The sequence below is a fragment of the Helianthus annuus genome, chromosome 3 (genome assembly GCF_002127325.2).
Source record: "Helianthus annuus cultivar XRQ/B chromosome 3, HanXRQr2.0-SUNRISE, whole genome shotgun sequence".
NCBI classification, from domain to species: domain Eukaryota; kingdom Viridiplantae; phylum Streptophyta; class Magnoliopsida; order Asterales; family Asteraceae; genus Helianthus; species Helianthus annuus.
Genome location: NC_035435.2, coordinates 45147708 through 45219796, shown reverse-complemented (window position 1 = coordinate 45219796; position 72089 = coordinate 45147708). Strand labels below are relative to the sequence as shown.

The 72089-nt window shown below is 38.2% G+C and overlaps 2 protein-coding genes across 3 annotated transcripts; one reads left to right on the top strand and one right to left on the bottom strand.

Annotated features, from left to right (window-relative positions):
• The first annotated feature begins 36494 nt into the window (after positions 1 to 36494).
• Positions 36495 to 48273, top strand: LOC110929069 (U3 small nucleolar RNA-associated protein 25). 2 transcript variants are annotated; one of them, XM_022172170.2, is made up of 26 exons: positions 36495 to 36672; positions 37461 to 37493; positions 37566 to 37685; positions 38894 to 39038; positions 39172 to 39260; positions 39354 to 39537; positions 40048 to 40183; positions 40271 to 40394; positions 40815 to 40915; positions 41012 to 41143; positions 41782 to 41862; positions 41939 to 42114; positions 42911 to 42983; positions 43131 to 43190; positions 44147 to 44185; positions 44260 to 44348; positions 44420 to 44484; positions 44610 to 44656; positions 44733 to 44792; positions 44883 to 44951; positions 45089 to 45118; positions 46585 to 46679; positions 46780 to 46885; positions 47445 to 47507; positions 47598 to 47669; positions 47986 to 48273. In XM_022172170.2, the coding sequence occupies exons 2-26, from the start codon at positions 37463 to 37465 to the stop codon at positions 48058 to 48060; spliced, it is 2262 nt and encodes a 753-aa protein (XP_022027862.1). In that variant the 5' UTR covers positions 36495 to 36672; positions 37461 to 37462; the 3' UTR covers positions 48061 to 48273. The 2 variants fall into 2 exon arrangements, with proteins under 2 accessions (XP_022027862.1, XP_022027861.1); XM_022172169.2 differs by having other exon boundaries at positions 36496 to 36712.
• Positions 48274 to 50235: 1962 nt separating this feature from the next.
• LOC110929068 (pumilio homolog 5) lies at positions 50236 to 60166 on the bottom strand. Its single transcript, XM_022172168.2, has 10 exons — positions 59810 to 60166; positions 56127 to 56609; positions 53866 to 54860; positions 53639 to 53780; positions 53251 to 53358; positions 52539 to 52751; positions 52343 to 52453; positions 51627 to 51821; positions 50684 to 50855; positions 50236 to 50494 (listed from the first exon to the last, which is right to left on the bottom strand). Exons 2-10 carry the CDS (start codon positions 56556 to 56558, stop codon positions 50448 to 50450), a joined length of 2415 nt encoding a protein of 804 aa, XP_022027860.1. The 5' UTR covers positions 56559 to 56609; positions 59810 to 60166; the 3' UTR covers positions 50236 to 50447.
• Between the last annotated feature and the right edge of the window lie 11923 nt (positions 60167 to 72089).

Here is a 72089-nt window from a genome sequence, read left to right as displayed (position 1 = left end):
TGTTTTTACATAGCTTTAGTTTTGAATAGCCTACTTTTGATTGGAATTGTGTTTTACAGGTCTAACGGAGTTTAAGGAGCTATTTGGAAGCTATTCGGAGCACCGGGAGTGAACAGGATCATCCGGAAACACGAAATACAAGAAAACAGGAAAACCCACCCTACAGGGGGCGTCGGCGACGTCCTAGGCCGTCGTCGACGCAGTTTTCTATGCCTCGTAGCTGAAAATGGCGTAGACAACGAGTTTTTGCGTTGGCATAAAAATGGAACAATGGAGCCGCGTCGGCGACGTAGAGGATGGCATCGGCGACGCCCCCTTCTACGTGCCGACGGGTTTTCTTGTTTTGTTTCATTGTTTGACGATTAAAAACGTAACTTGGGGTCCTTTTTCAGGGGTTACACTTTATTTTGAGTTTGAACTTTGTTCTTGGAGCCTATAGCTCAACACCTATCATTCCCAATCTGTCACACCCCCAAAATCCACACGCGGAGTATCACCGCTTGGGAGCGTGACTGACCAGGATCAAGCCACCAATCATATTGAACATGTAATTAATATTAAGTAAAATAAATGTAAACCATCCATTCAATACGATAGGTGTTCAAAACATAACCATAGTTTCAAAGTGTAGCGGAAGCATAGTAAATAAACCAACAATAGTTAATAGTTTTAAATGTCATAATAGTTCAACGTAGAAACCACGATCATTGCCCACAACGACCCGCTTCTCCAGTGCAAGCTCCAAGTACCTAACGATCTGCAAGGCATGTAACAGAAGGATCAACAAACTAGTTGAGCGAGTTCACAGTAAGTAAATGCGTAACAGTAAGTAACGGGTGGCTCTACAGGGCCAATAGTAAGTTATACAGGTGGGGGCTTCCCATGTTATGTGACCACTAGACTATTCGTATTATCCCTGTTCTTCGTCCGAGAACAGTAGCGCGTATGGGGTGTGCGTAGGTTTTACGCACGTATCCTTCATAACCGAGGATAGAAGTAAGTAATGCGTACACGTAGGTTTTACGTGCGTGCCTGACATCCGAGGCAGTAATTGGCATGTGACCACGTAGGTGTTATCCCAACCTACGGAACCGTCCTGACATCCGAGGACCATGATAGGTGATAGTCTAGGAAAAGCATATATACGTTCTTAGTCAATGATAACCTTTAACCCATTCCCACGACCCGGGAATCCCATGCCTTAGTAGGAGTGTGAACTCACCTTGGTTTGCTCGGTATGCTAGGTTATGCACTCACAAGTAATTAATCACGTCCTATTGTATGCACGTATAACAAATCAGTTCATGTTCGCAATGATACGCATGCAATCTAATGTCACATAGTGCTTGATAGCCAATATCATGCATCAATCATGTATCACATAACAGTCAGTTTGCATATCGGCACAACACGTATCATTTCACATTTAATCATCAGCTAGTGTACACGAATACAAATGTTAACATTCATCACCAAGCATGGCATGCCAAATAAATCAAGCATACATTCCATCATTCAAAGTATGTTTATAACCCCTCATTATCTTTCGACCCAACTGTTATCTTTCGACACAACAGTTATCTTTCAACATATTAGTTATCACAGTTATCTTTCGGACCAATTGTTATGTTTCGAACCAAATGTCATCTTTCGACCAAATGTCATCTTTCGACCACGCTGTTATCTTTCGGTCAACATAACTATGTTTCGGTCAATGCTATCCTTCGGTCAACACTACTATGGTTCGGTCAATGCTATCCTTCGGTCAACACTACTATGGTTCGAAGGACAAGTATCTTTCGGTCACAACAACTATGTTTCGACTAACAAGTATCTTTCGGTAAATATCAGTTACGTTTACTCAAAGTTTCCAAGTTTATCCGTGATTATCAATTAACACAAATTCAAGTATTCGGTTACCTCAGAATCGATCAAACAGGGAGTTTCATATTAAACCTCATGAACCCTAATTTAACCACATGAACAATAATAACACTTAATCATATTATGTTCCGGTTCCATGAACAATAAAAATTCTGAATTGCATAATATCACAGCCGATCCACAAAACATTATCATTAAACATCATCACAACAGATCCGATTAACATACACATCCGATTAACATCCATATCCGATTAACATACATATCCGATTAACATCCATATCCGATCAACATACATATCCGGTTAACATACAAACAACATATTGCAAGACAATTGATAAATCATGAAATCATATACACTCAAAGCATCATCTATTAACATAAACAACATCACACACTAACCGGAAAATCTGGATTACGGAACGAGGTCTTCGAACAGAGAATGGGTCTGCTATGCCGTCACACACACACAATGGAACTAGGGTTTTTTTTGAAATAACTGCCGACTTACATGCATTCACGTATATAAACGTATCACAGGAATGGGCCAAGCCCATTAGAAAGACTGGGCCGAAAGATGTCGAAGGATCCTATCTTTGCTCGAAGGATAGAGTCCTTGGTCGAAGGATATGTTTCGTGATCCTTCGAACCGAAAGTTGATCCTTCGAATCGAAGGTTATCTTTCGTGATCCTTCGATCTGTAAGTCATGTTTCGTGATCTAGACTAAGCGTTTTAATAATAATTCTAATATTATTTTCTACCACAGCAAGTAATCACATATAGGCAAAACGACAATACGTTTCATTAAAACACAACGCGTACAATTTCAAGTCCACAATCCAAACAACTAAACAGTCAAAGTCAACGCGCATCTAATGCGAAAGTGAAAGTCAGAAACTCGAGTTGTCACATTATCCCCAACTTAAAAGAAATTTCGTCCCGAAATTTGGTACGCACTCACTGAGGAAGCTAGGTAAGTTACATCGTTCACTGGTTTTCCTGGGGTGTCACATCATCCCCCCGTTGATTTGGAATTTCGTCCCGAAATTCAGTAGTAGTAGCTTCAGCCTCAGAAGTGGATGCATTGGTTTCGAATAGCTGGGGGTACTTTTCTTTCATCTGATCTTCGCGTTCCCAGGTATACTCTGGACCATGCTGGGAGTTCCAACGAACTCGAACAAGAGGGATTCTCTTGTGCTTGAGGACCTTAACATCCCGGTCCGTGATTTCAACTGGTTCCTCGACGAACTGCAACCGCTCGTCGATATTGAGTTCCTTAAAAGGAACTATAAGGGTCTCATCTGATAGGCATTTCTTCAGATTCGACACGTGAAATACATTGTGAACTGCACCGAGTTCAGCTGGTAGGTTTAATCTGTAGGCTACTTTGCCAATCTTTTCTAAGATTTCGAATGGTCCGACGTACCGCGGATTCAGTTTGCCTCGTTTACCAAATCGAACCACACCCTTCCAGGGTGAAACTTTCAATAAAACCCGGTCCCCGACCTCAAATTCCAATGGCTTTCTACGCTTGTCCGCGTAGGCTTTCTGACGGTCGCGTGCTGCCGCCATGCGTTGTCGTATCTGCGCAATCTTTTCTGTGGCGTCCACTACAATCTCTGGACCCGTAATTTGACTATCCCCCACCTCTGCCCAACAGAGAGGTGACCGGCATTTACGTCCGTACAATGCCTCAAATGGAGCGGCTTGAATGCTGGTGTGGTAACTGTTATTGTATGAAAACTCCACTAAAGGGAGGTGCTTGTCCCAGCCGTTACCGAAATCGATGACACACGCTCGAAGCATGTCTTCTAGAGTTTGGATAGTTCGCTCAGACTGCCCATCCGTCTGAGGATGATATGCTGTGCTCATGTCTAATCGTGAGCCGAAGGATTTGTGCATCGCTTGCCAAAGCTCTGACGTGAATCGTGCATCGCGATCCGAAATAATAGAGGTGGGCACTCCGTGCCTCGAAACAACTTCTTTAAGATAAACGTCTGCGAGAGTGGAGAACTTGTCCGTTTCCTTGATCGGCAGGAAGTGTGCAGACTTGGTGAGTCGATCAACTATGACCCATATTGTATCGTTCCCACGCTGAGATCTAGGTAGACCTGTAACAAAATCCATGGAAATTTCTTCCCATTTCCATTGCGGTATCTTAGGCTGCTGAAGTAGACCAGCTGGTTTCTGATATTCAACCTTGACTCTCGCACAGGTTAAGCATTTTCCAACGTACGTAGCGATGTGAGCCTTCATACTAGGCCACCAATAAGTAGTGCTGATGTCGTGGTACATTTTATCCGACCCTGGATGTACCGAATAGCGAGACTTGTGAGCTTCATCCATTACAAGTTCGCGTAAACCGCCATAAAGTGGGACCCAAATACGCCCCGCTACATAGTAGGCGCCGTCTTCCTTTTGTTCCATGCGTTGCCTTGAGCCGCGTAAGGCTTCAGCTTTGACGTTTTCGGGTTTCAGTGCTTCTAACTGAGCAGCTCGTATCTGTGCAGGAAGACTGGACTGAATAGTAAGCTGTAGCGCTCGCACGCGCTTAGGTAGAGTGTCTTTCCGACTGAGGGCATCAGCCACAACATTGGCCTTGCCTGGATGATACTTGATGGCGCATTCGTAGTCGTTCAAAAGTTCAACCCATCTCCGTTGACGCATATTCAAATCCTTTTGCTTAAGAATATGCTCGAGACTCCTGTGATCGGTGTAAATCGTGCACCTGGTACCGTACAGGTAGTGTCGCCATATCTTAAGCGCGAAAACAACAGCTCCCAGCTCTAAATCGTGCGTCGTGTAGTTCCGTTCATGAACCTTGAGTTGCCGCGAAGCGTAGGCAATAACTTTATCCCGCTGCATCAATACACAACCAAGCCCCTGTATCGATGCGTCACAATAAACCACGAAGTCATCTGTGCCCTCTGGCAATGAGAGAATAGGTGCGCTGCAAAGCCTATCCTTTAAGTACTGAAAAGCGGTCTCTTGCGTATTACCCCATCTGTAAACGACACCTTTCTGTGTTAGCATAGTAAGTGGTTGCGCGATCTTTGAGAAGTCTTTAATAAATCGCCTGTAGTAACCCGCCAAACCCAAGAATTGGCGTATTTCTGTCGGTGTACGTGGTGCTGGCCAGTTTCTGATCGAATCAACCTTGGATGGATCGACGTGAATCCCATCCTTGTTCACCACATGGCCTAAGAAGTGGACTTCACGAAGCCAGAAGTCGCATTTTGAAAACTTTGCGTACAATTGCTCTTTTCGAAGAAGTTCCAAGATAAGACGTAAGTGCTGCTCGTGCTCCTCCTGACTCTTGGAGTAAATCAAAATGTCGTCGATGAAAACGATAACAAACTTATCAAGATAAGGTTTGCACACCCTGTTCATAAGATCCATGAAGACTGCAGGCGCGTTCGTAAGCCCGAATGGCATGACAAGAAACTCGTAATGACCGTAGCGAGTTCTGAAAGCGGTTTTGGAGACGTCCTCATCCCGGACTCTCAGCTGATGATACCCTGACCTTAAATCAATCTTGGAATAGTAACACGACCCTTGCAACTGGTCGAATAGGTCATCTATGCGCGGAAGAGGATAACGGTTCTTCACCATCACCTTATTGAGTTCGCGGTAGTCGATGCACATCCTGAACGTACCGTCTTTCTTCTTCACAAATAACACTGGAGCTCCCCAAGGCGAAGAGCTTGGACGAATAAAGCCCTTTTCCAAGAGCTCTTGTAGCTGCTTCGACAGTTCTTCCAGTTCGGTTGGAGCTAAACGATACGGTGCGCGGGCTATTGGTGCTGCTCCAGGAGCTAACTCAATCTGAAACTCGACTTGACGATGAGGAGGTAAACCAGGTAAATCTTCAGGAAACACTTGAGGAAAATCACGCACAACTGGTATATCCTCCAGCTTCTTTTCCTTTGCTGATGCGTCAGTGACAAGTGCCAGAATGGCAGTATGTCCCTTTCGTAAACATTTCTGCGCCTTTAAGTAAGAGATGATGCCAACCACAGCACCACTCTTGTCACCTTGTACTTCGAGAGGTTCTTGACTGGAGCGAGGAATACGAATAACTTTTTCTTTGCATAAGATCTCCGCGTGATGTTGGGATAGCCAATCCATACCGATGACGACGTCGAAACTACCCAAGACTATGGGTATGAGATCAATCGAGAAAGTCTGACCCGCTAGAACAATACTACAACCCTTGACTACCTGTGCGGCTTCTACACTTTTACCATTGGCTAGTTCTACGACGTGTTTGGTGTCTAGGGGTGTTGGTGTACGTTTTAATAATTTACTCATTTTCAATGACATATAGCTTGTATCAGCACCCGAATCAAATAAGACAGTAACATAAATATCGTCGAGAAGAAACTTACCCATAACCACATTGGGATCATTCACTGCGTCTCCTCGACCCAACACAAAAGCACGACCACGAGCTTCATTGCCGTTGTTGTTGTTGTTTCCCCCGTTATTGTTGTTATTGTTCCCGTTGCCCTGATTGTTGTTGTTGTTCTGGTTCCTGTTTAGCTGAGGGCAGTGTCTCTTGATGTGACCTTCAGCACCACAATTATAGCACCCCTTGTTGCCCTGTTGCTGATTCTGCTGTGCCGGTGGCTGCTGCTGATCCTGATTCGCAGGACGAGGGCTCCTACAGTCTTTGGCCTCGTGACCCATCTTGAGGCATCTTTGACAACGGCCCTTGTTACACTGGCCGTGGTGGTGCCTGTTGCAGTTGTTACACTTTGGAAGGTTTCCTCGGTATCCACCCTGCCTGTGGCTACCTGACGACTGCTGGTTAGGGCTTTGATAGTTGCCAGTCTTTCGCTGCTGATTCTGGGACTGAACCGAAATTGATGCTTTGCTTGAATCCCCCTCCCATTTCCTCTTGTTGTCGCTGAGGGTAACGGGAGTAGCTGAAGGAGTGACTGTAGCAGTAGCGCTGACGCGCTTAGGCAGTTTATTCTGATCCACTGCCTGATCGGTGATGCGATGAGCGAGACGCTGGATTTCCTGGATGTTGTTGAGGTTAGCCGAGGTAACGTGGCTCTGTATTTCTGGTGCCAAACCTTTGAGATACAACTCAATACGCTTGTATGGAGGGTCCACCATAGTTGGACATAACACAGCCAACTCATTTGATCTCTTGGTGTAAGCTTCGATTTCCGAACCAACCATTTTCAAGTTATACAACTCGTCCTCCAACTTGTGAATGTCTTCTCTAGTGCAGTATTCCCTCTTGATCAGTTCTTTGAAATCATTCCAGGGTGTGGCGTTAGCAGCTGCCAACCCTAAGATCTGCACTTGTGCGTTCCACCAAGTGAGCGCAATCCCTTCAAGTGTGCCAGTGGCGAACTTCACCCTGCGAGCCTCAGGGCATTCACACATTTCGAAAACCGACTCGAGCTTTTCAAACCAGTGGAGGAGTCCAACTGCTCCCTCCGTGCCACTGAACGAGCTAGGACGACAATCCATGAAATTCTTGAAGGTGCACCCAGGTTGTTGCTGAGCGGGTTGACCTATTGTGTACGAATAGGGCAAAGTTAAGTACGAGAATTAATGTAGGATCTAAAGATCCTAGTGTCTATACTGCAGGGTATACTACCTGCTTGGGCGGCTGCAACTGCCGCAGCAACGAGAGCCTCTAGCTGGGCTTGAGTCATGTTAATTCGTGCGGCCATTGATCTTCACATCAAAGGCAACATAAGTGAGAAAGGTTCGCGAATAGTGCGATGACAGAAGAGTGTAAGCACATAAGTATTCTCATGCAATGACAAGTTGTGAGCAAGGTAATGTAAGCATACTACGAGCAAAGTTCTATGCAAATTCTAGCATGTAGGCAATAAACATAAACCTTATTACCTAGGAAGTTGAGTCTTGCACGTGGAGCGAAGCGTCGTTGTGGATCGTTGAGAGCACTGTTCTGGTTATAGTCTGGTTTTAATAAAAACGTTTTTCCATATTAAAACCAAGTTCTCTATAACCAATGGCTCTGATACCAATCTGTCACACCCCCAAAATCCACACGCGGAGTATCACCGCTTGGGAGCGTGACTGACCAGGATCAAGCCACCAATCATATTGAACATGTAATTAATATTAAGTAAAATAAATGTAAACCATCCATTCAATACGATAGGTGTTCAAAACATAACCATAGTTTCAAAGTGTAGCGGAAGCATAGTAAATAAACCAACAATAGTTAATAGTTTTAAATGTCATAATAGTTCAACGTAGAAACCACGATCATTGCCCACAACGACCCGCTTCTCCAGTGCAAGCTCCAAGTACCTAACGATCTGCAAGGCATGTAACAGAAGGATCAACAAACTAGTTGAGCGAGTTCACAGTAAGTAAATGCGTAACAGTAAGTAACGGGTGGCTCTACAGGGCCAATAGTAAGTTATACAGGTGGGGGCTTCCCATGTTATGTGACCACTAGACTATTCGTATTATCCCTGTTCTTCGTCCGAGAACAGTAGCGCGTATGGGGTGTGCGTAGGTTTTACGCACGTATCCTTCATAACCGAGGATAGAAGTAAGTAATGCGTACACGTAGGTTTTACGTGCGTGCCTGACATCCGAGGCAGTAATTGGCATGTGACCACGTAGGTGTTATCCCAACCTACGGAACCGTCCTGACATCCGAGGACCATGATAGGTGATAGTCTAGGAAAAGCATATATACGTTCTTAGTCAATGATAACCTTTAACCCATTCCCACGACCCGGGAATCCCATGCCTTAGTAGGAGTGTGAACTCACCTTGGTTTGCTCGGTATGCTAGGTTATGCACTCACAAGTAATTAATCACGTCCTATTGTATGCACGTATAATAAATCAGTTCATGTTCGCAATGATACGCATGCAATCTAATGTCACATAGTGCTTGATAGCCAATATCATGCATCAATCATGTATCACATAACAGTCAGTTTGCATATCGGCACAACACGTATCATTTCACATTTAATCATCAGCTAGTGTACACGAATACAAATGTTAACATTCATCACCAAGCATGGCATGCCAAATAAATCAAGCATACATTCCATCATTCAAAGTATGTTTATAACCCCTCATTATCTTTCGACCCAACTGTTATCTTTCGACACAACAGTTATCTTTCGACATATTAGTTATCACAGTTATCTTTCGGACCAATTGTTATGTTTCGAACCAAATGTCATCTTTCGACCAAATGTCATCTTTCGACCACGCTGTTATCTTTCGGTCAACATAACTATGTTTCGGTCAATGCTATCCTTCGGTCAACACTACTATGGTTCGGTCAATGCTATCCTTCGGTCAACACTACTATGGTTCGAAGGACAAGTATCTTTCGGTCACAACAACTATGTTTCGACTAACAAGTATCTTTCGGTAAATATCAGTTACGTTTACTCAAAGTTTCCAAGTTTATCCGTGATTATCAATTAACACAAATTCAAGTATTTGGTTACCTCAGAATCGATCAAACAGGGAGTTTCATATTAAACCTCATGAACCCTAATTTAACCACATGAACAATAATAACACTTAATCATATTATGTTCCGGTTCCATGAACAATAAAAATTCTGAATTGCATAATATCACAGCCGATCCACAAAACATTATCATTAAACATCATCACAACAGATCCGATTAACATACACATCCGATTAACATCCATATCCGATTAACATACATATCCGATTAACATCCATATCCGATCAACATACATATCCGGTTAACATACAAACAACATATTGCAAGACAATTGATAAATCATGAAATCATATACACTCAAAGCATCATCTATTAACATAAACAACATCACACACTAACCGGAAAATCTGGATTACGGAACGAGGTCTTCGAACAGAGAATGGGTCTGCTATGCCGTCACACACACACAATGGAACTAGGGTTTTTTTTTGAAATAACTGCCGACTTACATGCATTCACGTATATAAACGTATCACAGGAATGGGCCAAGCCCATTAGAAAGACTGGGCCGAAAGATGTCGAAGGATCCTATCTTTGCTCGAAGGATAGAGTCCTTGGTCGAAGGATATGTTTCGTGATCCTTCGAACCGAAAGTTGATCCTTCGAATCGAAGGTTATCTTTCGTGATCCTTCGATCTGTAAGTCATGTTTCGTGATCTAGACTAAGCGTTTTAATAATAATTCTAATATTATTTTCTACCACAGCAAGTAATCACATATAGGCAAAACGACAATACGTTTCATTAAAACACAACGCGTACAATTTCAAGTCCACAATCCAAACAACTAAACAGTCAAAGTCAACGCGCATCTAATGCGAAAGTGAAAGTCAGAAACTCGAGTTGTCACACAATCCATCCAATACACCAATCATCAACTGAATTCATCACCAATCTTCATTCCATAACCCTAAACACCATCCATCCTTCAATCCACTCATCACCACCATTCATCCTAAACCTAATCACCATTTTTCACAACTTCAAAGCTTCAAGATGATGATGTTCAAGTTTCAAGCATCTGTTGATCGCGTTCATCCTACCATGAGCGGCTAAATCTTGTGGTTTCACCTTAGTGTAGGTTCTTGTAAGTTCCTAGGGTTTAAACATTGTATTTGAGATTCGATTTGTGACAAGTTGCGATTTGATCTTAAAACATATGATAATTGTCTTGCATTTGTATTGTATTCATAAATTGTCGAGTGAATATTAAATTTGACTTTACGAAATGTTTATGTGCAATCATGCCTTATATAGGTTAGAATTTACTTGTTCTTGGTAACGAAGTGCATCTTTGTCCGTTCTTTGTAACGTTGATAGCTATTGGCACCTAAGCATCGCAACACTAAATTTGTTAATCATATTTACAATTGAGTTGAATGTAAAATGTGCAGAAACCTTAGGACTTCAATTACCAAACCGGGTGTGAGCCTTGTTTTCATATATTGTCTTAAACCGTTATTTAAGTTTTCGTGCAATCGTTTAAGCTTTTCTTAGTTAAATAATTCAAAACAAACTTGTCGGTTCATTCTGACACACTTTCAACCAAACAAATCGATAAAATTCTTAGCAAGCATCATAATTTGTGACAAAACCTTTAAAATCAATCAAATTCGTACACAAACCACAAACTCTTCGTGGTTCGACCCCTTACTACCACTAACACAATGTTAAGGGTAATTTGGGATTATAAATATTATCTTTGACCGGAGCGCGACACTCCAATCATTCACAATATGTTTGTTGTTGTTGTTCTGGATAAACGATGAATAATGGGGAACAAATATCAAATAAATTCACTATAAAAATATTATATAATAAAATATTAAAAAACTATATATCATTATAAAAATAAAATCACTATTCATAGTCATTTTCTAATTCTAATTTTTAAATTTTTAAATTTCTAAATTTCTAATTTCTAGTTTCTAATTATATATATTAAAAAAACTATATATCATTATAAAATAAAATCATTATTCATAGCCATTTTCTAATTATATTATAGTATACTATACTATGCTATGCTATGCTATGCTATGCTATGCTATGCTATTTTTTTTGAACGACAAGTAACGATGTGCCAACCACCGTGACACCGGACGCTGTGACCAAGGTCGACTACTCGACCGCCGCCAGCCCCTTAGCTTTCCCAGATGCGCGGAAACCCGACCTCCACCCGCCCGAAGGCATGACATTAGAATAACCGGTAAAATCTCGCTTCCCATCCAAGACGAACCAGCGCCACTCGTATTCACTCTTCACCTGGATGCCGCATAAAATAATGGGGAAAGTGAGAGTCGAATCTGGGTCACAAGGTACACCAAGTCTTTCCCCAACCACTCCACCACTACTTCATTGGCATACTATATATACTATACTACACTATTATTAATAATACAACCTAATGAATAGTAATTTTTTATATTATAGTAATATATAGAGTTTTTTTAATACTTTTATTTATTTAATATTATAATAATATGTTTTCATATTTTTCTTTACTTTAATGTTTTTTTGTATTACGGGTTGGGATAAGCTTGGTGTCAACCGGTACTGGTATCGAAAATATCGGTACGATCCTGTTCGGTATCGGTACATGAAGGTAAAAAACGGTACCAGCTTGGTACAGAAAACGCCAAAAGTCGGTACCTAATTAATATTGAAAATCTTTTAGTTCGGAAAACTCGGTACTACTACCCGATACTATAACAACCCTAACGTAAACCGACACCCTCGAATTATTTCCGACACCCTAATACATTTTAAAATCTCCCAATACGTCCCTAAAAACACCCCATACGTGAAAACGGGCCCCGAATACCTTAAATATTAATAAAAATAATCAAAAATTTAACTTTTGGGTTTTAGGCGGGCCGCGGAAGCCACCTTTAACACTTACGCGGGCCGCGAGAGCTTAACAACCTGGAAAATCCCGGTGCGGCCACGTGGCCCAACACCCGGTAGACCTGTAAGTTGATCCGGACGAGCTACGCGTTGACCTGGGTTTGACGCGGGCCGCGTAACCCGCTGTTATCATTTACGCGGGCCGCGTAAAAGTCAAACTCAGCCCCTATATAAAGGAGGCATCGACCTTCAGTCGAATTCATTCAGTTTTCTTTTCTCAATCTCAATTTCTAAAGTGTAGGCATTATACTCGGGTATTATACCCCCTAAATAGCGAGGTTCTGCTACGATGTAAGTATCATAACCCCTGGAGACGTATTAGATACTCTGCCCGATTGATCTAGGGTTCCGTAACGGCTGTCGTGGTTCTGCACGACGTAGTCGTTGGAATGCCGTCTCGGGGAGGGTATTACTAATGTTAAATTGGGTTATTATACTAACACACGTGCATTTGTGTAATTTATAGATTATTCCCAGGAAACCCTTACGGATAATCTAAGACAGCAATGTGAGTAATCTCCTTTTTGCAAACTGTTTTTACAAAACCTTACTTAATTAATTATACATTAAGCAGTTATTGAGTATTTGTAAGGATACAATTACAATCGGTAAATTTGGGGTTTTGTATACAAAATTTGTTACCACCTGGTAAAGGAGTAACATGACCATAAGTCAGAACGACAGTACCGTGTGGTGGTAATTGATATGACTTGGAAACAAATGTAATTGCGGATGCGCCCTCAATACTGTACTATGGTTTTTATTAAAAACTTGATTAAATTGGGATTCACTCACCAGTATTTCCCACTGACAAAATGTTTTTAAAACACGTTTCAGGTAACAATATGTGAAAGCCAAATAGAAGCCAGCTGGACAGCACTGAAGGCTTGGAAAAGTGGCAATAAAGTTATCTAAAAGAAATAGATGTTTTTCTTAAATAAAAATAGGATTTATTCCTATGAAAATGTGTGTACTGAAAACTTGGGTTTTACCCATGTGTTTAATGTCATGGAAATGTGGTATTTTACTCTGATAAAATATTTCCTAACTACGGTCCTGATGAAAATTTCCGCTGCCAAATTAGACAATAACAGGATACCACCGAAACTGGTTCACGGCCGCCCACTCCCGGGGATTTGGGATCGGGGGTTGTGACAGAAGGTGGTATCAGAGCTATGCCACTGATTCAGCCACAGAAGTGTTCTGCTGACGCCAAAATTCAAAGTGTTAGGAAATAAATAACGGGAATACATGCATAATTGTATTTTCTTGTTATGTGTTATCTGACTATTTGTTAGTTTATAGTATGAGTGACCAAGGACCATCTGACGCATACCGTTAATTATCTGGTTCGCCTAGAAGCGAAGATGCCTCTTCTCAGCCTGCCCTCTCGGGGTACTCTACTGATACAGAAGAAGGAATATTCGTATTTAAGGCTCAATCTGAAGAGCCATTTCCTCAGAAAAAGAGGGGATGGTTCAGTAGGGGAGCACACGAGCGTAGAAAGCGTATGAAAAAGTTACAAGACCAAAGAGCACTAGCCGCAACTAAGAGAGAAACTGATGCTTATGCCCAGGATATGCTTAATAGGGGTATAGCTAATATCCATATCTTAGCAACCACTGCAGCTGACCCAAACCTGGAACAAATGTTAGCACCACAACCACATCCACCAATTCCTGACCAACCCATGGAGATAGAAAACCCTGAAAACCAAGTAAAAATGCATGATTTTAATCCTGAAGAAATACCTAGGGTATCTGCACCAAATCCTTTAGACCCAAATTACGACCCATGGTGGGACGATAACAGGGACTATGTGCAACGCCACCCAATGCATGAAGATTTGCCCATGCCCAATCTAGGAGCCTACCCAGGGTTAGATCCTCTAGATCCCTATTACGATAGCGATGCATTCATTAGGGAGATTTTAGAGAATCCTTACCCATACCAGGCCCCGTACCAGGAACCCGCACCCTAGATTCCAAACCCAGTCCTAGAACCTGCACCCCCAATGAGTGCAGAAAACGTACAAGAACTTAGGACTTTTGGTGAGGAAATTTTAGAGAGTAGTGAACGAATGAGACAGGTGGGAGAGCGTCTCGTATGGAAATACGACGAACGCAATATGGATTTTTGGATGAATCCATATCCTTGAATCGATGGTGGAGACGGTAGAAATAATAATAATAATATAATATGTGTGTATGTGTGTAAAAAAACTACGGATGCCTACTACTAGTAGTATAGCTTTAAATTTCAGTCGCTATTGTAATCTTTATTTCAGTACTGATGTGTAATAGATGCATAGTATATGAATAGAGTAAAGTCGCAATGCTTGACGCTTTTGACCAAAGTGCGTGTCATGTGATTGACTATATTCAAATATTATTGGTAATATTAATATATGGTAAATGTTTAAAATTCAGATGGACAACGAAGTGAATCAGGAAAACCAGAATGATAATATCCAGAACGACAACAACTCGAATAACGATAATTTGAATAATGAGAATCCGAACAACAATAACAATGGAAACCAAGTGGATAATAGTGTCATTCAACACATAGTGGCACAAGGAATCATAGATGCGATGCCATTTATTATCCAAAATGTTAAGGAAGCCGAAAATAAAAGTAAGCATAGTAGTAAGCGACCAACTGAACCGGAACACAGCGTGAACAATGGACCTGTACTTCAAGTGCCCATTTCCAAAAGAAGAAGAACCATGCCATATAGTTGTTCTTACAAAGAATTCTGGTCCTGCAAACCAATAGAATTCCCGGGCAATGAAGGACCCATTGCAGCTCTACGATGGATAGAGAAAACTGAGGTTGTTCTAAAAATAAGCAAGTGTGCAGAAGAAGACAAGATAATGTTTGCTTCTAATCTGTTTAAAAACTCAGCCCTAGAATGGTGGAACACTATCCTCCAGTCAAGGGGAAGTGATAGGGTATATAACATGGAATGGGAGGAGTTTAAAAATATGGTAGAAAGGAAATTCTGCCCTCCCAATGAAAAGGAGCAAATAGCAAATAAGTTTCTGAACCTTAGAATGATTGGGGTAGATAGTAAGGGGTACACTACTACATTCTTTGAATATGCTAGAATAGTGCCAACCCTTGCATCACCTGAACCGGTATTAATCTCCTGATACATCTGGGGATTAATTGGGGAGATTAGGCATGTAGTCAAGGCAGCTAGACCCCAAACCATAGAAGAAGCTGTAGAACTAGCCAATACTTTGACAGATGAATTAATCCGTACTAGAGAGAAAGACCAGAGGAGAAACCTAACCCAAAGGCTTACCCAAGAATTCCGTTCTAGGAATTCCAACCATAGGACCATAGGTTCTACCTCTGCACCATACTGCAAAACCTGCAGAAAGAAGCATTCAGGAAAATGCTCCACTTACTGGAATTTTTGCAAAGTACCAGGACACAAGGAAGAAACCTGCAGAAGGAAACCAACTAGTGGATTGTGCTTCAACTGTGGAGAAAAAGGTCATATCAAGCCAAATTGTCCGAAGTTAGCTCCACCTGCAAACAACAAGAACACTAAAAATGCTAGAGCATTTGTTCTAACTGCAGATGAAGCCAAGATGATCCCGGACGTCATAGCTGGTACGTTTTTAGTTAATGATATTTTTGCTAAAGTATTATTTGACTCTGGTGCAAACCAAAGTTTTATCAATACTTCGTTTTGCAAACTTCTAAATCAATCATTAACTAAACTACCACAAGAATGTCTGGTAGAGACAGCAAATGGAGAAACCGTTAGGATTTCTGAAATCTTGCAGGGAGCAAGAATAAAAATTTTTAATCAAAAATTTATTGGAAACCTTTACCCAATGAATCTGGTAGGATTTGATGTCGTATTAGGAATGGATTGGTTAATAGCCAATAAAGCCAGTATTTTATGTGATCAAAAGTCAATTCAAGTAAATTCACCAAGAGGTGAAAAGATCACAATTAAAGGAGAAAAACCATATAGATCCACTAAATTCATCTCTGTGATGAAAACTACAAGTTATATAAGAAAAAGATCTATAGTGTATTTGATTTCTATAATCACTAACACTAAAGGAAAAGAACTAAAAGACATTCCAGTAGTGTCTCAATTTTCAGATGTATTTCCAGAAGAATTGCCAGGATTACCGCCAGACAGGGAAGTTGAATTCAGAATCCACCTACTACCAGGAACGGCACCGATTGCCAAAGCACCTTACCGTTTGGCACCCGCCGAAATGCAGGAACTGAAGAAACAGTTGGACGAATTATAAGAGAAAGGATTCATTCAGCCAAGCTCATCGCCATAGGGAGCACCGATTTTGTTTGTCAAAAAGAAGGACGGATTAATGCGTATGTGCATTGACTACCGTGAATTGAACAAGGTCACGATTAAGAATCGGTATCCATTACCAAGAATCGATGATCTGTTGGATCAACTGCAAGGAGCTCGATTTTTCTCTAAAATCGATTTAAGATCAGGATATCATCAACTAAAGGTACAGGAAGGGGACATTCCTAAGACCGCATTTAGAACAAGGTATGGCCATTATGAATTTACTGTCATGCCATTTGGTTTAACCAATGCCCCAGCCGCATTTATGGACATGATGAACCGAATATGTAAGCCATATTTGGATAAATTCATAATTGTTTTTATTGATGATATTCTAATTTACTCTAAGAGTAAAGAGGATCATGCAAAGCATTTGCACTTACTTTTAAGTCTATTAAGAAAGGAAAAGCTTTACGCTAACTTTTCAAAGTGCGAGTTTTGGTTAGAACAGGTACAGTTTCTTGGACACTTAGTCAATCATGAAGGAATTCATGTGGATCCAACAAAGATCGAGGCGATTACCAAATGGAAAACCCCTGAATCACCAACCGAGGTTAGAAGTTTTCTAGGATTGGCCGGTTATTATAGAAGACTTATTCGAAATTTTTCTAGAATAGCCATTCCCTTAACCAAGTTAACCTGTAAATCCATTAAGTTTGAATGGAGACCAAAACAAGAAGAAGCCTTTAGAATTCTTAAGCAAAGACTAACCCATGCACCCATACTAGCGTTACCAGAAGGAACTGAAGACTTTGTAGTCTTTTGTGACGCTTCTAAGTTAGGTTATGGATGTGTATTGATGCAACATCAAAAGGTTATAGCTTACGCATCCAGACAACTTAAGAATCATGAAGAGAATTATTCAACCCATGATCTAGAACTAGGAGCCATAATTTTTGCCCTTAAGATTTGGAGACATTACCTTTATGGTAGTAAGTTTACCATATTCACCGATCATAAGAGTTTAAGGTACTTTTTGGGCAAAAAGAACTGAATATGAGACAAAGACGCTGGATGGAGATTCTTAGTGATTATGATTGTGATATTCAGTATCATGCAGGAAAGGCCAACGTAGTGGCTGATGCTTTAAGCCGAAAATATCATGAAAAGCCAAAAAGGGTATGTTCTCTTAAATTAAATCTACAAGTAGATTTAAACGATCAGATTAGAAAAGCATAAGAATCAGTAATCAAGGAGGATACTGAAAAATTAAAGGGAATGATTAAAGAATTAGAACAAGGAACAGATGGAATTTGGAGATTCCATAAGAAGAGAATATGGATACCTAAATTAGGAAACTTACGTCACCGTATATTAGAAGAAGCCCATAAGTCTAAATATACGATGCATCCAGGAAGTGATAAGATGTACCATGATTTAAGGAAAATTTTCTGGTGGATACGGAATGAAAAAGGATATAGCAGCTTATGTTTCTAAATGTTTAACTTGTTCACAAGTCAAAGCTGAACACCAGAAACCCTCAGGATTGCTGCAGCAGTTAGAAATGCCAGTGTGGAAATGGGAATTAATAACAATGGATTTTGTTACCAAATTACCCAAAACAAGAAAAGGTAATGATACAATCTAGGTGATTGTAGACAGGCTAACCAAGTCAGCTCATTTTCTACCAATGAAAGAGACTTTTGGTATGGACCAATTAGCCAAATTGTATGTAAATGAAATTGTTTCATTACATGGAATACCTTTATCAATTATTTCTGATAGGGATAGCCGTTTTACCTCTCATTTTTGGACAAGTTTCCAAAAAGCAATGGGAACCAAGTTGAATCTAAGCACAACTTATCATCCTCAAACGGACGGACAAAGCGAAAGGACAATTCAGACAATGGAAGACATACTTAGAGCTTGTGTAATTAATTTCGAAGGTAATTGGGACAATCACTTACCTTTAATAGAATTCTCCTATAATAACAGTTATCACACAAATATCAATGCTGCACCATTCAAAGCACTTTATGGACGAAAGTGCAGAACCCCAGTCTATTGGGCAGAAATTGGGGAAAAGCAACTATCTGGACCTGAGATAGTACAGGAAACAACCGACAAGATCATTCAAGTCAAGGAACGACTGAAAGCAGCACGTGATCGACAGAAGAGCTACGCTGATAACCGACGTAAGCCATTAGAATTCCAGATAGGTGACAAAGTATTGTTAAAAGTCTCTCCTTGGAAAGGAGTGGTAAGATTCGTCAAACGGGGAAAGCTAAGTCCCAGGTATGTTGGACCTTTTGAGATTACTAGAAGAATAGGACATGTAGCCTATCAGCTACAACTGCCGGAGGAAATGGCATGAATATATGATGTATTTCATGTATTTCATGTATCTAATCTCAAGAAGTGCTTAGCCGATGAATCACTTGTGGTACCTCTTAAGGATATAGAGGTAAATGAACAACTCAAATTTATAGAAAGACTTCCGCAGATTGAAGATAGGAAAGTCAAGAATCTCAAGCATAAAAGATTAGTTCTGGTCAAGGTGAAGTGGGACTCCAAAAGAGGACCTGAGTATACATGGGAGCTTGAATCAGAAATGCAAAGAAAATATCCATACTTGTTCCAGTAGACCTAGACCTCGAGGACGAGCTCTAAAACAAGGTGGGGAGGATATAACAACCCTACGTAAACCGACACCCTCGAATTATTTCCGACAACCTAATACATTTTAAAATCTCCCAATACGTCCCTAAAAACACCCCATACGTGAAAATGGGCCCCGAATACCTTAAATATTAATAAAAACAATCAAAAATTGAATTTTTGGGTTTTAGGCGGGCCACGTAAGCCACCTTTAACACTTACGCGGGCCGCGAGAGCTTAACAACCTGGAAAAGCCCGGTGCGGCCACGTGGCCCAACACCCGGCAGACCTATAAGCTGATCCGGATGAGCTACGCGTTGACCTGGGTTTGACGCGGGCCGCGTAACCCGTTGTTATCATTTACGCGGGCCGCATAAAAGTCAAACTCAGCCCCTATATAAAGGAGGCATCGGCCTTCAGTCGAATTCGTTCAGTTTTCTTTTCTCAATCTCAATTTCTAAAGTGTAGGCATTATACTGGTATTATACCCCCTAAATAACGAGGTTCTGCTACGATGTAAGTATCATAACCCTTGGAGACGTATTAGATACTCTGCCCGATTGATCTAGGGTTCCGTAACGGCTGTCGTGGTTCTGCCCGACGTAGTCATTGGAATGTCGTCTCGGGGAGGGTATTACTAATGTTAAATTGGGTTATTATACTAACACACGTGCATTTGTGTAATTTATAGATTTTTCCCAAGAAACCCTTACGGATAATCTAAGACAACAATGTGAGTAATCTCCTTTTTGCAAACTGTTTTTACAAAACCTCACTTAATTAATTATACATTAAGCAGTTATTGAGTATTTGTAAGGATACAATTACAGTCGGTAAATTTGGGGTTTTTTATACAAAATTTGTTGCCACCTGGTAAAGGAGTAACATGACCATAAGTCGGAACGACAGTACCGTGTGGTGGTAATTGATATGACTTGAAAACAAATGTAATTGCGGATGCGCCCTCAATACTGTACTATGGTTTTTATTAAAAACTTGATTAAACTAGGATTCACTCACCAGTATTTCCCACTGATAAAATGTTTTTAAAACGCATTTCAGGTAACAATATGTGAAAGCCAAATAGAAGCCAGCTGGACAGCACTGATGGCTTGGAAAAGTGGCAATAAAGTTACCTAAAAGAAATAGATGTTTTTCTTAAATAAAAATAGGATTTAATCCTATGAAAATGTGTGTACTGAAAACTTGGGTTTTACCCATGTGTTGGAAATGTGGTATTTTACTCTGATAAAATATTTCCTAACTACGGTCCTGATGAAAATTCCCGCTGCCAAATTAGACAATAACAGGATACCACTGAAACTGGTTCACGGCCGCCCGCTCTCGGGGATTTGAGATCGGGGGTTGTGACAGGTACCATTTGATCATCCTTGATCACGGGTACCGTACGAACAACGGTATCGTACAACTTCGATTTTCTTCAACTTTTAATGATTTCTTCTTTTAGTTTCAAGGGTAGGGATGAGCTCGGTGCCAACTGATACTGAAAATACCGGTTATGGTACCAGTATATGAAGGTAAAAACCGGTAGCGAACCGGCACCAGGAACGCCAAAAGTCGGTACCGAATTGGTACTTAAGATCTTTCAGTTCGGGAAACTCTGTACCGGTACCCAGTTTGCTCATCTCTGACCACGAGTTTCATAGAAACAAAATCATTACCATACAACTTTTTTGGTTGATTTTCATTCGGTTATCTTTTAGTGTTTTTTATACATTTTCTTTTTATTCTTGTCAGCTGTTCAGTGCGCAATGCGCTCGTAGTTTCTTCAAAACACATGTAAACATAGACTAAATAACAAAAGAAGTTCGCCGTAATGCGGCAACGGTGATAAACCTAGTTATATATATATATATATATTAAGTTAAACATTAATACTAATATAAAATATGTATAATAATAATAGTAAGACCCCCCGTAGTGGGGCGTTTTTTTTAATTAAAAAAAAACGCCGAAACACACCCCCACCCATTACACCCGGGCGTTTTCCGGCGTGTTCTTTGACAAAATTGATTCCAGCGTTTTTAAAATAGCGCTGAAGTGGTCCAACTGAAAATTGCATCTGGCCAATGGGAGTGGCCCAACTGTAAGTTTCATTTTCTTATTTTTTTATCCTTTTCTCTATAAAAAAATAATTGTTTAATGATTGGAAGGGGTATTATTGGGCATTATTCCTGTTAGTGCACCTACGTCTGTCGACTACGTCTTCCATCGAGTCTTGAAGTTGTACAGATCGGAAATGGCACGGAATCCTAGAAATAGTGTTTTGTATAGGGTTCACTTATGATTACATGTTCTAGGACCGCTCATATGTCATGTTTAGGCTGGATCGCTTATTAGGCATTGTTTCTGGACCGCTTTTATGTCATGATGTAGGATCGCTCATACGTACATGTACGTATGAGCGGACCAACTTGTCTATATATAGGTGAGCGATACAAACACATAGTTGATGGTGTTTTGTTCCGGTACTCTGCCGAAGTGCTGTCAGATCGTGTAATTGTGTTCAATATCAATAAAACAGCAAGATTAAAGTGAATACAGCTTGAATAGCACCGAATTATTAGTTTCCGTCTCTTAATTCGGATACGAACTTCTCTGAACGACTCAAACAGGTCGGAGAACGATCCTACAAGTGGTATCAGAGCTCAGGAGGAGGAGTTCTTGCCATTTTAGCTGCAATTCTTCTGATTTTCTACACTTTCTTCATTTTTTCAAAATTTTTCACGGTAAAACAAGCTCAAAATCACACAGTGCACTCGGAATCATGATTTAACAAACCCTTGAAGTTTTCAGATCTAAAATCGACGTAGAAACTAAGTTTTTAGGTGGTTCGTTCTTTCGGATTCGCTCAAAAAGTGACGTAAGCATCAGGACCGCTCCAAATTACGTGTCAGGACCGCTCCAAGGAACAGTTTTTAGTGGGACCGCTCGAAAATTTCAACCTGGTCCGCTCATTTGACAGTTTTCTGGACCGCTCAAAAGTACAAAGTCTGAACCGCTCGAAAGTACAACGTCTGAACCGCTCGAACGGACATTGTGCTTGGTCCGCTCCAACAACAAAAAGTTGAACCGCTTATTCGGACAATTCGTTAATTAGTCAGTTCGCTCGAACGAATTATCTAGTTGGTCCGCTTATCTGGCAGAGTTGATTGGACCGCTTATTGATCAAATTACTGTTTTTGGCTCGCTTGTGAAACAGTCCGCTTATTTGAACAATTTGTCAAAGTTTGGAAATTGTTGTAAATTTGAAAACAATTTGTGAACGATGGATACGGAATTTTATAACGCTTTTGCTACCCCGGCCTCGATTACTCAAAGTGCTTTAATTGAAAACGAAACTGGAACATCACAGAAACCACCCAAACTCATGGATATTGATGATTACAACGTGTGGTCGGAAAGATTCGGAAATTGGGTAGAAGCCTATCATCTTGATGCGTGGGAACACACTGAGGAACCATATGTTAAACCCACAAAGGACGATGTTGTGAATGGTACTCCGCTAACACTTAGAGAGATGAGTACTGCAGATAAAAAGAAATATCGAGATGAGAAATTGATGGTGAGTCTGCTTCAGCAAGCTATAAAAGAAGATATCTTGATATTGCTTCAACATGACGGAACTGCATATTCAATTTGGACAGAATTGGAAGCAAAGTTTACGGGAAGTGACGATATGTTAAAGAACAAAATGTCTCTCATGAAGAAGGAAGTTGATTTGTTTCGGGATTGAAAAATGAAACCACCAAACAAATTATTGATAGATATTGTAACTTGGTGAGAAATATGACAAAGTTAGGTATTAAGAAAGATACTGATGAATTAATTGAAAAACTTGCAGATGCGCTTCCATATGAAATCTGGGGAACATTTTTGATGATGCTGAAGTCCAACAAAGTGGAATATAAGAAGATGAAACTCGGAGACTTCATAAAGCATTTAGAAGCCCAAGAGATGGAACAGAGAAAGATCGCTAGGATGAAGAACTACGATGGAGAGCAGGATATCAGTCTATACTACAAGCATGGTGCTACTGATTCAACAAAGTTTTCTCCTAAGATCGAAACTGCTTACAGCATTAAAGATTCTCCTGAAAAGAAGACATCTCAAGGATCAAGCAACAGCACAAGATTCTCATCTTTCGATCCTAATATCTCTGTAACAAAGAATGGTAGAAAACTTCAGTGTAACATTGTGTTAAGTCTTGAAAATGATCAAGACTACACTGAAGATATTGCAAAAAATCAAATGTCTTTGTTAGGAATGATTTTAGAGTCTTATAGTTGTTTTGTTGCAGGAAAGATCGGTAATCCAATGCTCACGAAAGAGGATTACGATCAAATTGATGCTGAGGAAATGGAATTGATGGATATAAAATGGTGTATGGCGAGTGTGATGAGACGCGCTGAGAAGTTTAAACGATGCAAACGTTTCAGCTTTAGGTTTTGATAAATCTAAAGTTACATGTTTTCGTTGTAGGGAGAAGGGGCATTTCAAGAGGGAATGCAAAAACCGTGAAGCTACTGGTGCCCAGAATCCTTTCGGAAACAATGATTATCACAAGAAGGCCATCTATCATCAAATCACTCAGCCAGCACAGCAGCATGCACAAACCGCTCATGGAAGAGATGTGGTTGATAAAAAGGCATGTGTTGTTAGTCAGGGAAAATATGATAATTTTACCTGGGAAAAGTATCTTCCGAAAGAAAGCAAAGTGTGTCTAGCTGAACAAGATGACGAGAAGATGGCTGAAGGATTTACTTGGGATGATTTTTGTCCAGATCAAGACTTTATGGCCAAAAATACTTCTCATGCTTTCTATGCTAATGCTTATGATTTGAAATGTGCAGAAAGATGCAGAAAAGTCATGGAAGCTGCTGAAGAGAGACAAAGAAAGAACAGAGAGGAGGCAGAAGAGGAAGAGAGATTGAAGGAAGAAGCGAAAGCTGAAAATTGAGAAGAGCTAAATTTTTAAATTCAAGCAGGACAGTCAAAGAGGTTCCTGAGTTTGAGATTAAAGTGGATGCTGAACCAGTCATGGTCCAAGAAAAGTGCATGAACTGTGATTCGCTGATTAAGCAGAATAATGAGCTGTTGCACAATATTCACAAATTAAAAGAATCGTATGATACTATGAACAGAGAAATCAACAAATATACAGATTCTGATGGTGAACAAGCTGAAGCTATGAATACTTTGAAGATAGCTTATCTGAGACAGCTTGATACAGCGAACTATAACATAAAGAAATGTGCAGATCTCGAACTAGAATTGGCAACACAAAAGATAGAAACTGAGAAAGTCAAGAAATTATTAGATAGTTACTCATGTTCTACTTTTGTGGTTGACAGGATTTATCCGGTGGTAAAAGATTTGAAGACATTTAAAGAAGAGGAGACATCGAATGAAGAAAAGTGTGTGACAAATGTAGAAGAAAAATTGAAAGCTTCTGGTAAGAAACCGAGTGTATCCTACAATAGATGTCCGCCCCCGGTCGAAAATGGATATTCACCTCGAAATCCAAATTCAGAAAGAGTCAATAAAGCGATCAATTTGAAATGGGAGTCTGGGTCGTCGGATAACTTACCAGAAAGTATTGATGTCACATATACGTCATCAGATACTGATCATGAGTCAAAGTTAATAAAAAGTATGGTTGATCAGGTGTTAGACGGCGATGACAATGAGGTGTCAAAACCGAAGTCAAAACCCGAGTCAAAGTCTGGGTCCAGTGTGTCAAAGCCAACAGTCAAAAAGGACAAACGGGTTTATAATAAAGAGTTTTTACTTTCGAAATCTAATTTGAATGATGAATCAGTCAAAGTGGCATATACTTTGAAAGGTTCTGACAAATTATATTCTGATGAGAGTTTTCCAATAAGAAGTGTTAGATTTGAAATGATTCAAAAGGTTTTTAAAATAACAGAAATTAATATTTCTGAAATAAAAGATTTAAATCTTAATGGAAAACCAAAACAATACACTTCAAGAGATCAACAGAGAATCAACAAGAAAATGGTTACAATTGTGGTTATAGTTTCCAAAAGAAACCAAACCATAATCGTAATTATAAAAAGAAAGGTCTTGGTTTTGTTCCACAGAAAAACTATAAAAATGAAAAAGTTTATAAACCAAAAACAATGTTTGTTGCAGGAAAAACAACAGAAGCTGAAAAAGAAAAATCATTCAGAAATTAGACGAATCAAGAATTCCTTGCTAAGAAGCAAGAGGATATGAAGAAGAAGGAAGATCCGAAGAAGGTTGAAAAGAGATCTTGTTTTCAGTGTAAAGCTGTGGGTCATGTTGCGAAAGATTGTCCAAAGACATTTCGACCAAAACAAGAAGTCTCAAGAAAAATGAAAGAAAAAGTTGTTGAAAAGACTGAACTGTCAACCCGGAAGTTTACTGGCTTTGAAAATTCAACTTTCGAAAAAGGAGAATGTTCAAAGAGTGCTTCAAAAAGGAAAGAAAATGTGCCAAATCTGAAATGGGTTGTGAAAGGTTCAGGTAATTGTTCTGGTGATGAATCTGATTCCATAAAATCAGAGGAGCCACGTGTTGAGAAAAAAGATTGAAAAGAAAGTTCCGAAAGTGGACGATGTGAATTTTCCGCCACTAAATACTAAAAATTACAAATCTAAAATCGGAAAAGTTGAAATTTCAAATCAATTTTATTCTGATAAGAAGAAAATTGATGTTGAAAAAACTTTTAACGGAAATGTAAAACGCATCTTTGGAAAAATGGTCAGTGGTAAGGCTCAAAGCATTAAGGATTTTTATGCTTCCAAAGGATGGGTTTACAAGTCGGTTGAAAGGAAAGATGAAAACAATGAGGTTACACCCAAGGAAGGTCAGGCTTGGGTGGATATATTTTTCCAAGAATGAAAACCTGACTTGCCGGAGATCCCAAGATGGTATTGTGGATTATGAATCGGCATCTTTCTAAATCTGTTTGTGAGGTTTTTGCAGGACTTGCCGGAACTCCCAGGTTTGTAAACGAGGAGTAGGAATCGGCACCTTGAGATTTCAACCAAAAGATGGTAATTGGTTAAAAAAACAGGTTTGATAAGCTTAATTGCTAAATCTACAATTGGTTGTATGGTTGTGATTGTTGTAAATCTTACAAGTGGTTAAATCAAGGTCATTAAATTGAACTTGACTTAACTATCATTCATGAAATTGGTAAACAATGTGAAGATTTTGCCCCATTTTTACAAAAGGTAAAAGCAACTAAACTTATTTTCCGGAAAAACCATTCTGATTAAAACAAACTTAAGTGTTTTGAGATCACAATGGGAAAATAGTTTGTTGTGAGGGGGAGTTCTGATTGTTTAAGCCAAACGGATGGAGAATTGAAGTGTTTCGATATCAGTTGTCATGTTTTTGTACAGTTTGTTTTCAATTTTCATTAGATGTATTTGAATTTTAGGGGGAGTAAGAATTTTTAGAAAATCCAAAAACATCAGAAAATTTGAAAAACCCAAAAACATGATAAAAATTGAAAAATGAGTATTTGTTGCATAAAAGAGGAAATTATAGTACATCAGTAGACTATCACAGCACACTAAAGAATTGGAAAGTCAAAATGTGATAAACAATCTTACTGCGGATGTGTCAGTAGATTTTTGCACATTTAGTAAATTGAAACGAGATATAAACCTAAATCAAACTTACTTAATTCGTGGGTAACTATTCTTGGATATATGGGTAACCCCCGAAATCTTGTTTGAAAGGTCCCTATTCTGAGATACTAGGTCTTTATGCTCAGTGATATCTGGGGTATTATTCCGGGACTTCTGCTGTATGGAAATACTGACCTAGTCCCCGAATAATACTTTCTGCAAAAGGCTTTGAAACACAAGCTCGCCCTCAGCAATCTGATTAAACAATAAAATTGATAGTCATTGCTGTTGTAAAAAAGATCCTCTAAAGGGGACCACCAAAAATCGAGCCGTCATCTCTCTGCTGAACGGAAGTTCTGACCTGAGCTCTCACGGTTTCGTATCTACCCCTTTACAGATATCATCTGTGGTATACTCACCTGTAAGACTGAATATTTGGGATCTGGATACGGGAGTATATTCAAGTGGAGTGATACACAATTAAGTTTAAGTCTCTAAAACATTAATATCGTATCTCGAATTAATTGAAGTCTGTGTGAAAATTTAAATGGACAAACATACTGACAATCTAGGTAAATTGTTTAGAACTTAATATGTAATCAAGCTTAATGGTGTTAGTGATATGTTTCATAACTGATATGATCCTCTTGCACAAACTCACAAAAATATTGTCTGTAAATATTTCAATTTCTGCATTTACTTTTATTCAAAAATCCAAAAAGATTTTCAGTGTGTTTTAGCATAAATTTTGAAAATTCAAAAAGATTTTCGACAACTGGTGTTGAGATGCTGATTTTCGAAATTCAAAATGCTAAACTTGAAGAACTGGTTTGGGGAGTGTTTGTGTAGATGGTAAAGTTGTTTTGATTAGAACCAGTTATAAATTCTTGAATGCAAAATCATTATTGTTTTGGTTCAACATAGTTTCTAAATTGTTGAGAAGTTTTAATCTTTGTAGAAACTTATGGTTAGGTAGAGATTGTGCAGGTGCAGGTGTTAAAGCGCCAGGTTACAATCTTGAATCTGATGAGAGCCTGGTAACGATTTTGAACATGATGAAGCTGTGAATTCCAGACTACGATCCCAGCTGAGTGAGAGGGGGAGTCTGAAGACACCGAGTCAACATTTAAGAGAGAAGAGTTTGTTGATGATGAAGATAGAGAATGAGGATTCTTGGAACGACAGATATTTCAGAGGCAGATTGTCGACTGATGAAGACTGTAGAGTGACATGTGCTAAGACTCTATGAAGACTCCGTCAACATCCGAGGGGGAGTCTGTTAGTGCACCTACGTCTGTCAACTACGTCTTCCATCGAGTCTCGAAGTTGTACAAATCGGAAATGGCACGGAATCCTAGAAATAGTGTTTTGTATAGGGTTCGCTTATGATTACATGTTCTAGGACCGCTCATATGTCATGTTTAGGCTGGATCGCTTATTAGGCATTGTTTCTGGACCGCTTTTATGTCATGATGTAGGACCGCTCATACGTACATGTACGTATGAGCGGACCAACTTGTCTATATATAGGTGAGCGATACAAACACATAGTTGATGGTGTTTTGTTCCGGTACTCTGCCGAAGTGCTGTCAGATCGTGTAATTGTGTTCAATATCAATAAAACAGCAAGATTAAAGTGAATACAGCTTGAATAGCACCGAATTATTAGTTTCCGCCTCTTAATTCGGATACGAACTTCTCTGAACGACTCAAACAGGTCGGAGAACGATCCTATAATTCCCACTACGCCACTTTTACAATAACGCCCAATAATGTCCCCATGCTGACTGGACTGCCACATGGCAGAAAACGCCCCATGGTGGGGGCATTATTGATAAAACCACTACGCATGGTCTAATAATATTTATATACTATTAATTTGGAACAAGTGAGTGCATGAGTAACTTGTAAGTTGTGCATTAAGGGTTTGTCTTGCAAGGTGTTATTGTACATTTATATTTGCATTAGTTAGTTGTAAGTTATGCATTAAGGGTTTGTCTTGCAAGGTGTTATTGTACATTTACATTGTTTGGTTGTAAAGTGTGCTTAAGTGGTTGTACCTTAATCAAATAATGGTTCCATTACCTTACCAAATTCAATTTGTTTTGTATGCATGTATGGTTGTAAATTGTGCTTAAGTGGTTCTGCCCTAATCAAATAATGGTTTCATTATCTTACTATATTCAATCGGTTTGATCCATTCAAAGTTGTGTTGTTTTATTTGTAAATTATTATTATTTATAATAATCTAATTAATTTAGCCAAAATCTTGTATAAATATAATTTGCAACATATTGATGCAATGGTTGTTGTAATGTATGCATTATGGTTTGTATAGTGGTAATGATATATATATTTAGATTACGATGAACCTGTCAAACGAGAAAAAATAGATCCAAGTTCATCGTAACGCGCGAGTCCTAGATCAACTTAGTTATTTTATTCTATGTTTTACGTTTCGGTTTAATTTCTTCGCATTAACACGCCGCAACTTCAATTTCGGTTGTCGCTGGCAGTAGTGTGGAATTAGTGCTCGCCACCGTCGCAACGCGAGGGGTGCTTAATACTAGTTAAATTTAATATGTAAATAAATATTATTTAAATAAAACTATTAAAACCAGGACACTTCCAACCTTTTTGGAGGCTCAAAACGAAATGAAATTTTGGGGGACTTTTTCACTTTTTGATTATAATAACGATACTCCTTTATCCGTGTTTGGAACCAAGAAAAAATCTAACATAACTATAACATAAAGTGGGTTGTGTGTATAAGAAATTAAACAAATCTAAAATAATAAATTTGCACTAATATTAATAGTTCACCATTATTAGAGAGCTACATTTCTAGAACGATACCAAAGGCCGGTTTTCATGCAAACGGGAACGACTAAGAGCATGGCTACTATCTGGGGGATGGTATATACCCGGAGTATTCGAATATTGTTAAAATGTTTTCTGAAACGTTCGATGCGAAAAGACAGAATTTTACAAAACCATAAGAGTCTTCGTGAAAAGACATCGAGAGGTGTTTTGGGGTTCTTCAACAACGATGGCATTTTATCGGAAATCCTTATCGTATGTGGCATAAGGATAAAATACGAATGGCCATGTATGCTTGCATCATTATTCATAATATGATCGTAGAGGATGATGGAAATGCGATATGACAAAACGATATTCCGGAAGATGTAGTTGAAGGAACCCAAGCAACGATATAAGAGAAGCTCGTAAATGCTCAACTATTACAATCTAAGGATATACATAACGCGTTAAAGACAGATTTGGTAGAGCATGCTTGGGCGATTTGCCCAATTCGACACGATGGTGACGACGAAGAAGATTCCGAGGAAGAAGAAGTTGAGGAATTCGAAGTCAGGAACTTTAAAAACATAGGTTTGGATGCTGGAGAAAACGAAGAGAAAAAAAGAGAGAACGACGATGAAGGCGAAGAATAAATGTATTGTTTTTTTAGTGTAATGTTTATTTTATTTTAATGTTTTTTTTTTATTTTATTGTAATGCTATCCTCACTACTTGTACTTAATTGCGTTTGCATTTTAATAGAATCACCGGGGTAACCCTTTACCCAAAAAAAAAGTAATGATGAGGTAGGGACTTTATGACTACGGGCTCTAGTCATATAACATCTCATAAAACCTACGTGGCACAACACGTGTTGCATAACGTCCACATAGGGGCTTTATGACTACACATAATTTAAAATAGGTTAGTTGTATAAGAAATCAAACAAATCTATACTACTTTAATAAACATATGTGAAGGACAAGATGGTAATTGAACAAGGTGTTGAAAAAACACTTAATGCACAATGTACAACTGTTAAGGCACAAGAAAACACAAACCCTTTTACCCTTTACAAGGGTATACATCTGCCGTCCAAAATGTTTTACTTTCTCACACGGATCAACATCGGGACCGTCCATTTGACTTCACACGGATCACCATATGCTTTCTCTCTCAATGCTCACACATCTCACAAAACAACATCGGATCTTCTTCTCTCTCTCTTCTCTCTCTCTTCTCGGCGATCTAGGGTTTCATGAGATCTATCACCAGATCCGTTTGAATCTATCACCAGATCCGTTTGATGAGCAGATCTAGGGATCCACAGATTTGAACAAGGGATCCATTTGATGTTCTGATAAGTTGCAATGAGTGTTATATATCTTACCATGTTCTTTTGTGATTCTTACTTTTCTGGTGAAGCGGTTGACGGATGTTCGAACGACGAAATCTGGGGTTTACGAAGGATTTTCGCATGTGTTTTGTGATGAATCGACTCAGGTTAGGTTCTAAATGTTGATTTATCTTTAATCTTGATGTGGATTTGTTAGTAGATAGATGCGGTTATTTCAAATTAGGTTGAAAGTTTTGTGATATTTGAATTTGTATTTTTGGTGATGATAGTTAGGTTAATTTCAGATATGACATAGTGAAAGGATAAATTCTTTTTGTAGTTTTGATTTTACTTTATTCTGTTATATTTTGATCTTTTCCTTCATTTTTGGGACTGATAAGTGTCATGGTTTTGTGAAAATCTGAGGTTTACGAAGGATTTTCGCATGTGTTTTGTGATGAATCGACTCAGGTTAGGTTCTAAATGTTGATTTATCTTTAATTTTGATGTGGATTTGTTAGTAGATAGATGCGGTTATTTCAAATTAGGTTGAAAGTTTTGTGATATTTGAATTTGTATTTTTGGTGATGATAGTTAGGTTAATTTCAGATATGACATAGTGAAAGGATAAATTGTTTTTGTAGTTTTGATTTTACTTTATTCTGTTATATTTTGATCTTTTCCTTCATTTTTGGGACTGATAAGTGTCATGGTTTTGTGAAAATCTGAGGTTTACGAAGGATTTTCGCATGTGTTTTGTGATGAATCGACTCAGGTTAGGTTCTAAATGTTGATTTATCTTTAATCTTGATGTGGATTTGTTATTAGATGCGGTTATTTCCTACATCCGATGTTTTAGTTAGGATTTACCTTTTTAATTTTTTTTATGTTTACTTGTTTGTTTATATGTCACATGCAGATTAGTAAGACAAAGGTGTTTCTAAGGGCCGGACAGATGGCAGAGTTTGATGGTTGTCGGACTAAGGTCCTAAGTTATACGACCTAGATGGCTTGGATGTTTCCCAAGTGTTCTATGATGCATAAGCTGAGCCTGTGAGGGTATGATGCATAAGCTGAGCCTGTGGGGCTATGATGCATAAGCTGAGCCTGTCGACTCTATGATGCATAAGCTGAGCTTGTGTTCTTAATATGTCTGAACTGAAACTGTTAAGGCTATGATGCATAAGCTGAGCCTGTGAGGTTACATATGTGTTTCTTGTGCTTAAAACAGCTGTACATCATGGTTTAAAGGTTGTTTAAGTTTAGTGGAAAATTACTCTTGTACATCATGCTTTAAAGCGGGGTTACATAACACAATAGACTGTGATGATGATTGTATTTTGAGGGTACATAGAAGATCCGAGTAGCATCTTGGCGGGGCAATATCCAGGTTGCATAGTTCTCACTTTGCAACCGTGTGTTGCAGCCATGGCTTTACCCGTAGTTGTGTTCATCTCTCAATTACATGTCTGAGTCTTCCAGTTGTAAAAGTATTATCACAGATTCACAGATCTAAATGTGCCTTAACAGTTGTACATTGTGCATTATAAGTGTTTTTTCAACACCTTGTTCAATTACCATCTTGTCTTTGATATATGTTTATTAAAGTGATAGGAAGAGCTTGACGGATGTTCGAAGGACGAAATCTGAGGTTTACGAAGGATTTTCGCATGTGTTTTGTGATGAATCGACTCAGGTTAGGTTCTAAATGTTGATTTATCTTTAATCTTGATGTGGATTTGTTAGTAGATGCGGTTATTTCAAATTAGGTTGAAAGTTTTGTGATATTTGAATTTGTATTTTTGGTGATGATAGTTAGGTTAATTTCAGATATGACATAGTGAAAGGATAAATTGTTTTTGTAGTTTTGATTTTACTGTGTTCTGTTATATTTGGATCTTTTCCTTCATTTTTGGGACTGATAAGTGTCATGGTTTTGTGATAATTATGATATTTAGGTCATTTTTGGGGATGATAAGTGTTGTAGCTGAGCCTGTGAGGCTATGATGCATAAGCTGAGCCTGTGAGGCTATGATGCATAAGCTGAGCCTGTCGACTCTATGATGCATAAGCTGAGCCTGTCGACTCTATGATGCATAAGCTGAGCCTGTCGACTCTATGATGCATAAGCTGAGCTTTGTTCTTAATATGTCTGAACTGAAACTGTTAAGGCTATGATGCATAAGCTGAGCCTGTGAGGTTACATATGTGTTTCTTGTGCTTAAAACAGCTGTACATCATGGTTTAAAGGTTGTTTAAGTTTAGTGGAAAATTACTCTTGTACATCATGCTTTAAAGCGGGGTTACATAACACAACAGACTGTGATGATGATTGTATTTTGAGGGTACATAGAAGATCCGAGTAGCATCTTGGCGGGGCAATATCCAGGTTGCATAGTTCTCACTTTGCAACCGTGTGTTGCAGCCATGGCTTTACCCGTAGTTGTGTTCATCTCTCAATTACATGTCTGAGTCTTCCAGTTGAGTGTAGTTGAGAGTTTGTAAAGTGTGAGTAGAGTGTAGATATCTCTGAATTATTTATAGAGACTGAAGCAAGCATGCTGTCTTTCAAGCATGCTGTCTTTCAAACAGTGTATGGAAGAGTGTTGATATATTATAGAGACTGCAGCAAGCAAGCTGTCTTTCACACAAAAGTAAAGTGTTGCTTTTTCCTGTTGATTGTACTTCCCTGCTTTTGGCATCCGTTTTTGTGAGATGTGATGTTGTTTTGTGAGATGTGTGAGCATTGAGAGAGAAAGCATATGGTGATCCGTGTGAAGTCAAATGGACGGTTTACGTAACACCCAAGCTATGACAGGTCATCATTCCAACGAGCTATCTTAGCAACCCAGTGTTAAAGGTCTTCCTTTTAAAAGGTCGAAGAACAGTTCAGGCTTGACCATAGATGCGGTCTCACCATCCCATGTCAGATTCAAGAACAGTTCAGGTATGTCACTCGCAACTCGCAAGGAAACCTTTTTTTTAGGATCTGAATTTAATTAGTTATACCTTTGGTTAACGACTGTCACGATCACTATTTTTACAGAACAAGCTCACTCCGATCTTCTGGCTGCCGGAGAAAGTGTATCTGCTTGGAGAGTCTCGGAATCGGCTTTAGTGACGCTGAACGCTGCTTCATTCGAATCGATGGGGGCTTCATATGCAGAATGTTCCGTCACTTAGTGGTCTCATGCTCACTCAAGCAGAGGTAAAGTAAAGTTTATCATCATTCATCAATGTCATTTATATTAAATTTATTTTAAGTTAATAGTGTACTGGTTATAACTAATATCAAATCTTTACTAATACTTGATTTCTTTTTATCATGGTTGACTTTGCGAGAACTAACGGAGCTTGTGTTCTTAATATGTCTGAACTGAAAGTGTTTGAGGCTATGATGCATAAGCTGACTCTGTCAGGTTACATATTTGTTTCTTGTGCTTAAAACACGTGTACTTCATGCTTTAAAGGTTGTTTAAGTTTCGTGGCAAATTACTCTTGTGGTGTACTCCGGATTTTGTGTTCTTAATCTGTCTGAACTGAAAGTGTTTGAGGCTGTGATGCGAAAGCTGAGCTTGTGTTCTTAATAAACATATGTGAAGGACAAGATGGTAATTGAACAAGGTGTTGAAAAAACACTTAATGCACAATGTACAACTGTTAAGGAACAAGAAAACACAAACCCTTTTACCCTTTACAAGGTTATACATCTTCCGTCCAAATGTTCTTAATCTGTCTGAACTGAAAGTGTTTCAGGCTGTGATGCGAAAGCTGAGCTTGTGTTCTTAATCTGTCTGAACTAAAAGTGTTGAGTCTATGATGCATAAGCTGACCTTGTGTTCTTAATCTGTCTGAACTAAAAGTTTTTTGAGGTTGTGATGCAAAAACTGAGCCTGTGTAATCTATCTGAACTGAAAGTGTTTGAGGCTGTGATGCAAAAACTGAGCCTGTGTAATCTATCCAACAACTCAAGCAAATGTTTTCTTTGCATTTTAGGGGGAACATGGGTGCATCTCTCCACAGGGCATACAAGACACAGGTTATTGGCGGCAGCTCGCCATATTTAACATATAAAAAAACTTTATATGTTAAATTTGGCGGGCTTCCGCCAATGACCTGTGTCTTGTATGCCCTGTGGAGAGATGCACCCATCTTCCCCCTAAAAAACATAGAAAACATTTGCTTGAGTTGTTGGACCGAGCGAACCTTGCATAATGCGTCAAGGGAAACTATTGGTCGAGCGAGACATTTGTTCAAGTATCCTTATTTCATGATAAAATGATTATGAATAGCTGTGCATAAACTAATCGCAAGTTTGTTTGGTATATGCAGGGTAATAGGGAACAGAGGTTGAACCTGTGGTTTGACGCAACAAAGAACTTCCGTACTTACTCTATTCTATGACTACTGCAGTGACACCGGTCGGCTTGAATCGAGCCCAAATCAGTTTTCTGGATTTGAAATGATAGCCATTCAAGTTTATAATAAAAAGCAATCATGCTGTAGTGAACTACTTTAAAAAAAAAACAGATGTATGTATGTATGCATGTTCTGATTATATATTATTGATTATGTATTCATTATTGATTATCTTGTATACACTTGTACGAAGTGTCATGCACAGCAAAAGGTAAAGTTATTCTTTGTGTGCATTGCCACTCAAGTTCATTGTTTGGGTCAACTAACGGGTCAAAATAGGCTTTCGAACTCTAAAAATGGATCTTCGGAATCAGTTAGTTGTAGCAAGAAAATGGTTGGTTGGGTTATGTGGTTAACTTTACTAGATATGCCATCACTTCATCTGTTATAAAACACAATATTGACCCATCGGTTGGCAGGTTTCAAATCTTGACTTGACCTTTAGAGCATATGTATTGGTAAATATCTGCCAACGTGCAGTAAGTAATCAGACAGCGTTACCTTTTCAACACTTAACATTTTAATGTTGTTTTTGTAGTTATGTTTAATACAAGTATAAATAGTTGGACAAAGGAACCTAAAATCTTGACCCGGATTACAATTTAAATTACATAAGGTACTAATAGATCCTACTTGACCCGGATTACATCTCTAAACAATGAAACCCTAAAATCTTGAGCCATTTTTCTCTCTAAATTCACTTGCTACAATTTATCGCGCCATATTGAAATCGAAGAACAACAAACCTATAGGTGATAAACTAACGGTAAACGAGTATCCTATTGTAAATCGTCACTCCCGCCAAACCTATAGGTGATAAACTAACGGTAAACGAGTATCCTATTGTAAATCGTCACTCCCGCCAAACCTATAGGTGATAAACTAACGGTAAACGAGTATCCTATTGTAAATCGTCACTCCCGCCGCATCGCGCGGGTAAGTGACTAGTCTAAAACAATAAAATAGCTAGCATATAAATTTTGTTTTAATTGGGCTGGTTTACTTATTACACAGGTCTATTAAATGTATAATAAAATATTTTGATAGGGTTTAAAATTTGATAGGGTTTAAAATAAAATTGCACAAGCACAGCCTCCGTCGTCCCCCTGTAACCTCTGGCCGGAGCTCCTCAACAAATAGCCTCCGCCCTCTTCAGCCCTTTGACGCCTCAACCTCCAGCGAATAGCTGCCACTCGTCGTCTTACCACCACCTCCGGTCACCTTTCCAATCCCAGGTGTCGGTTCCACCACTCCTAATCTCTCTCAATCTTCCAGGTTTGTTATAAATTGTTGAGGTTAATCATGTTAATTTTCAGTTTGTTGTCTTATAATATGCTTTAAACTATGCCCTTTTGAGGTAAACTTTCTATTTCTTTCATTCGCTGTTTTGTATGTGAATGTGAATATGAATTTGTGAGTTTAAAACTTGAATTTTAGGGCTCATGGAATAATTATCGAAAAGAAAGATACATTATTTTTTGTTGACCCTCCATGATAATGAAACCATTTGATGTGTGTTTGAACAATCTTGAAAAAAACTGTAGTTAATTTCTGCTATTTAGAGACTAATATAGAAAAAAGTTCATGTAGCTTTTCTCAAATGGCAAGAGAAAGTAAAAAGTTAGATGAAGGGCCTTTTGAATGTTCAAATCATGTTGTCATTTGATTGAAGTTAAAGTTAGTCTGGGAATTAGCTCAACTTTTCTAAAAGTTTGTATGGTAGCATTAGTGCATGACTTCAAATTGGCTGTGCTCAAAGGTGCTTAAGTTTTTTATATTACCATTTGATGATCTGTTAGAGACCAAAGCAAAGCTATGTCTTATAAGACTTGTTCCTCATTAAATTTCTATTCTACTTTGCTCTTCGGAATTTAGTTACAAAATTCCCATGTTGTCGACCCGAACCGATCTGAATATATTAACGTTTGGTTGTGAAAATCTGACAATCGAAAAAAAGTGAACCCATAAGAAAAAAATCCTGGATCCGCCACTTATTTTTCTCCATTCTCCTTCAATTTTTCAGCTATGGCTAAACCTAAGTACGCCAATAAACGAGGTACACTCAAATCAAATCTCTCTCTATTTCCAGTTATCATCTACTTTAATTTAATTTGAATTCATGTTGTAGCATTCAGCCGTTCGACCACAAACGAAGTTTCCAAGAAGAATATGAATAAACGCGCCAGAAGAAATCGTCACGCTGAACAAGAGCCTGCTCCGGATCATCCTTCGTCTTCGACTGATTCAGGCAAGTCAATATTAGCTACTTTTCAGATATTAATTTGTCAATTTTTAGGTTTAAATTGTTTGAGGGCAATTGTAAGTGTAATTTAATATGTGACAATTAAGTTGATTGTTGTATGTATGAGTTAATATTAAGTTGGAAAAATTACAAGTTTTGCCCTTTATCTTTATACCATTTTTCAGGCGGTGTCCTTTTTAACGAATGTTGACAGGCGGTGTCCTTTACTAGTTATTTTGTTGCAAGTTTAGTCCTTTACATCCAACCTAGTTAAAAAACCCTGTTAATTGTTGGGTGTAAAGGGCTAAACTTGCAACAAAATACCTAGGTAAAGGACTAAACTTGCAACAAAATACCTAGTAAAGGACACCGCCTGTCAACAATTAACAGGGTTTTTTAACTGGGTTGGGTGTAAAGGACTAAACTTGCAACAAAATACCTAGTAAAGGACACTGCCTGTCAACATTCGTTAAAAAGGACACCGTCTGAAAAGTGGTATAAAGATAAAGGACAAAACTTGTAATTTTTCCTATTAAGTTTAGAGATGACAGTGGGACAGGCCTAGTTGTCGATAGCGAATAGCGGTAATAGCGACCAAATTGCGCTTGGCGGTTTTATGCTTAGCAATGAAGTTGTAGAAAATTTAAGAAATATCTTACCATGTACATTTTATCAAAATACACTATATTCACATGTATATTTGATATTTCATCTAATTACGCTTCTTTTTTCAGTTGTGAAACAAAAACAAACCCTTAATGAAATGGACATTGTTATTTATATTTTTAAAATTAAAGTTTTAAAAAATTACAGAATAAGTCACTATTTGTCACTAAACACCTTATGGGGACAAGTATTGGTAATTCCAGTCCCATACCTTATTGTAAAACCGTGTCCTATACTTGGCTCAGTACCCATCGGGTATGTTAGTTTTTTAAAGATTATCTGTTGAGATTCTTGAATAAGTGAAAATAAAATGTTTACTTGTATGGTTTGGGTAAACGGATATCTATGTTTTGGGCAAACTGGTTTGTATGTTTCGAGTAATTAGGCTGGGTGTCACTCTATACCATAAGTCCCATACCGCGAAAGTTTAAAAACTAATCCCATACCCGAATACCCTCTTGAACGTTTCGGGTTTCGGATTTGCTTGTCGGGTTCGTGTTTGTTTGCCATACCTAATTGAGTTGAAATCGATTGCTTATGCGGTGCAGGCGCTTCAATTGACGAACTCTCGAATGCGGCTTCAGAAGATGAACAAGAAGAGGTGCATGTTTACAAAGAACCAACAATGTATGATAATTTGTTAAAGACACTTGGGTCAGCTAGTGAATCAATTGCTAATGCTTACAAGAGGAGGTAATCTTTTTACCAAAAAAATTATTTATTTTTTGTGCACACTTGTTTTCGATTTCCGGCCGTTCGTAGTACCTACAATGTAATGAATTGGGTTATAAATTTAACTTTTGTTAGTTGCGTGTGCTATGTGCAGACAGCGCGACGAAGAAGGGAAAAGTGACACGGATGAAGACATTGAAAATGATGTTGAATCTTTAAGTGGTTCAGAAGAAGACGAAGATGGTAAGAAGCATCCAATTCGAATAAACCATTCACCTTTTGTAATTTCAAGTTATCCAATTCTCTTTGTTAATTGCGTTTCGTTTTGATAATTAGAGTCTGAAAACGATATTGAAAGTGACGCTTTGGACACAAATGATGTACAAGGAGAGGATGAGATTGAGTATGAGGATGGGGATGGGGATGAGGATGGGGATGAGGATGAGGATGGGGATGGGGATGATGATGATGATGATGATGGAGAAGAAGAAGTTGCAGGAAATAAATCAGAAGGCTCAAGGTATTTTGATAGTTTAGTGTTTCTTATTTGTTAAATCAGAAAAGAAGAATTTAATAGACGACTCAGACATAGTTGTTAATAGCGAATAGTGGACGATAGCGACAAGCTACCTATACGCTACTACGTAGCGATAGCGATGAAATAGCGGGCTCTATTTTATATTTAGCGATACACTAGAAGATAATTTTGGAAATATTTTATGTGTATTTTATCAAAATACGCTGTTTTCATATGTATTATTTTTAAAAAGCGAAATTTCTGCTATTCTGTAGGCGTATATTATCGCTATATATATTAAAACAAAAAACCTAGAATCTCGCTATTTCCATGCCATGGAGGCGCCAAAATCAGATTGCGACCTGCAATCGCAGCGCCCCGCTAAACGCTGTAGCGAGTGCTACGCTCGCTATTAACAACATTGGACTCAGATAATACATTTTTTTGCATTAACACTTTCGCAAGAGTAGTTGGTGAAAATTAAAGTTATGTTTTTTTACGATCTTCATGCAGTTCATTCTCCGCTCACCTGGACTACGAATTATCAAAAGAAGAGATTGAAAATCTTCCAACAAAAAAAATGAAATATAAACACAGGCTAGAGGCAGCTAACTGCAAGTGGGCAGCAACTAGAGAACTGAATTTAGAGGTATTTTTGGCCGTTAGGCGTTATGCAGCGTTTTCACTTTTAATGAATTAATAGCTAGAGTTTATTTTTTTAAACAATGATTCGCAGGATTCCTACTCAAAGTCTCCGTATGGTCTAAATATGAAGTTATACGACCACTGGTTGAATAGTTACACAGCATCTGGAGGGCAGGATCTTCATTCATCACGACAGAGATCGTTCTTCTCTCTTTGTAAGTGAATGATAGAAGGCGTTTGTATTTTGTTGAGTAAAGAACACAAATGGTCCCTGTGGTTTACCAATATTTTGGATTTGGTCCCTAATTTTCAAAAGTACAAGGATGGTCCTGCTGGTTTGCAATTTGTAACGCATTTCGTCCTCAACTTTGCCAAAAGTCACCTGGATGGTACCTGTGCTTTGCACTTTGTAACGCACTTACTCCCTAACTTGGACCTGCTAAAGTCTTTAGATTTGTTGGCTGGGGATTAATTGCGTTACAAAGTGCAAACCATAGGGACCATCCGTGTACTTTTGAAAAGAGGGACCAAATCTGAAATTTTGGTAAACCACAGGGACCATTTGTGTACTTTACTCTATTTTGTTTTTGGTTAATATACTGTTTTATTGACGATGTATTTGCTTATTTAAATAGGCAACAGTTATCGGGATATATTACACCACAATAAAAAGCCGTTTTATCTTAAAGGAAGAGAAGAAGATTCAAATATCATGGATGCCTACTTGTTACATTCGGTGTGTACATTTATCAAACTACCATAAGCTCCTAAATATCAGTTTTTTTTTTTTTTTTTTTAACTGGAAGGGTGACAAAGGTTTTTATTAATGCAGCTAAATCACATATTTAAAACAAGAGACCTTGTAACAAAGAACGACAAAACGATGGCAAAGCAAAAAGAGTCTAAGGGTGAGGAAGTTTTGAACAGTGAGAAGTTTGTTGACCAAGGATTTACTCGTCCCAAGGTAAAATTATACCAGTTATATTTAGGGTTGCAAACAAACCGAACGAACACGAACGAGACCTTATTCGTGTTCGTGTGTTAAGGAAATATATATGTTCACGAACTGTCCATGAACACTTAGCGAACCGGATTTTCTGCTCGTGTTCGTTTGTTTAGGAAATGAACGTGTTCATGTTTGTTAATTCTAGGTAACGTAAATGAACCCAAACGAATGTTCATGAGCACAAGTGAAAACAAACGAACACAAACAAGCGTTCATGAATAGAATATATAATGCATTAAAACTTATTAAATATGTTATTATTTCTGAATTTTGAAGTATCTAAATAAAATATAAAAACTAAAAACCCTAATGAACTAGCGAACACATACGAACATAAACGAACACGTTACCAAACATTCACGAACGAACACGGCCTCTGTTCATGTTCGTTCGTTCATTTAACTAAAAGAATGAAATTTTCCTGTTCGTGCTCCTTCATTTATTAAACGAATGGACACAAACGAAGATTCTGCTGAACAGCTCGCTGAACGTTCGGTTCATTTGCAGACCTAGTTATATCGCATAGAAAACTTAAATAATTGGTATAATCTTTGCAGTTCATTACCATATCTATTTTTGGCCATCATTATTTTCAGGTTTTGATCATATTGCCATACAGAAGCATTGCATTCCGAGTAATTAATAGGCTGATCCAGCTGACCCCTGAAGGGCATAAGGTAAGTATAAATTATACTAAAGATTTTTTTTGACAAATTTAGAAGAAATAATCCGAATATGATTTTTTTTAATCAGGTTAATGTTGACCACGTTGACCGATTCTCCGATGAATATGGGAGTGGACAGTCTGACGACCAAGAGGACGAAGATGTTAGAACCAAATCATGGAAAAAGTCAAAGCCATTAGACTACCAGGCACTTCTTGGAGCGAATAATAATGATCGTTTCATGATCGGCATCAAGTTTACCAAGTAAATATTCATACTCTCAAATTAAGTTATTCATTCACATAAGGTTTATGCATGCTTGATAAATTTGTTGTATGTTAAAGCAGAAATTAGGGGTGCAAACAAGCCGAGCCTAGCCATTGCTCAACCAGGCTCAAGCTTGATTAACTTGTGAGAGCTCGAGCTCGGCTCGGTTTGAGCTTTGTTTTTAAAGCTCGAGCTCGGCTCGTCGGTAGTTAATTAGGCTCGAGCTCGGCTTGTTTATTATCTTATTAATTAATATATTAAATAAAAATAATATAAATAATAGACTCGTTTAGGCTCGCGAGCTTGATAAGTGAAGCTCGGGCTTGGGCTCGTTTACTAAACCTGCTTATTTTTAGGTTCAGCTCCGATCGTAAACAAGTTTAAATAAGCTCGGCTCGCCTCGTTTACTAGAAAATTTAAATAAGGGGTAAATGTTATTAAATATTAATAAAAACTAATATTACACTAAGGCTTGATAAGGCTCGACGAGCCTAATGAGCTTCACATGCCAGGCACAAGCTCGGCCTCGATAAATAAACAAGCTTTATTTCAGGCTCAAGCTTCGGCTCGATACAGCTCGGCTCGTTTCAAGCTTTTCCCCGAGCCGCTTGCGAGCCGCTCGGCTTGTTTGCACCCCTAGTAGAAATCAATCTTCTGAATTGATGACTTATACATGACACTATATGCGTCTAACATGTTAGGGAAATAATATTATGTTCTTATAGCGTTTTATTAGTTCGCATGTCCTTGTTTTTTGGTGCTTTAATCTTTGATTATCTTGTGTATTTTGCAGGAAGACCGTAAAACTGTACAGTGATTTTTATACCTCGGACATGATTGTTGCATCTCCTCTTGGGTTGATCGATGTGGGTATATGAAAGTTATTATGTATATTTCCGTTTTAAATTATTAAAAACTGCGTTTGCTTTATCTTAGTTATATTGGTTTGATGGTTTCATCAGATTTTATCACTATTATTTGTCAAATGCGTATATTTGATTTTTTTTTTCTAGAAAATTGAGACTGCTGTAGTAGAAAAGGAAAAAGATGTGGATTATTTGTCTTCTATTGAGGTAATACATACGCTCTCTCTCTCTCTATATATATATACACATACACACATATACTTACAGGGTAGGGATCCTAAGAGAAACACTTGCTAATTGAGAAATGTGAGAAGCATTCGGGACCATACATTGTCAATTTTGAATTATACACATGTATAGGATTAGGATCAAATACAAAGGATCCTAATTGTAAGAAGTGTAAGAAGGATTTATAGAGTGACAAGTGTCCAATAACCTAAAAAAAACCCACTACACAAAAAAACCCCACTAAAAAAAAACCTAAAAACATCCACCACCACCAAAAACCTAACCCCCCCCCCCACACACATATCACCCACCCTAAAAATTTTTTTTTTTTTGCCGAGGGGGTGGGGGTTTAGGTTTTTGGGTGTGGGGGGGGGGTTAGGTTTTTGGGTGGTGGTGGGGGTGGATGTTTAGGTTTTTGGTGGTGATGTAGTGGGTTTAGTTTTAGGTCATTGGACACTTGCCACTCTATAAATCCTTCTTACACTTCTTACAATTAGAAGCCTTTGTAGAATTATACATAAGTGTATATTATATATATCCTTAACCTAGGAAGTTTAGGAAACCAGGTCAAACGAACTCCAATTGAGCTTATTCCAGCGGCGTTGGAACCGGCTCGACGAACCCTAACCAGAAACTCTAACCCCTAAATCCTAACCCCTAATTCTAAACCTAAGGCTAAACCCTATGCTAAAACCTAAAAACTAAAAACAATATACACATGTGTATATATCCAAAAAAAAACTGACAGAAAACGCTCCGGTTTTTCCCAATTTTTTGTTTTTTAATGCTTAGGAAAAATGTGTAGTCCAGAATGCTTCTCGCGTTTCTCAATTAGCCTAGTGCTTCTCACACGATCCTAATCCTGTACAATATATATATCTTGTTTTCTGCTTATTACCTGCAAAGCTGCTAATCTATGGAACTGTTGTGAATAGGTGCTGATTATCGACCATGCAGATGTTATATTAATGCAGGTAAACTGTCCGAAAAGAAATAATTCTGTATAAGTTGTTATTTTTGTACTTAAATATTCAGATCACTTGTGCAGAATTGGGATCATGTGCCTCCTGTTATTGAGCAGTTGAATCATATACCATCAAAGCAACATGGAACCGATATAATGCGTATACGACCATGGTATACCTCTATCCTGCGTTTTATCCTCTTCTTTATGAGAAATATCTTTTCTTAACCGTTGCAATGCATAGGTATCTTGATGGACAAGCTCGGTTTTATCGGCAGTCAATTGTTTTAGCATCTCATGTACATCCAGGTAAGATCCTGTTTTTTTTGTTCTGCTTGTTGTTAATTATATTAAAGTTTATTATTATTATTATTCCAAAACATTTTGGACTTCATATATGCGGTTTTATTTATTTAATATATTTTTTTTATCAGATATTAACAATCTGTTCAACAATTACTGTCTCAACTATGAAGGAAAGGTGAGGGTATTTTATTTATGTTTATTTCTTGTACACAAGTGTTGGAAAATTTGTAAAAGTTTTAAGTTTAAATTAGGTGAATTTGTTGCGTGAACACGAAGGTGTTCTTCCGAAGGTCTTGCTTCAAGTGACACAGGTTTGTATTTTAAAAAATATACGTAAATCTAGGTAAGGACACGTAACACGTTCTTACTATTATTTGTTTGTTTTGACTTTTAACGTTCAGATTTACGAGCGTATCGATGATACCGAATTAAGTGCTCCTGATGCCCGCCTTGAGTACTTCAAGAAAAAGGTATCAGTGTTCATTTGCCTTTCTAGTTTTCTTATTTAATAATGCATCTATATTAGGCCCGTGGGTCCAGCGCATGGACTAGTGGCTACGGTAATATAGCCCGTTTGACATTTTTTTAATCATGTTTGTTGTTATAGGTCTTCCCAAAAATAAAAGATTCTGTCCAGGTATTATAATTCTCATGACAAATCAATTAAACGTAATTATGGCAATTTTGACCCATATTCGTATGAACGGGTCAGTGGGTTTCATAATAATAATTATATATGTACACACACACATATATATATATATAGGGTGGGGATCCTACGGAAAGTGTGTTTTTCCTAAAAAGTCTAAAAAGTCATAAAACACAATAATTTCAGACATAAAACACACCTAAAACTCACAAATAATAGAATGAATATTACTAAAACACCATATTCAAACTCTAATAGTCCATAAAAACTTCAAACACACCATCGTAGAACTATGAATATAAAACACACAATGCTAAACAACATAAAACACAATAATATTTGTCATTCCACAATCAGAGCCTTAACATCTAAAACACAACACAAAACCCACATACATGATGTTTTAGTAATCTTCATCATATTATTTGTGGGTTTTTGGTGTGTTTTATGGTTAATATTATGGTGTTTTATGACTTTTTACACTTTTTAGGAAATTTGGACTTTCTGGCCAACTCCTATCCATATATATATATATATAGGGGAAGGTTCAAATGAAAACCACTAGTTATTGTGAAAACTCGAAAACTAATTAAAAAAAGCCAAAAAAACATACAATTTTTTTTTTTTTTTTTTGCAAACCAAATTTCGCAGGTTTTTTTATATATAAAAAAAATTTAAAAAAAAAAAAAATTTTTTTTGTGTAGTGCACATGTGTAATACTACACATGTGTATGTGTACTACACATGTGTATTATTACACATGTGCACTACACAAATTTTTTTTTTTTTTTGTGAAAATTTTTTTTTTATATATAAAAACCAGCGATTTTTATTAAAAAAATTGAAAAAAAAAATTTGTGTGTTTTTTAGGCTTTTTTTAGTTAGTTTTCGAGTTTTCACAATAATAGTGGTTTTCATTTGAACCATCCCTTATATATATATATATATATATATATATATAGGTTTAGGGTAAAATGAAAACTCCTACGAGTTGTGAAAACTTAGAGAACTCAGCCTTTCAAAATTTTTTTTTACCAAAAATCCTAAAAAATCTACGTTTCCAAAGAAAAAATAGTTTTGTTGATTGACATCACCCGCAAAAAATCGTTATAGTTGGTGTAAATGTTGATTCATGCTGATGTCAACAGCGTAAAGGGCTGAAAACGTCGCTTTGATTTTTTATTTTTTAAAGCTGTTTTCGTAACATTTTTATCTACATGTTCAAAAAATGGGGGCAAAACTCACACGGGAAGTCGGAATTCTCTATGTTCTCACATATATCTAATATGACCAAAATACCGTTGAGTTACCGGAGTTGGTGGGTTGGACGAAAATGACAAAAACTCGCAAACCTTAGGGACACAAATGAGAAAAAAACTATTTGGACTAAAGTGGCAATTCTGGCCAAACCACAGGGACTAAAATGGCAATTATTAATGATATATATAATGCAGGGCGGGATTATGATATTAATTAATTCTGTCTTGGAGCTTGTTGGGGTCCGGAAGTTTTTGAAGTCACAAGATGCATCCTTCTGTGTGTGTGATGAGTGAGATTTCTTTTTTCTTTTCTATCTTAATATGAAGTTTTAATTAACTCATTTGAAAATTGTTTTTGAAGATCTTTTTATGATATTTTCTACTCTTTAGGGACACAGAAAGACCTGATATATCTCGTGCACGCGCTTGGTTCTTTCAAGGTAAAAAGAAGATCATGTTGTACACTGAGAGAGCCCACTTCTACTACAGATACAAGGTAAGTCATATGGACTGTCTGTTTATAGTATGCAAAATGGGTGTGTTGGGTTGGGATGAGCTTTTTTTTTTTCCCAAATACTCGTACCCGTCCCGGTGGTAACTGTACCCATACCGATTTTAGGTATTCGGTACATGTATCAGTACCTGGTTTTATTGTTTCGGTACCTTCGGTATCGGTATGGGTACGGGCAAAAAATGGTACTGGTACCGAATTTTATATAGAACTTTTAAGGTTTTTTTTTGTTATACTATGTTTTATTTCGTTTTATGGTACTCATATTGATTTTTCCTATTTGGTATCCGTACCGTACTCGTACCGATTACCTACTTGCTACCTATACTTTATTGGTATTCGTATCGATTTTACCTATTTGGTAACCAAGTGCTCAAAAAATAAGTAAAACAAAGTGGCACCAAAGCGGGTACTGTACTGATTTCAACCTCTTTGACCTATTTTTTATTTTAGTTTAATCTTTTCTTCTTATAACTGATTTCAACCCGTTTTATAACAATCACTAGTTTTATTTACTTTACTCAATGTTTAACTGATAAAACAGATTCGCGGAATTCAGAATTTGATAATTTATTCGATTCCCGAGAGGAAAGAGTTCTATCCTGAGGCATGCTCTTCTAACCCGAATATTCATTATTTTACTATAAATTACTTTCTTCGTCAACTAATTTACAAAAAAAATCTTGTGTGAATTCAGATCGTTAACATGCTTGACGGATCACATAGCATGAACTGCACAGTACTCTTCTCTCGCTCTGATCGTCTCCGGGTAACCATTATTCTTTTGTAGACCTTTATATATATATATATATGGCAACATGGGTGGGTCTCCGGGTAACCATTACCGGAAACACTTTTTGTCCAAAATTTGCAAATTTCATTTCAACTTTTTGTTTTTATACAATATTTTAAGAGGTTTTATGTATTAAAATATTATACTACGATCTTTGACTCGTTTGATTTGTTTCTTTTTAAGTCAACTATTTTGATGTGGATGCTTTTGACCTGTGAGAGAAATGACACAACCCGAATCAACCAATAAACCTGTACTTATAAATCTTTTTTTTTTCTGTACATTTGTTCAGTTGGAGAGAGTTGTTGGTACCGGCCCGGCCAAACGCATGGTGACATCAGATAAGCGTATATTTACTTTCTGTTGAATTAACCGCTGACAATGAAATATAATTTAAGAACTTGCATACTCATTATGGTCATTTTGTAGAATCCATGGTGACATCAAATACTTAATATGGTCTTTTTTGTAGAACGGCAATAGGGTCTTTCAAATGGAATTTATTCTTTATTGATTTTATTCGGTACCCTTAGGCCTTAACATCATGGTACGGTATTATGTTATTGCGACATTTTTTTAATCTTCGTGTAACATGATAGTTTTTGGAGCATGAACGTTAAGGTAAAAACTCATTTGCGTGAACGTTAAGGTAAAAACTCGTTACATCCGACTAAATGAAGTTGTAGCTAGCTTTATCATCGCTAAACATTGGCGCGCAAGTACTCCATGCATGCGACTCACGGTTGTGCATCTTAATTGTCATGGTACCGGTGTCATTGTGCATGCAAGCATCAAATGTGACACCACCTATCTCACTCAAGATAACATCTTCATAGCGTTTATAATGTCTAGATAAATGTAGCATGCAGGATATGTTCATTACTGCAAAGCATAAATTAATTGGTTTGTAAACCTGTATTTTGAAACTGGTTTGAAGTTGGCTAAACACGAACCGAAGCGGTTAAAACCCAATTTTAAACTGAACCTGTCTTTTCCCTTTTCAAAAACTGTGTTCAAACTGAACCAATCTAGACAAAAACTGGTGTTAACCATCTTGACCCAATCGACACCAGTTTGGACCCGGAACTTTGTTTGTGGACTTCTACTATCATTCTTGCACATTAGAACTTGATTACCTCCGGTGCAGATGAGCCGAGCTACTCGAGCTTGGCTAAAAAAAACTCGAAACGAGCCCGAGTTTCGCTTGTTGAGCTCGAGCTGGCTCGTGAGCCTAAACGAGCCCACTTTTTATATAATTTTAATTAATATATTAATTATTAAATATATATTTAGATAATGATAATACGATCTATAAAATTATGAGAAATAACGAAACTGTCTATAAATTAATTATTATAATTAATATAAATTAATTAATAAGTAATGAACGATGTTCAACGGCTAGAGAGTACTCGGGATCAGATTGGTAAAAGGCTTGAACGAACCGAACCTTGACGAACTCGAGCTTGTCATATAAATACGACTCTACAAATATTGTTTTGGCTCGCGAGTCTAAACATAATTTTAAATTACTTTTATATATACAATATTAGTATAACTATAAAAAGGCTATGTCGGTGGGGGCCTTTTTATAATTTTTTCCCTTTTTTGTCTTTTCCTACCAACATTTGAGTTTCTTTTTTTTTTCTTTTTTTTTTTAATTTACGTTTTCGGCCCTTATCCTTTGTGTGTTGTTTCTTAAATACCAACTTCTTTTGCAATTTACGGTTTTCATCAACTTTTTAATTTTACGTTTTTACCACTTGAACTAATTTTTTTTTGTTTTGTTTTTTTACGTATTTTTTCCCATCTCTTGTAATGTATGTTTTCGGCCCTTATGCTTTGTTTGTTGTTTCTTAAATACCAAGTTCTTTTGTAGTTTACAATTTTCGTCAACGTTTAAACTTTACGCTTTTAACCCTTGCATAAGTTTTTTTCTTTTTTTTGTGGTTGGTTGTTTTTTTACTTATAACCTTTAATTTTCAACATTGACTCTTACAACCTCCTAACTTTCTAAATACTTTTTAATCAACTTTTACGTCTTTATTTATATTTATGTGTCGCTATAAACCTAAGTTGATTGGCATTCACACTGACAACCTTTTTACTTTGTAAATACTTTTCTACTCGAGTTTCCCACTTGATGTAAGACATGTGTCGACATACTTTTGTATCGGATAAAAAATTGGGTCACCCCGCCGCGAAGCACGGGTGTAACACCCTAGTTATTATTATAACTAGACTATTAACATTGGCAAGCTGAACTTTGGTTTATTTATGCCATATCGAAGCGAGCTCAAGCCAAGCTTTCGGCTCGTTTGAGATTGTTCTCAGATTACCTCAAGCCAAACTTGAGCTTTGGGTTTTACATGTGAGCCAAGCTTGAGCTCAAAATAGTAGACCTGAACTAAGCCGAGCTCAAGCTTCACAAAAACATGATGAGCCGAGCTCTAGTATTGGTAGGTTGGGGCTCGGCCCGACTCATCAGCCCTACTATCACTCTACATGCATAACGCATAGAACCACCCTTTTGTGCGAAATGTAAAAGTTGAACCACACACCTTTAAAAACATGTAATTTAGCTATTTACATCACTAAGAAGGATTTCTATTTTGACTAATCCCCCTTATACTATGTATCAAACTATAAAAGATTTCAATATGTAAACGCATCCTAAAGCGCAACTTTTAATAACTTTCTATGGTTGTTTAAGTCTAATAGCCGGCATGTGCATGATCAACACTTTGACCGGAACTATACAGATTTGCCATCGCTCATGTTTGAACCCAACGCCGCAATTTCTGCATGTCAAAACATAATAAAAGAATCAATAATCTTTTAATTGTGCCACTTGTCAAGTAAAATGTTGTATTTGTTGCTTAAAGTTCAATCAATCATTTTGATGTTAAGACAAATTCCAATTGTTCAAGTAAGAGATAATATGACCAAAACTAAGGGGAAAATAAGTAATTATTGTTCAAGGTATGTACCTTCACCATACAATTGTTCAAAGCGAGCAACGATATGTTTCCCATAAGTATATGTCTTCAACAAATTCAGATGACCTTTCATACGACTAAGCAACACTTTCCGTTGGTGGTCGCTACATATTTGAAGAACCTTTTGGACCACATAATTTGCATATTGGTCTTTCACCAACACCTTAATACATAAAAAACAAAACAGTTAAAATGTACGTTTTAGATGTGCCAATTTCAACCCATTTATTTATAAACGGGTCGATTCAAATAACATTTTTCTCCAAGGGGTCAACTAAAAGAATAGCTTAGAAGGGAAACAGTTCAAAACAGTTTTGACCCATTATCCAACCCGCCCATTTTGACACCTCTACAGGTCATTAAAAGTTAACGATGACATTGTAATTTTATAATACTTACTTAGGGCTGCCATTGAACCGAATGAACACGAACAAGGCCATGCTCGTGTTCATTCGTTAAGAAAATAAATGTGTTCACGAATTGTTCATAAACACTTATGGAACGAGATTATTTGTTTGCGTTCGTTCGTTAAGAAAAAGAACGTGTTCATGTTTGTTCGTAAATTTTAGGTAATGAAAGCAAACGAACACAAACAAATGTTCATGAACACAAATGAAAACAAACAAACAAACAAAAACAAGCGTTCATGAATGAAAACGAACATATATTAGATATTATATTAAATATATGATACACTATAATTTATTAAGTATTTTATTAGTGAGAATTTTAAAGTATTAAATATTATATAAAAATTTAAAACCCTAATAAACTATCGAAACATAAATGAAAATGTTACCGAACGTTCACAAACGTAAAGGAAAGAACACAACCTCTGTTCATGTTCCTTCATTTAATTAAATGAACGAACACAAACGAACTTCCCGCCGAACTGTTCGCGGAATGTTCGGTTGGTTTGCAGCCCTATACTTACCAATAAGTTATCATTGCCATCAGCACATTCAATAATCTCTTCAATTAGGATTTTTCTTATAGCTTCATCACCATATTCCAAACATTTTTCGACAACATTTGAGGCATATTTGTGTTGGCTTAATCGCACTATATGGCCCAACAATTTGTCTACTATCTGGCTTCTCACCTCTGGTTTCTCCGCCTCCAACACATACTGCGAGTACCACAAATAAACGCGTGTCCATAAAAGAAATAGAACACTTATATGACCCAAATAAGAGTATTTTTTTGGTCATTTGTATGCGCTTTTTTGAAACCAAGTGATTTTAAATAAACATTGCAAAATAATTAGTTATAATAATAGGATTAACGAGTTTGATGTGCTTCTAATGTCTAAAAGTTGTAGTAATAAGATAATTAGTTGTATGAGTGTTTAACAATTCTGATTATTTAATTAACTATCAAAATAAGTTGACCAAAAAAGACATTCTTTTATGTTATCAAAGTGTAAATTGACGATAAAATTTTTATTAGTTATAAGAAAATTTTTCTATAAATTATTTCTTAAATTAAAAAAAAAAAGTATCATATAGAGTTTGAAGTCTTTTTTTAGTAATATCAACTGAAAATCTAAATGAAAAAAATAATATTTAAAAAAAAGATAAAAAATACAAAATAGGGAAAAAAGAAACATTGATCCTTATGTAATTTAATCAATTACAAAATGGAACAAACCTGAGTTACATAATTGCCATACTGATCTTGTGCAAGAACATAAACATTCTCCAAGATCTCGTCCACTATGAATCGGCTTTGTACTTCGTCCGTTGAATGCTCTAATACCCTCTGTAAAAAAATAAAAAAAATATATAAAACAAAGTAACTTCTAAGGTAATGTCTATGCAAAAAAGAAAACAGTAGAGTAGTATACCTGTATGACACGGCAACCGTAAGGATGTTTTGCCAATAATTCAACTTGTCCACGAAACGATAATATCATTGTCTTGGTATTTTCGGTTGGCAAACATTCTATACACTTTTGTATCACGTGATTTCCATTTTGATCACGAACACATTCAAAGATATTTCCTTCCAGTTCGCGTACGATTTTGATTTTTTGTTCTAGCTCAAAGGCTTCAAGGGCCTACGATAAATTAAAACAAATCTTAAAAGTTGTTTTAAAAAGTAAAATCAAAATTTTGGATTTGGTCCCTAGCTTTTATAAAGTACACGGATGGTCCCTGTGATTTGCACTTTGTAACGGATTTAGTCCTTAGCAAACCATAGGGACCATCCGTGTACTTTTGGCAAAAGTTGGGGACTAAATGCGTTCGTTACAAAGTGCAAACCACAAGAACCATCTATGTACTTTTGAAAATCTAGGGACCAAATCCAAAATTTTGGTCAACCACAGGGACCATCCGTGTACTTTACTCTAAAACAGTTCAGGAGGTTGTAATCAATAAAAATAGATTCTCGCTGACTTTCAAGCCTTGCCGATTTGACTATTTTGACCAAACAGAGAACCCAAACCGACTCATTGTCATTTATAAGCAATTGGGCCACCTCTTTGCGCAGGTGTCAACAAATGGAATAAAAATGGAAAAACTATATTAATACAAATATTGATACTAATAATATACCTTTTGTATCACACGGCAACCGTACATCTGCAGACTTAAAGGCAATATGTGACCTTCAAGTTGTTTCCAAAACTCCCTCTTCTGTTGCGCATTTCCGTACTCAAGAATCTAAAAAGTACCAAGTATTATTGTTTCTGAACGAAAGACTTTCATAAACGCACATGAACTAACGTTCACGAACACAACTGAACAAACGGGACCTCTGTTCATGATTGTTCATTTAACTAATAGAACAAAATTTCATGTCCATGTCCATGTCCGTTCATTTATTAAACGAACGAACGCAAATGAACTTCCCGCCGAACGGTTCATGAACTGTTCGTTGAACGTTCGGTTCGTTTACATCCCTGACTAGCACATAATAGAAGATTCAAGAAATTAACTACACCTTCTGAATCACATAGTTTCCGAAAACATCGGTTATCAGCTTTGAAGCATGAGGAAAAACTTCTTTAAATATAGCTTCCCGCTCCTCATTACTACAAACTTCGAGCTTCTGTTGGACGAATCGGCTACCATATTGGTCAACACTGCATCAATTATTATAAAAACGAATAATTTCATCAAAAAGAAGAAGACGACAACTTAAAAAGGATCAAACAGTTTGGAACTTGCCTAAATTCAACAATGTGTCCATAAATTTCCGATAGCTCCAACCTTCGACCTTTACTCGTTTTCAACTGTTCAAGAAGTGAATTCGTTTTCGGGTCAGTATGCCCTTTCCATCCACCGTACACACTTTCATTTCTCCTACCATGGTAACTGACCCCACTTATAGGAGATTCCGGCAATAACGGACTAGCGGAGGGCGGATTCGGAAATTGCGCGAAATCCATATATGTCGGGCTCCCGAGATAATAAGGATTTGTGGTACCTACACTTCTTGAACTCAAGTTAACATGGCTCACGAGCCCCAAAGATTGTAATATATGATCTTGCGACAATAAGGGTAACGCAAAATGCCCATAGAAGTTGTTAGCTTGTTGCACATTGGCTCCTGAAGTTTGACTTTGACTTTGACTTTGACCTTGACCATTAAAGCTTGGAACCATGATGCCAAAAGGCACCGGAAACAGGTTGTTAGGAAGATATCCAGTTGCATAAGGTGAAACGGGTGGCGGGTTGAAAGCATATCCCCCTATCGCGTACGGTTGAGGGAAATATCCAGTTGGCAACATATTCGGGTAAAGCGGTGTCTCGGGACTCGTATACCCTGGATGAGTTGCATAATGTGGCTGGAATATCGGTTGTACCTCAGGTGAAAAATGGGTTGGATTTTGAGGAAATTGATTTGTGCCGAAGTAAGGTTGTGTCAATGGTACGGTTTGAGGGTGGGGGCCCACATGGACATTTTCATTTTCTAATTTTAGAAAATTGGAAATATCCAGCGAAATCATTCCATTTCTTATAGCCGAAACATCAGCATCAGCGACACCATCGATGGAACCATGCTCTTGTGGGCGAGTATTTAAGCTTGTGTTCAAGGGTGAATTAACTACCATATTGCCCCCTATACGGTCCATTGATGGTGAACCTGCTTCCGCATTTCGTTCTTCAATGAAAGGGTAAGAGTGATTAGACGCAGACGACTGCGCCTGAGAAAGATCTTCCTGTATAGAGATATAATTTGTGTTTATAACCACAATATTCATGTGTGTGTGTATAATTATATATGTATGTCTATGTAAATGTATATATAATATTATAGGAACTAGCAAGGAAAAGCGCTTGCGGTCCGCAAGGGCATTTTTTATATTACACGTGTAATCCATGATATATTACAAATATGTAATAGTACATTTCTTTTTGTGTTTTTTTCCAAAATATGCTACATATATGCACTATACGGAAAATAAGAAATTTGGAAAAAAAACATACTATTACACATGTGTAATATATCATGTATTACACATGTATAATACACCGCTTTTTTCCTTGCGGACCCCAAGCACTTTTCCTTGCGGTCCGTAGTGTGTTTTTGCTGAAGTTTTTTAGTTTTTTCATTAAAATGAGTTTTCTCATGATCCCTCCCCTAATATTATAAATATCTATGTATTTATGTGTATATGTACACACACACACACTAATTAAAGATGGAATATCGGTGGGTACGTAATGCGTTACAACGGGTACTCTTTAGTACGGGCAGAAAACAATTGGGTGAGGTTTTATGAATTATTTCAAAAACTTTTGGTCCAAAACTCTTTAACTGGCGTGCAAAATTTGATAGCAAAAAAATTATTATTTCAAAATATATATATATATATATATTTTAATTAAAGGGTGTAGGAGGTTATATGAATTAAACACACACTATAGGTGATTTCGACTAGTTTGACCCAACAAACCCCAATCAATACATTTATAAGTAAATGGGTCAAAACTGCGACATCTAAATATATGCACGTCTCAAATAATTATATTATTCCTCTTTTTATTTACCAAGTTACAACACACATCAAAATACCCCGAAATTTTAACAAACATGGACTGAGTATAAACTCCACCGCAAAAAAAGTTTCCATTTTTTAATGTTTTCATAAAACTAAATTAGAATTAGAGTTAATTACTGTTTTCGTCCCTGTGGTTTGTCAAAAATCACTATTTCAGTCCATTAGTTTAAAAATTGCGATTTCAGTCCCTGTGGTTTCACTTTCATAACCATTTCAGTCCCTGTGGTTTCACTTTCGTAACCATTTCAATCCATTTATTCTGTTAAGTACAGGGACTGAAATGGTTACGGGGTGGACTGAAATGGTTACGAAAGTGAAACCATAGGGACTGAAATCGCAATTTTTAAACTAATGGACTGAAATAGTGATTTTTTGACAAACCACAGGGACGAAAATAGTAATTAACTCTTAAAATCATCTTACCAGTCTTGGTGATTCATTAACCGATGACTCTTCACTGTGAGCCGAAAGAAAACTATGATCCGACCATATCGAGCTGCTAGAAGGAACATCAAAAGACGCCAACCTCTTATTACTTCCGGTACCTCGTACATTACGAAAAAGATATCGGTTTTCCCCAAAATACTCTAAATACGATGGACCGGCCTGGAGCTGTTCTTCAGACTCAGAAATCCCCGTATTATTTGGGTTTTGTCTAAACAAGAGGTTTTGAAAGGCTGCATATGAACCTTCAAAGCTTGGAGGAGCACTTCCACTTCGAATAGGTGGTAAAGTACCCTTTCGTCTTTGGAATCTTTGGCTCGTTAACACCGATTCCAAATCCTCAATTCCCATATTTGCAGATCCCCATTTCCCACTTGCTTCAATGATCGGAATCGGGCTTTCGGTCGCCATTAGTGTTTCAATACATTAGTGTTGTAAAAATTGAAAGGCTTCCTCTTTTGGCTGAAAATATATAAGGCGAAGATATATGATATGTAACACGAAATCTATTTAGAGAATCAACTCTAGCCATTGGATCAAACTCATATCCACCGTTGATTAGGCGGTGATTTGCTATAAATAGGTGAGTGACGTTGCCTCTTAATGAGTGCAAAACCAAATTCAATTGGGTTAGGTTCCTAACAGGGGTGTAAGCGAACCGAGCCGCTCGTGAGCTACTCTACATCAGCTCGTTAGAAGCTCGGATCGAGTCGAGCTTAAATGAGCTCGATCCCCAGCTCGAGCTTATAATGAAGCTATTTAAAAAAACGAGCTTGAGCTTCACTTATCGAGCTTGACTAGGCTCGCGGGCCCAAACAAGCCACCTATTATTTAATATATAACTTACATGTAATCAATATCATATGTAAAATTACGACAAATGTAATTACATAACATATATTATGCTATATAGAGAGTATAACTACAAATATACTGATATACGTCACCATAATTCATTATAAATGTGGATAAATTAAAATAATAAACGAGTTAAGCTTGAAAAACTACTCAGCTAGTCAGCTCGAGCTTTAGAAAATAGAGCTTTAAACGAGTCAAGCTCGAGCTCTCTTAAGTTAAACGAGCCAAGCTCAAGCATTCTCAAGTTAAACGAGCGGAGAGCGTGCTTGGCTAGCTGACTCAGCTCAGCGCGTTTACACCCTTGGTTTTTAATAATTTGAATTATTCAACATTGAACAATCATGTGTTAACTACTTGTTTATCTAACATACCTTGTTTAAGCTAGGGAAAATGGTATGTAACACGTGTCACAAGCTTCTAACCATAGTTGTTAATAGCGAATAGCGGATGATAGCGACATGCAACCTATACGCTACGTAGCGATAGCGATGAAATAGCAGCCGCTATTTTATGTTTAGCAATACACTAGAAGAAAATTTTAGAAATATATTATATGTATAATATATCCAAAGACGGTGTTTCTATTCGAATATTTAACAAAAAAACCTAAATTCCAGCTATTATATACGTATATAATATTGCTATTTATATTAAAACTATATAAAAAAACCCGGAAATCCCGCAAATTTACTCACTATGGAGACGCCAAAATAAGATAGCGATGAATGAGTGCTTCGCTACACTATTCGCTATAGCGCTCGCTATTAACAACTATGCTTCTAACACGTATTGGGAATTATCTAAAACCATTTTGGAGTCTACACGATATTTATTCTTTAAATGACAATAACCCTTATCATTAAATTTACTTGTATGATAAAGCATAATCATGGTTTTATAAAGCATGAGGTGCTTTGAGGCGTTTAGGGCCCAGAAGCCGAGGCACGGAGTGCTAGCCTGATAGCCTCATGTACACGAGGTTTCTGACATTTATAAGATAGTATAAATTAAATCTAGATAACATTTTCTACTTGTTAATCCTTAAACATCCAATAATAAGGTAATAAAAAGAGACCAATTATTGATATAAAAAACATGAACAATTTCAATGTACAACCAAACAAGCTCAATGTACAATCTAAAAAGAACGTGTAAATAAAGCTTGTTTGGTTGTACACAGAACGTGTTCATGCTTTTTATATTAAATAATTTGCGTGTATTTATTTTTCCTATCTTATACGTGGATGTTTAACAATTAACAACTAGAAAATGTTATAAAGAACTAATTTCTTATTATCGCGCACCTCATGTACATGAGGCTAGTGCCTTCGCCTTGCACCACGACCCTAAGCGCCTTGAAGCACCCGACGTCTTTTAATACCAAATAATCAATCATATTCAAAGATCATAAACCACTATACATCTTATTATCTCTTTACATCTACCGTTCAATTACTTACACATCTCATGGCATTCCTAAGCGTTGTTACAAAATATAAGCAAAAATTTCAAAAGAACCTATTCACTCCTCTAGGTTCTTACACATATGACATACTAACGCTATGGGTTAAGGGTAGCATCTAACAGCTACCTATGAATGGGTCAATTCCGGTTAGATTTTATCTCTAAAAGGTCAAACGGGTAAAAAAAGTCAAACAAAAACAGGTCAAAAGTGGCACAAAGCATTTTTTAATGCACATCTAAACCATTTTATTAAAAAATTAGATTAACCCTGAAATAATATAAATTTGTGATCACACATGACGCACTAAGTATTCAAAAATTATATAAAATTTTGGACAAAAAAAGTATCGGGTCAACCCCAACCCACAGGTACGTTTCGACCAATTACCCCACCCGCCGACCAGCCCATATTTCCACCTCTAGCTTTAATATACTTACCCTGCGGGATTAAAGTACAGCTATTTCCTCAACAAATTTTCAAACTTTAGAGCCTTAAGACAATCAACTCTAATCCATTGCAAGTATAACTAGGAATCTATCCCCGAAAAACCCCTCACGCCTTTACACCAAAGCTCAGTTGCTTTAGTTCCATTAGATTCATTTACTTATAATATCTCGTTAAACAAACAACAAAATAAACAAAGTTTAGCAACAAGATCAATTAGTCCCATATAAAGGACCATGCTTTTTTTTTCAAGTTAACCAAAACCTCTACTCAAACAATCACAAAGATACAAACTTTATCAACCAACACAAGTCTTTGACAATTACCAAGTTCAAATTCTTCAAATTAACAAAATCCCATTAAAAAAAAAAAACAACTTGCATTATGCAAACAGACAAAAGGGTATTGAACAGCTTAAAACTTCAACTTAAAAGAACACTAAAACTCAAACAATCTTTTTGGGCAAAATTATACAAGTTTTTTATTAAAGAACCAAAATTCTCACCTGGGTTTTGTCTTAAACAACTGATTACCAAGTTTAAATTCCTCAAATTAACAACAACCCATATGAAAAAACTTGCATTATGCAAACATGCAAAAGGGTATTACATAACCCTAAAAAAAAACAATCTTTTTGGGCAAAATTCAATAACTTTTTTATTAAAAAACTAAAATTCTTACATGGGTCTTGTCTAAAACAAATGATTACCAACTTCAATTTCATCAAATTAACAAAAACCCATATGAAAAAAAAAAAAAAAAAAAACACCCTTGCATTATGCAAACATGCAAAAGGGTATTGAACAACTTATAGCTTCTACTTACAAGAACCCTAAAAAAAACAATCTTTTTGGGCAAATTCAATAACTTTATATTAAAGAACTAAAATTCTCACCTGGGTTTTGTCTTAAACAGCTGAATACCAAGTTCTTGAAACCCTAGGTGCTCTCTGTTGGCTGTTGAAGAAGAAGATGATGATGTAGGATGATCAGAGAAAAGAGAAAAAGGGTATTGAAAATGAAGCAAAGTGGGGCTTTGATATCTGATAGTTTATAGTTAAAGTTGCATAGATGGTGAAAAACAAGAATATTTCCAAAATATTCAAGCTCTGTTTCTGTAAATTTTGTGAAGGGGTCCTGTAGAAAAGGTTGAATGTGACAAGCAAGAAACTTGACAGAAAGAATATTGGGTTTAAATTCAGTTAATCTGTATCTTTTTTTTTGAAAGTTAATCTGTATCTATTCTTGAATTCTTTGTATCTAAAGTTTTTTGGGTTTAAATATAGTTGAAATTAAACACACTCAATCCAATCTGCTTGGAATATCTTTTTGGCAAAAGTTGTGTGTACGTCACATTTTGATTGTGTTATTGGTTTTGTTTTGAAAAATATTATATTTTTATGTGATTATTTATTTATTTATTTATAAATGCACGTCTATTGTCTTGCTTGTTTTCTCTTGGTATACTTTTGTTTTTTATTTTGTCACATGTCTCAACTCCCAAGTCATATTTTTCGGAACATATCAATCATTGTTTTTCGAGTTAAATGCTTGGTTGGTTCATGTGATTTGCAAAAATTGCAGACTTGGTCTTAGTGGTTTACTAATTACACGCGTGGTCCCAAAAGTTGTCAAAAGTGCACTCTCTTAGTCCCCAGCCCTAACTTCAGTTATTTTTCTCTGTTAAATCACCCCATGTGCCTAGCACGTGAGGGTAGTTTAGTCCTTTCAGTCCAGCTTCATCCACACAACAAGTCCAGCTCACCGCCATTTCTTTTTCACACTTCACATCCTCTTCTTCATCCAATCAATCACACCAAAACACACACACACACATAATTATATAATTTCATTCACACACACTCACACACGCATTCGGTTAAGTAGAAAACCGTGGATTATCAACCAATCGATCTGTACAATATGAGAGACTGCACCGCCGTAGACGGCGGCGACAACCGGTTGCCGGAGAGAAACGCCGGTGAAGAAGCATGCAGGCTTGTGGAACAAAGTAAGGAGTTGCAGGAATCAGCATCGGCGTTAATTTCTAGAAATTCGCAGGAGGATGCGTAGTTACGACAACGAGCCCGAGCTCTCGATTCGAATATCAAAATGCTCCGTTCGTTCATTGATTCGTCTGTTAAGAAAGGCAATTTAGATTCCAAACGTGCAGAGAAAGTAAGGATTTCGTTAATTGTGTGATTTTAGGGTTGAAAATATTAGTGATCGGGATTGCGTTGACGGAGCTGCAGATTGATGTGGTGGTTGAATTTATCGGTGAGACAAGGATCAAAGGATGAAGATAGAGAGAGAAAGAAGAGAGAGAGAGAGACGAAGAAGACCAAGCTCCATTTCAACTATCATGGCCGGAAAGTATAGATAGTGGTGGTATTTGGCCGGAACAGACGGTGGTGGTGATTTGGGGAAGAAGAAGGGACTGAAAGGACTAAACTACCCTCACGTGCTATGCACATGGGGTGTTTTAACTGAGAAATTTAACAGGGGGCCAAGAGAGTGCACTTTTGACAACTTTTGGGACCACGCGTGTAATTAGTAAACCACTAGGACCAAGTCTGCAATTTTTGCAAACCACAGGGACCAACCAAGCATTTAACTCTTGTTTTTCATTTTGAAACATCAGTAACACTGATCACATCTTCACGGGATGCGTTGTGGTGCTAAAGGTTTGGCAGTTTTTTGTTCTTGGACCCGTCTTCCTTTGATGTTTGCGTTTGATTTTAAAGATGTGGCAAATTTCCATTTAGTTTGTAATCCTAGAAAGGAGGAAAGAGTGGTGGTGAAAGGTTTGATCATGAAAGGGTGTTGGTGTATTTGGAGGGCGAGGAATGAAAAGATATTCTCCAATGGCTCAGGAAGGAGTGAAGGCATCATGGGGATATAAAATCGTTGGGTTTTCTTTGGTTAGGTAATAGATAGAAACATAAAAGGATTTTGTGGGATGAATGGTGTAATTTTCTTTGTATAGGTTGTAGTTAGTTATGGTGAGCCGGCCTTGTTGGGTCTGGTCTCGGTTTGTTAATAAAGTTTACATTTAAAAAAAAGTAAAGCATTTTTCATATCCGTAAAGTAAGGTAAAAGAAGTTTTCATAAATTCTTTATATAACTATACTAGGTTATATACCCGTGAGTTTCACGGGTTATGGGTTGTGTTAGAAAAATCTATTAAGTAATTGGAATATGGGGTTAGCTCATTTGGTAGAGGCTTATGCTCTAAGAGGTGAGGCCCCAATTTTAAACCCGGGAAACAGATTAATTTAGGATTATTAGAGTATAACGTTGGAGAAAAATTTATTTATATGCGACACGGGTAGAAAAATTTATTTATATGTCAAACCATGTCACTTCGTAAATCGAGTCACCTCTATAAAAAGAACCAACCAAATCATAAGTGTTTAAATATATAAAATAAACTTTGGTGTCGATACTTTTCTACTATGCGGTACCAATGGTGGACCCATGATTTTTTTTTTCATTGAGGGGCAATCACGTGGCTTAACCAAACTTTTAGTTGGACATCATCTCCTTAGGATGCTAAAGTAGATTTCAAGATTCATGCCACATATTGTATAGAGCATACATATCCAATTATAAAATTCATTATGTGGGGTATGACTATGAAAAGGGGCATAAGTCGAGCTACAAGAAAAATTGAGGTTCGGGCAATAGTATAGTCGGTTAATGAACTTCCCGGGTAGGAAAAACTAATTTACATTAATCGAATTATGTCATTAAATAAGATAAAAAAACGTGATAAGTGTTTAAATATATAAATTAAACTTCGGTGACGATACTATGCTACTATGTGATACCTTCTATCGTATTCATGCCATTTCACGAATTCCCACTCTTGATACGTATTTGTAGATTTTCTTGTAGTTTTTTGTTAAAACCTCAATAAGTTAAATAGAAAACAATAGCTAAATGGAAAACAATAGCTACAAGGACGCCGTTCAAAAAAAAAATAGCTACAAGGACATTCACACTTAAAGTTTAACAACAAGAAAGCAAAATTGGACCTTTGTTGACTTTGATTGTTTTACATTTGCAATAATATAGATCCAACCTTTTTTTAACATAAAGGGAAACATTCTACACCTTGACTTTTACTCCTAGAATTACCTATTCACACCAGGTTCCATTAACCTGGTGACCCGCTCCTGGACCAAGGTTTGCCAAAGCATGATCTTTGTTGACCTTCTATGACTATCCTTGACTGGACCAAATAAACCTGACTATCCAACACTGCAACAGTCCCTTGTCTAGGTACATGCATTTTAAAAGCACAAACCTTTTAGCTCCAATTTCTTTCATTTCCGCATCAATTTCTTTGCTAGGAAGATATTGTTGCAAACTTGAAGGATCACAAGCATGTGGACATGTGGGCTAGCTGTAAAGAACTAAAAAAAATTAAATGTTACATAAATCCATCAACAACATAAATAATAAAGTCTACATTTTGTTTAATATTAAAAAAAGATAGTTGTCTCATCCTTCAAAGCGATGGCTGCACTTCCTCTTTGTTCAGGATACATGCACAAGGTGGGGCAAGGGCCCCAACTGAGATCAGCCTAACAATACTGGTTGTCAATATAAGTATGCTGATGTTCGTTTATTGTAAAATAATAATATTTGTATAAAAATACTGGTCGTTCATGATTACATTCTGTTTATGAAAACTCTATATCTGTTTATGATTTTTGAAAGTAATTAATAGCAGAAACAGATTAATGTTTGTATATTCTGTGATTCTGTTCATACTTTAGGTATTTCCTTGCTAAATTGACTTTCAACTGTTTTGGTCCATTAGATTGTTACACATTTATTATAGCTTTTACTATATTTTATACCTGCCAAACTGGCGGGTCAGGTCGGGTATAATGGGTCAGAATGGGTTCCGGTCAGAACGGGTCGCTTTGAAAAAAGGGTCATTTTTCTTTGGGTCAAGATGTGTTTGGGTCAGAATGGGTCGCTTTAAAAAGGGTCGTTTTGGTTCGGGTCAAACAGGTGGCTTTGAAAAAAGGGCCATTTTGGTTCGGGTGAAAACGAATCTTGACAAAAATAATAGTATGGGTTGTTCATGGTTGTATCCTGCACTTACATGCTTGTATCGCCTTTACAGTTGTCAATTTTTTTTATTTTTTTTATTATTTTTATTTTTTTAATTTTTTATTATTTTTTCATCTCATCTTTACCCAAACCTATCCTGACTTAAACCCATCCTAACCCAAACCCATCCGACCTTTTTTTTTGTCACACCCCAACCGATGGCGGAATCATCGGGGCGCGGCACTGAGCGAAACAGATTGTTCAGAAGTTTCCACAACAACTATCATACAATTCAGTTATATAACACGTCCCATACCGTGTCCCAAATAATAACAAGTTATCATAGAAATCAACTAAACAATATGGGAACTGTTCCGACAACTCAGATTCTTAATTATTACAGACCGAATTTAAATATTGTTTTAAGACTTCTAGACGGCTATCCGTAAATCTTACTGACTACAGGTGCCAGTACAAGATCTACAGATAATTATGGCCCTGGAGCAGGTATGTGGACACTGTCCTAAGGTCACAGGCTCCTAGAAGCTTATTATTGCCTCGCTTCCCTAGCACGCTAGTAGCTTAAACACCTGTCACATACGTTAAAATAAAAGTCAATACATATAATGTAAAGGTGAGTACACAAGTTTGATATAGCATATAAAGTTCGAAAAGTTTACGCATAACCAAGCACGTACACAAGGGCAAACGATGCATGTAAATTATCAACATGGGACCATCGATACCAACGACTTCGAGTTGACTGTCCGAGACAGTTCGCAATACATGATTACCACTGTAACCCATGCAAGTAATTGTCCTTAGCAACCCCCGTGTGAACGGGTGCTGAGTCCAAACTATAGTACTACGTTGCTAAAGCAGGTAGATAGCACTCCACGTGTAAACATAATAGACAGCAATCATTTAGACAAGTAATACATGCAAGTAGGTTAGCGTTCAATAGTTTGTGCTGTTTGTGAATTTGATAGATTACGTATGTAACACCCAAAAGTGCTGAAAGCAAAAAGGGATCGAGTATACTCACAGTGGTTGGTTGTGGATTGAAAGGAGCACTGAGAATAGGTTAGCCTGAATAGTTCGATAACACAGCGATGAGTAACGCGGAAAAAGGTAAACGATGTACTTGGATCGAGTAGACCATTCGATCGGACGGCAGTTCGATCGAGTGGGCTGTTCGATTGGTTTGAAAGTCCGTTCGAACATCCATTCGATCGGCCGGCTGGCTCGATCGGCTGGTTCCTTCAAGTGGATTGTTTCTTCCTTTGATGAGAAGGATGTGTTTGTGTATGATGGTTTGAACTTTTGAAGTTCTTGCAGCATTACCGTTCAAGTTGACCGATCGAACGGGCTGTTCGATCGGTTAGCCCAACCGATCGGCTAGCACTTCATTGTTTTCAAATATGTCACTCGATCGGTTGGCATGCTCGATCGGGTGACATTCCAATGTTTCGAAAAGTCTAAGTGTTTTGAAGTGTAGTATCTCATGATTCGAGTAGTAATGATTACAATCGAGTGGCTCGATCGATCGAACAGAACTCTGTCAATATTACACCTTGTGAGTTTGGGGGACTAAGTGCTAGTCGATCGGTTAGCCTAGTCGATCGGCTGGCATAGTCGTTCGGTTGGGCTGTTCGATCGAACAGCCTAGCCGTTCGGCCAGCTTCTCGATTCGGTTAACCTATCACTTAACACTTGGTTATTCCCGTTAATTGTTGATGTTTTAGAGATATTTTGACTACGAGTTGAACCACAAAGCTGAAGTCCCTACTTAGTCTACTGACTCGAGCAGGAATCACCCAAGCTCGGCCAGAGGCGGTTTGGAACTTAAGTTTAACGTTTAACCCGAAATCGGTATATCTCTCGGTAGAACCCGAATCTTGAACCATGTGTTTGTTTAGATTGATTTGTAAATCGGTTCAAGTCTCGTTTTCACCTTTTTGAGTGTAAAAGAGTTGAAAGATAGATGAAAACCTGTCTTTCAATCCTTTTCCACTGTGAAATGTTAAGATCTTTGATAGATTTTAGGTTATTTATGTGGAAATCGGTTAGATCTAAGCTATTCATGGTGGAATGATGTCAAAACTTAGTGTTCTTGAAGAACACATGATGACATCACTCAAGAACACCTAGATCTTGGTGATTTCATGGATGAAATCCAAGTTTTGAAAGATAGAAAGATGGAGAATCGATTAATGAACAAAAACGTACAAGGATTAGAGCGAAATACTTACCGGTTTGAGAGAAATCTGGGATTTAGTGAGAAGAAGAGGCTGGTCGGTCAGAGCTTTCCAAAAGTGGAAAGTTTGACAAGGACAGCCCTATTTATAGGCTTCCAAAAGAGGAAAGGGTCAGCTGATCGAACAGCATCCCTGATCGAGCGGCTGTCCGATCGAACAGCCTGTTCGATCGGCTAGCCTGTTCGATCAGGTTGCCCTGTTCGATCGGCTTGCCTGGTTTTGAGTGTTTCGCGACGATTTTTGATATTTCGACTTCGATGAACGATGATTTGAGAATGATAGAATTCCTAATCAAATTACTTTTAGTCTCAACTACTATATCTAACATACGAGCATCCTTACAACCATTTCGGGTTCGATTTCCATTGAGTTTGATTCACCTTTGAGTCTTGATTGATTTGATTGATTCACCACACACTTTAACATAAAAGTAAACATGCACAAGTAACACATAAGGCACACACACACGTATAAAAAGTACTAAAATCCCCACACTTGAGTTTGATGATTGATTTGATTAGCTTGATTATTGACTGACTAGCTTTATTGCATTGTTACTTCCTATCATTCACAGTCGGTCGTTGATTCACAGTTCGATTATCGGCCGATTAGTTTGATTATACAACACTTACTCCAAATAATATGAAAATCAAAATGAAACTAAAATGAAATTAATCTTTATTGATCTTTAATTCCAATAACAGTCAACTCTTGACTTTGACTTTGACTCTTGGGAAAACACGGGGTGTTACAGTCTCCCCTCCTTTAGGGAATTTCGTCCCGAAATTAGGCCGAGAACCGTACATCGCCGTGTGATTTTACCAATTTGATGCTTTAGATCTATCTGAACAACTGCGGGTACTTGGCCTTCATGTCACTTTCGAGTTCCCAAGTGAACTCCGCGCCTCGTTTGCCTTCCCATCGTACCTTTACAATAGGAATGCGAGAGCGTCTGAGTTGCTTGGTCTGTCGGTCCATGATTTCGACAGGCTTTTCCACGAAGTGTAGCGTCTCATTGACCTGAAGATCGTCGAGTGGTATTATTGCGTCGTGGTCGGCTACGCATTTTCGAAGGTTTGAAATATGGAAAGTCGGGTGGACATTGCTGAGTTCCTCCGGTAATTCGAGTTTGTAGGCAACCTTACCGATCCTTTCCAGAATCTTAAAAGGTCCAACAAATCGAGGCGCAAGTTTCCCTCTTTTGCCGAATCGGACTACTCCCTTCCAAGGTGATACCTTTAGGAGTACGTAGTCGCCAACTGCAAATTCGCGGGGCTTGCGTCGTTTATCGGCGTACATCTTTTGTCTGTCCCGGGCCTTCACCAAGTTTTCCCTTATCTGGTGGATCTTGTCAGTCGTTTCTTGCAGAATCTCGGGCCCAGTCAATTGTGAATGACCGACCTCGTGCCATACAATAGGCGAGCGACATCTCCTACCATACAAGGCTTCGAAAGGTGCCATTTCGATGCTGGAGTGATAGCTATTATTGTACGAAAATTCGACCAACGGTAGGTGTTTGCTCCAACTACCACCAAAATCGATAACACACGCACGGAGCATGTCTTCAATAGTACGAATCGTTCTTTCAGTCTGCCCGTCGGTTTGCGGGTGGAATGCGGTACTCAAATTCAGCGTCGTACCAAGAGCTGCTTGAAAAGTTTCCCACAATCTCGATGTAAACCGAGCGTCGCGATCAGAAATGATGTCTCGAGGCGTACCATGATTCTTAATGATCTCGACGGTGTAGATTTGGGCTAGCTTGGCCACCTTATAGTCTTCTCGTATTGGCAGAAAGTGGGTTGATTTGGTTAGACGATCGACTATAACCCAAATACTGTCGTGACCTGATGGCGTGGTCGGAAGCTTAGTTATGAAATCCATAGCTATGCTTTCCCACTTCCATACGGGTATCGGCGGTTGTTCGAGTAAGCCTGAAGGTCTTTGGTGTTCAGCCTTGACTCTTGCACAAGTTAAACAGCTACCAACATATAGAGCAATATCCCTTTTCATCCCAGGCCACCAGTACTTGTAGCGAAGGTCCTGGTACATTTTGTCCGCACCGGGATGAATGGAATATCGGGATTTGTGGGCTTCGTTCATGATGATCTTTCGCAAATCTGTCCTCCTCGGAACCCAGATTCGGTCCAGATAATAGAATATCCCGTTGGCTTTGCTCACGAGCTGAGTTCCATCGTGATAGATTCGTTCTTTCTTCAACGTACGCTCGTTAAAGCAAGCGTGTTGTGCTTCGCGGATGAGAGCTTCGAGGTTATACTGAGCCTGGATGTTTCGAACACCTATCACGTAATTCTTTCTGCTGAGGGCGTCTGCAACTACATTCGCCTTGCCTGGGTGATAACGGATCTCACAGTCGTAATCGTTGAGGAGTTCTACCCATCGGCGTTGACGCATATTGAGTTCTCTCTGGTTAAAGATATGTTGTAGGCTCTTGTGATCGGTGAAGATCGTACACTTTGTACCATACAGGTAGTGTCGCCAAATCTTTAAGGCAAAGACAACTGCGCCTAGCTCAAGGTCATGGGTTGTATAGTTCTTCTCGTGGATTTTGAGCTGTCGAGATGCGTAAGCTATAACCTTGTCTCGTTGCATGAGAACACAGCCAAGTCCAAGGTTTGAAGCATCACAATAGACAACGAAGTCATCGCTTCCGTCCGGCAGTGTAAGAACTGGTGCATGGCACAGCATGTGTTTGAGGGTTTGGAAAGCAGTCTCCTGCGCGGTTCCCCACACAAAAGGCTTGTCCTTATGAGTAAGGGAGGTAAGCGGTACAGCAATCTTTGAGAATCCTTCGATGAATCGCCGGTAGTAGCCAGCTAATCCGAGAAAAGAGCGAACTTCTGACGGATTCTTTGGCGTAACCCATCCCTTGACTGCCTCAATCTTTGCAGGATCAACGTGTATACCCCGACTATTCACAATATGACCCAGAAATTGAACCTCCTCCAACCAGAACTCACACTTGGAGAATTTGGCGTAGAGTTGGTTTCCCTGAAGCAACTCGAGAACCAATCGCAAATGCTGCGCATGTTCGGCCCTCGATCTGGAATAGATCAGGACATCGTCGATAAATACAATGACGAAACGATCTAAGAACGGTTTACACACGCGATTCATCAGATCCATAAAGACCGCGGGTGCGTTGGTCAAACCAAAAGGCATGACAACAAATTCGTAGTGGCCGTATCGGGTTCGAAAAGCGGTTTTGGGTATGTCTTCCTCTTGAATCCGCAACTGATGGTAGCCTGAACGTAGGTCAATCTTGGAGAAACACTGAGCACCTTGTAACTGGTCAAACAGATCATCGATTCTTGGTAAGGGGTATCGGTTCTTGATGGTCAGCTTGTTTAATTCCCGGTAATCGATGCACATTCGGAACGACCCGTCCTTCTTTTTGACGAAAAGGACTGGTGCGCCCCATGGAGAAGTGCTCGGGCGAATGAAGCCTTTTTCAAGTAACTCTTGGAGTTGGTTTGAGAGTTCTCGCATCTCAGATGGAGCGAGTCGATACGGAGCTTTGGCCACTGGGTTGGCTCCTGGAATAAGGTCGATTCGAAAGTCGATATCACGACTTGGAGGTAATCCAGGAAGATCATCAGGGAACACCTGAGGAAATTCTCGGACAACGGGAACATCCTTGACTTCAACTTTCCTTTTCTTGTCCGTCTCTGCTACAACAATGTTGGCCAAGAAGGCTCGATATTCCTTGCGGAGATATTTGCGAGCTTGAAGACATGACATGAGCTTGAGATCTTTTGCAGTAGTTTCACCATAAACACATAGAATATCACCACTAGCTAGCACAAAACGAATCATCTTATCGGAACACACAACTTCAGCATGGTTTTCGCGAAGAAAGTCCATGCCTACTATGACATCGAAACTTCCGAGCTGCATTGGAATGAGATTAATCGGAAATATATGATTGTTGAGCTCGAGAGTACAATCACGGAGCACAGAATTGACAGCAATGGTTCTTCCGGTAGCGACTTCTACTTCGAAGGGTGACGAAAGATAAGAGCGCTTACGTCTAAGAAGTTTCTCAAACTCAAATGACACAAAGCAGTTATCGGCTCCAGTATCAAACAAACATGATGCATATATACCATTCACAAGGAACGTACCATTGACCACGTTGTTATCAGCTTGAGCCTGGCGTGCGTTGATGTTGAAAGTTCTGGCGTGAGCGGCTTGTTGTTGAGGCTGCTGTTGTTGTTGCTGGGGTTGTTGGGCTTCTTGTTTCACCACTCTGTTCGGGCACCGGTTTGCGAAGTGGTTAGGGTCACCACATGCAAAGCAGGTCCGAACATTGGTTGCCGGGGCCTGTGCAGCTTGAGGAGCTTGAGGAGCAGGTAGCTGGGCTTGGTTAACAGCGGCTTGAGCTTGCGTTTGACGAGGACCATAGCGGCAATTCGCAGTGAAATGCCCGTAAACGTTGCAGTGGGCACAGTAACGGCAGGCCACACCCACCGGGTGATGATAAGAACATGTAGCACAGAGTGGGTGGGGGCCGGTGTACGCACGCTTCGCCGGCGGCGCATTGATCACTGGCGCAGTGCGCTGTGGTTGTTGCTGTTGTGGCGGTACTGACTGAAGAGGAGCAGCATTGGTTGCGGCGGCGCAATTCTTGTTCTTCTTTCTTCTTCTCGAGGACTTGGAGGCTTGAGCAGTAGGGTTGTCGGTTGATGCGGCAGTAACTTGATGCAACGACTTGGATGGCTTATCCCAGACACCAGCCTTAACTCGCTTGTCGTTAATCTCGGCAGCGAGTAGGTAGGTTTCCTCGATCGTTGCGGGTTTGGCGGCGAACACATAATCTGCAACACAATCCGGAAGAGCACGGATGTATTTCTTGATGGTCATCTCGGGAGTCTTGACCTGGTCTGGACAGATAATGCTCAGTTGTTTGAAACGGGCGGTGAGACCAGCGTTGTCGCCCTCCTTCTGCTTGATGGTCCAGAACTCATCCTCCAACTTTTGGCGTTCGTGGGGAGGACAGAACTCGTCCAGCATGATAGCCTTCAGTTCCTCCCACGTCAGCTCGTAGGCAGCGTCGTTCCCGCGCTTATTCCTTTCGGCTGTCCGCCAGTCCAATGCCCGCGATTGGAAGACACCGGTAGCATTGAGAGTTCGAAGATGATCCGGGCATCCGCTTTGACGAAGGGTAACTTCCACCGAGTCAAACCAGTGAAATAAGCCTGTAGGGCCCTCTTCACCGGTGAACTCCTTCGGTCCACATGCCTTAAATTGCTTGAAACTGAACGGAGCTTTGCTGGGTTCAGTGAGGGTTCGGGATTCTTCCGACGACTTGCTGGTGTTTTCGTACACCTCACTGACAGCTTTTGCTACAGACCTTGAGATGAGCTTGGCGAGACGTCGGTCTCTCTTTTCCTGACGGGAAAGGTTTTGGCGAGTTCTTGATGATGACGACATGGTCTGCAATAGACATCGCCATAGGGCTCAACACAACGAATTCGAATCTCGCACGTCTTAGTTTACTAAAGCTTAGAATCACGTCGCATCTCACGTCACGTAACACATATAAACACATAAGCACATAATCATAGAGGCACATAAGCACAGAAGCAATTAGAGCACATAAGCAATTAAGCAAATAGAGCACTTAATTTCCTAAACACGTACGCAATTTTATCACAGAGGCAATTAATATCACGTAATTCCTCCTAACAGTACGCAGTAGCACACTTAGTTTCCTAACAGCCTCTAAGTTTTGAATATAGCGGTCACATACAACACATCGAGTAGCATAGTATGGCATTTTGGTTTCGTCTAGATCACATCCACAGGGAATCGAATCGCAGTAGGATAACGA

Bases quoted from the DNA above. Each gene is read 5' to 3' on its own strand.
- LOC110929069 (XM_022172170.2), top strand. From the start codon at position 37,463: ATGGCTAAACCTAAGTACGCCAATAAACGAG. The intron at 39,261-39,353 runs GTAAGAAGCATC...TTTGATAATTAG, and splicing joins TTCAGAAGAAGACGAAGATG to AGTCTGAAAACGATATTGAA. The intron at 44,485-44,609 runs GTAAGATCCTGT...TTTTTTTATCAG, and splicing joins AGCATCTCATGTACATCCAG to ATATTAACAATCTGTTCAAC.
- LOC110929068 (XM_022172168.2), bottom strand. From the start codon at position 56,558: ATGGCGACCGAAAGCCCGATTCCGATCATTGAAGCAAGTGGGAAATGG. The intron at 53,781-53,865 runs GCAAGTTCCAAA...TAATTGATGCAG, and splicing joins GGACACATTGTTGAATTTAG to TGTTGACCAATATGGTAGCC. The intron at 52,752-53,250 runs GTATATTATTAG...AATTTATCGTAG, and splicing joins GTTGCCGTGTGATACAAAAG to GCCCTTGAAGCCTTTGAGCT.